This window comes from Eurytemora carolleeae, unplaced genomic scaffold (genome assembly GCF_000591075.1).
Source record: "Eurytemora carolleeae unplaced genomic scaffold, Eaff_2.0 scaffold471, whole genome shotgun sequence".
NCBI classification, from domain to species: domain Eukaryota; kingdom Metazoa; phylum Arthropoda; class Copepoda; order Calanoida; family Temoridae; genus Eurytemora; species Eurytemora carolleeae.
Genome location: NW_019396402.1, coordinates 64,296 through 136,384, shown reverse-complemented (window position 1 = coordinate 136,384; position 72,089 = coordinate 64,296). Strand labels below are relative to the sequence as shown.

General features: G+C 32.5%; 2 protein-coding genes and 1 long non-coding RNA gene across 4 annotated transcripts; 1 reads left to right on the top strand and 2 right to left on the bottom strand.

Moving 5' to 3' along the window:
* The first annotated feature begins 377 nt into the window (after nt 1-377).
* Nucleotides 378-8,552, top strand: LOC111702543 (uncharacterized). Its single transcript, XR_002765430.1, has 5 exons — nt 378-391; nt 1,319-1,421; nt 1,795-1,846; nt 7,301-7,376; nt 8,449-8,552. It is a non-coding gene; the product is annotated as an uncharacterized LOC111702543 (long non-coding RNA).
* A 9,052-nt stretch (nt 8,553-17,604) lies between these two features.
* LOC111702546 (uncharacterized) lies at nt 17,605-32,981 on the bottom strand. 2 transcript variants are annotated; one of them, XM_023474275.1, is made up of 9 exons: nt 32,877-32,981; nt 28,525-28,564; nt 27,597-27,979; nt 26,878-26,954; nt 25,760-25,835; nt 24,443-24,775; nt 23,135-23,263; nt 22,112-22,180; nt 17,605-19,494 (listed from the first exon to the last, which is right to left on the bottom strand). In XM_023474275.1, the coding sequence occupies exons 3-9, from the start codon at nt 27,912-27,914 to the stop codon at nt 19,411-19,413; spliced, it is 1,086 nt and encodes a 361-aa protein (XP_023330043.1). In that variant the 5' UTR covers nt 27,915-27,979; nt 28,525-28,564; nt 32,877-32,981; the 3' UTR covers nt 17,605-19,410. The 2 variants fall into 2 exon arrangements, with proteins under 2 accessions (XP_023330043.1, XP_023330044.1); XM_023474276.1 differs by lacking the exon at nt 22,112-22,180.
* A 22,328-nt stretch (nt 32,982-55,309) lies between these two features.
* On the bottom strand, nt 55,310-71,691 carry LOC111702547 (glycine receptor subunit alpha-4). The gene is made up of 16 exons (XM_023474277.1): nt 71,603-71,691; nt 69,753-69,841; nt 69,073-69,129; nt 68,887-68,920; nt 67,577-67,670; nt 66,041-66,095; nt 64,525-64,560; nt 63,877-63,912; nt 62,092-62,158; nt 61,600-61,670; nt 59,213-59,279; nt 58,485-58,550; nt 57,786-57,892; nt 57,137-57,211; nt 56,050-56,116; nt 55,310-55,568 (listed from the first exon to the last, which is right to left on the bottom strand). Exons 1-16 carry the CDS (start codon nt 71,678-71,680, stop codon nt 55,425-55,427), a joined length of 1,143 nt encoding a protein of 380 aa, XP_023330045.1. The 5' UTR covers nt 71,681-71,691; the 3' UTR covers nt 55,310-55,424.
* Between the last annotated feature and the right edge of the window lie 398 nt (nt 71,692-72,089).

The window sequence follows — 72,089 nt, the reverse complement described above, 5'->3', positions numbered from 1 at the left end:
TTATAAGTTATATAACAGACAATTTAAAGGTTTCTTCTTAAACAAAATTTAAGATAGAAAAACGTGGATATCTTCTTTATTGTTACTCAGATAGAGGTTGAAAAGGTACCGTTGTGAATTGAATATTCTAATTAAATTCTGAATTTCATTGTATTCTCCGCTGAAAGCGACAAATGTTTTTTTCGACTTTCTTATAATAAAACATCAGATGTTTATAGCCTATACTCCATACATTTTGGGGTTTTCGTTTACAATAACCCTGAGGCTATACTATGCTATACACCCTTTCGGTTTTTGCGAGTACTTCTTATAAATGATCAAAAAAGAATAATAAAAAAACAATGCCCAACTTGAAAGGTAACTACAGGGTGTCTCACCAAATTATGGAAAGGTAAAACCAAGGTGTCTCACCAAATTATGGAAAGGTAACTACAGGGTGTCTCACCATATTATGGAAAGGTAAAACAAGGTGTATCAAAAAAATGACAATTAAGCGAATACTTATATATCGTCTTTGAAGCTATGCGTAAAAAGTATTTTTCAAATCTTTTTAAAATTAAACACCTTATCATTTCTAGATAACTGTCAAGGACTATGTGGCCATCCTAATTTTCAATTTTGTTGGACACCCCGTGTAAATGTATATTTTATGTAAATATATATAAACACGTTATATATACTTTTCCCCAGGGGATAGGTTAATGGAATAGTTTATATAGTGCTAGCTTGGGAACTCAATGTTGCCCAGTGTAGACAATAGGCATAGTTAGTCCCGCCGTTTACCCGCGCTTTGTTGTAAATTACGATTTTAGCTATTTTTTCCGTTGAAAAAGGACCCACTCAGTTATGATCGGACAAACAAACAAGCACTCAGACAGAGATTACAACTTTACATATTAGACATTTTAACTTTTGAAAAGTATAGTTTGATGCTTAATATAACCCCCCTTCCTCCCCCCCCCTCCTATATTGTAATATGTAATAGAACTTGTACCGTCCCGTTTTTCGACTAAAGGTTGTTGTACCGTCCCGTTTTTCGACTATAGCCTGTTGTACCGTCCCGTTTTTCGACTATAGCCTGTTGTACCGTCCCGTTTGTCGACTATAGCCTGTTGTACCGTCCCGTTTTTCGACTATAGCCCGTTGTACCGTCCCGTTTGTCGACTATAGCCTGTTGTCGACTATAGTCTTTTAAATTTAACGCTCAGTTCATTGTCTTTGATGATCACTCAGAAGTTTAAAGGATACGGTCGTGTATCAGGGATGTCCCTCTTTAAAGGAAAAGGGACTTGAAATTAAGCATGTGCACGTTTTTCAGGAGTGCGCTGATGAATGCGCGCAGAGAAATGAGAAATATTTCTGGTGCCATCTTAAATTAGGAGGCTGGGGATATTGTTCCCCAGATCTTATTTATAAAACAGGTACGATCATATATTTAGATAGTTGTAGGGATAGGAATCATTTTTTTGGACAGTATTCAATCATCAGGGCTTTCATTTATTTTAAACTGGCCAGAAACTAATCCCCATTCTTAATATGTGCATCGTTTCAAGTCCTAAACCACCGAATCAAATGCAACTTTATTTTTAACCCTGAATCAGTGATTCAAGATTTGAACCACCTGACGCCTTGCTCAATTTTTTTTGTCCCAATGACCCCAAAAGGGAGAAGTTTTTGTTCTATTTAAAAAAATGAATATTTGTCAGAAAAAAATCTATTTGCAGATGTGTAAATAAAAAAAGACACTCGATATTGTAAATTTTAAATTTTTTTACAAAAATAAATAATTTTTAGAAAACCAGTGCAGGGGTTCTGAGCTATTAGCGATACAAGGAACTTGCCAACAGTAAGAACATTTATTTTACCCTCAAAATATTATAAATTAGTGGGTTACTCAGAAATATTATAATGTAAAAATAATAAAATTAAATTGAAGAATTAACTGCATGTTTTAGCCATCACAGGCTCTAGGTCATTCTAAGGTTAAAACCCAAAAGAAATAATATATTGTTGATTACATCTATGTACGGTAAATACATGTTGATTACATCTATGTACGGTAAATATATTGTTGATTACATCTATGTGCGGTAAATATATTGTTGATTACATCTATGTACGGTAAATATATTGTTGACTACATCTATGTACGGTAAATATATTGTTGATTACATCTATGTACGGTAAATATATTGTTGATCACATCTATGTACGGTAAATATATTGTTGATTACATCTATGTACGGTAAATACATGTTGATTACATTTGTGTACGGTAAATGTTTCATCCATGGATAATTTATAATAATGGTTTACTCATACTTGAAAGTTTTCGCCGGAAACCGTCGGAAACATTCTCCCGGAAATTCCACCGGAAAAGAATCTTTGGCACATGGTTTTTCGTCGAAAAAAAAACAACAAAGTTTCCGGCGGAAGCCAAAACGGAATTACCGATTTTCGGTGGTTATTGTAGGTAATCTCAAAATATGATAAATTACTGAGTTACCCTCAAATCAAAACTTGAAAAGAAAAGTCGTCTTCATTGATAGATACTATACGCCGACCAATGCAGCTGTACTGAATTCAATTTTCCGACCTGTAATCAACAGATTTAATTTAAAATTTTCCTGTGATAGGGTTAAAACGATCGAAAAAAACAATAGTTTTTCGTTTCGTGTTCTTTTTTTAAAGGAAACGGTCTTTTTTTAAAACGATCGTTTTGATTTTCTTTTTCATTCGTCGTTTTAAAAACGAAACGATCGTTTTTCAAAATAGTGGAAATTATCCATTTCTACATACATAAGGTTGTAATGGCCTGAGATCGGGTGTTCTAGCCAAGTTTGACTTAAGATTTTGTTTAAAGGAACTGTCATTGTATTTTCAAGTAAACTTCCATTAAAAGAGGGAGCATGTCCGATTGATAACGGTACCCTTGAACCATTCTTTGATTAATAACATGGCAGAACACGTCGTCTTCAACTTGAAAAGTGTTTAGTTTTTGTTTGTTTTGTTTTTCTTCAATATTTCTTACTTTTGTAGAGAAACTTTTCAAAGTCAAAAACATAGATATATCTGATTCATACTTGATCAGGTAAATCTTTAAAGAGAACCGTTGTGAATCTGACATGACACTCTCTAAATATAGACCACGTGAAATTGCGAATTCAGTCCCTTTAAGTAAGACAAAACTCATTTACCTGTAAGTTTTATCCGCAATTTCACAGTTTCCTGGTTTTCATTCACACCAAACTCTGAAGCAGAGAAAACACTTCTTTGAAAATATAATAAAGAATAGGCTTCACACCGGAGCTGGGGGATCTATTGTATTGGATATACTCATAATCTAGATCTTGATCTCGGACGATATCTACTGTGAGCACTTTTAATTTGAGGATTATTTTAGTTGTTCCTCCCCAGATCAAAGCTTCCTTCAATCCTTGACTGGAATTAATGTTATCTGTATTAACGAAAAAACGAACGGCTTATTGACAAAGCTAAACCTTTTGTTATATTAACGACCCGTTAAAGTGAGTGTTCGCGAAAAATGAAAGGGGGTAAAGGCTTACGTCGAAAATATTCTATGGTGATTGCTACTAATCTATCTGTTGCGTCTATAAGGAGAAAATTGTTAAAAATGACTCATAGTCTTGAAGAACGTAGCGTCTATACAAATTCAGAAAGTTGCACTTGCAATACTTGACTCGGATCGTAAACAATCAATTTAATTCCACACAAATCATTCAGATATTACAGCCTATAATCATAGACTTTTTTCGACGCATTCTTATATAGTTGATATTTTATAATATTTTAGATAAAAAAATAATATTTCGCTTTCAACTTCTCGTGACAGCAGCCGCTGAATTTTCGACCATTCCTGGGAAATATGAAATGTCGTCTTCATTATCAAAAATCCTCGAAACAAGAATGAATGCATTCAAAAGTAACTCTCAGATCAAATACCATAGACTGGTTTTCGACGTAAAACTATACCCCCTTTCATTTTTCGCGATCACTCCCTTTAACGGGTCGTTCAAAAAAATCAAGACGTGCCCAGCTCTATATCTACTCCATTAATATTCCCTTAGTCCTTTTAGATTCTCCCAAAATATTCCCTCCAGCCCTATATCTACTCCCTAAATACTCCCTCCAGCCATATATCTACTCCCTAAATACTCCCTCCAGCCCTATATCTACTCCCTAAATACTCCCTCCAGCCCTATATCTACTCCGTTAATATTCCCTTAGTCCTTTTAGATTCCCCCAAAATACTCTCTCCAGCCCTATATCTACTCCCTAAATACGCCCTCCAGCCCTATATCTACTCCCTAAATACTCCCTCCAGCCCTATATATACTCCGTTAATATTCCCTTAGTCCTTTTATAGTCTCCCAAAATACTCCCTCCAGCCCTATATCTACTCCCAAAATACACCCTCCAGTCCTATATCTACTCCCTAAATAATCCCTCCAGTCAAACATCTACTCCCTAAATACTCCCTCTAGCCAAACATCTACTCCCTAAATACTCCCTAGAGCCCTATATCTACTCCCTAAATACTCCCTCCAGCCAAACATCTACTCCTTAAATACTCCCTCCAGCCCTATATCTACTTTCTAAATACTCCCCCCATCCCTATATCTACTCCCTAAATACTCCCTCCAGTCCCAAATACTCCCTGCAGCCCTATATCTACTCCCTTGATGTATTCCCTACTGTGATAATGTAAATAAACTTTTAGTTAACTTGTTGACCAACAGTTCTGCTGTGTTACAGGATACATTTCTCTCTTTACTTTTCCCTCCGGGATACTTACAGATAGTGCTTATATAAATATATATATATATATATATATATATATATTGCAAATATGCTTAGAACTCACATTTCTATTATATTTCGTTGTCTTTTTCAAAGTGCATAATTGGTCACTAATAGATTGATACAAACCCAGTTTTAAATTATTTCGAGAGTTTTTGGTGACAATTTAATTGTATATATGTTGCTTTTTAAGCCACCATTTTTTTATTTGAATTTCAAAACCAACAATTTTTTAACAAAAATTTACAATTTTTCTAGGGATATAGCTGCAAAAATTGGCCTTCTCGGAGTAGTCATTTTAACGTTTATTAGCAAAAAAAAAAATTTTAAAAAAATATCTTTATAGATATTATAGGTATTTTTATTTCTTCTGAGTAAAGAGAATGAGTTCTTTTCTTTTTGAGAATTGATAATGTAATGAAAGTAATGAGTTTTAAATCTTTTCAGGATTTTTGACTTTTCAAGATTCATCAAAAATTAAAGATTTTTTCTAAATTTCAAGTTTGGAAACAGTAAACGTTTGCTTTTCTTCTATGTCAAAAGAAAAAAGAAACTTTTTTGAAATGTGGAAACTTGAAAAAGTCCCAAAAAAGTTTTCAAAACGAAGAAAAAAAAACAATTTTTAGTTGGAAAATTTTTTACTTATATTTTCTCCAGCATTTGCTCTTGAATAATTTTTTGCAAAGATTATTCCGAAGAAAAGTTTGCAAGGTACAGTTTTTAAAAAACTGAACCAATTATTGCCCATTATCTCGTAGTCGAGAGAATTATTCTCCGAAGAATAATGACGCATTACAAGTATTATTGAGAATTGTTATTAATGGAATTCCTAGAGATAGTAAGTAAGCAACCTTCAACGTTAAGGATACACAACTCAGAAACTTACAGTGATAGCCAGAAAACTCTGGAATAGAAAGGAGACTTTTAGATTCAAATTTTAACTTGAAATAGTCCAATGAACATGGGGCACAGCAATTGTGCAGGGTAAACAGACCCAATTCACTTAATAACTGGCTTAATAACTCCCCACTAAAGCTTTTTGCTTTGTAACAGCATCAAATGCTCTTTTGTATTGAGTTAATGTCGTCTTCCTATTTCTGGTTATCACTGTAGTCATCAAGTTTTAAACAGCCTCGACTTTACTGTCACAAACTTACTTATACTTTTTTTGTGGCTACAAAACATGGTTGTTTCTAGTTTAAAAGCTTTAAATGAGTATATGGCAAAATACTGCTTTATTTTTATTGGTTTCAGTCATGTTTCAGTGCCGCCTCAGTGTTCCTTAAATTAACGCCATGTTAAAGTAATTTTCACAGTATATTAAAATATTAACAATTTCCTTGAATGATTTACTATATTTTCTTTAAACCAAGTAATAGCCGCAGCGGCCACCTATCCCATCCTAGCCGCAGCGCTCAGCCCCCTATCCTATCCTAGTTGTAGCGCTCGGCCTCCTAGCCCATCCTATTCTCAGCGCTCGGCCCCCATTGTGGCCTGCGGCGCCCTAGCCTCAGAAGGCTTAACCTAACCGTAAATGATAATATAAGGATCGTTTAATATATTTTTACTCTTTGAAGAAAGGGTGTAGGCCGCCAACATGTTTTTGCCTTAACAAACTGAGTGAAACTGATTGAATTTTTTTTTAAAGTTGTATTATTTTCTAAAACAAAGTTGAGAAATTCTTTAAAAAATGTAAAACTTAAATGTTACTTTAATACTTCCTTCATGGGGAAAATACCGTTTTTCCTTCATGGGGAAGTTGCCACTTGGGAAATTGTTATTTGGGAAAATGTACATTTGGGAGGTTGCCGCTTGGGAAATTGCACATTTAGGAAGTTGCCACTTGTGAAATCCCATGTTGCCCCATGGGAAAATGCTGTTGGGAAAGTATTTCACACCGTTTAGGATGGGTTCAAACTGCAAAGTAAATGGTGATAGCTTAAATTTGTAATATTTCATACTTCTATGCTTAAAATAAAAATATGAAATATCAAAATCTCAGAACAAAACCCTTCAGCTCAAATTCATACCATTACTTCTTCTATTAGAAGTATTTTAAGTAGAACATACACTATTTTAAATTTCTGATTTCCAAGTTTTTTTTTTCATGTTTGAGGAGGCACGCCCACTAGGTACAAAAGTCATGTCAGAAACGTTGCATAAATTTGACCTTCTCTTGTTCATTTGTTTTAAGGCCAATTCCTTTTTAAACATATTATGATCTCTAGCTTTAATGTTGCAAGAGGTTTACAAAAAATTCAAAAAATTAGTCAGAAGAATTTTCAATATAAGAAATTATAGTGTTGAAAATTTTTAACATGTAGCCCATGACTTAAAATCAACATTTTACAATACATTTTCAGGTCTGTAGCTTAAATATTAAATAATGTTATGGGATATTTAAGATTTTTCAAAACATTAAAAACCCTAATTCCCACGTCTTTTATTGTTAACTGAATTTAATTTTATTTTTTGTTAGGTACGTAAACTGTTTATCCGGCCAACCCATAATCTTCTCCTGTCTGGCAGATCTACATTTTGATTATATTAATAAGGTAAGCTGAGAGAGAAAATGTTGTATTTTAAAGGAACTGCATTCAGCGTAGTTTTAAGTAACGGCCTACCCTTGAAACATTTTATATTCTTTTGTGTTTTCTCTGTGAAAGTATTTTGCACTTTTCTTGCCTATAAGAAATAATGGAGAAGTAATCAGAATCAAACTCATTTCGAGTCGAACAACGACACCACCTTCGAAATTTGTTTTTATATCAGATTGAACACTGTCGTCTTTGCTCGGCGGTTTACTAGAAAATTCGTTTCAGCACTTTGATCGTTAGACGGTTAATTTCGTTAGAATTGACAACTTTCCATGCTTTGGCTTGTTAGCTGGTTAAATAACTGAACGCCATCTTGTTAAACAGAGCCCGAAATTTAAAAGAGTATCGTTAAACAAAACTCGGGAGTTTCCTTTTTGGGGTCTTAACATTTATGTAGATTTTGATTTAAGAAATTCGAAAAAAATGGAAAATATAATCAAACTAAAAAAATAATATTTCATAACAAAAATATTGATATTCACAAAACTGCGTAACCCCATTCGTGAAACCCGGGTTTAAAAACTGGTTTTCTTAACGATACCCTGTCTTAAGTTTTGGGCTCAGTGTTGACTTGACCTCAATTGTATCCATCAAACCAGTTTAGTTTAGCCATGACCGTGTGCTCTATTTGATCCCGAATTGTATGTCAGTACAGAGCTGGAAACTTTAGAATGGTGGATATCGGGATTAATGCTCAATCCACTCTTTTTCTTAATGATTAAATAATGCTTGTTCTCCTCAAGAATTTAATTTCCAGATTAATTAACAGATCGGGATTAAGGATATCACATTCTAAAGTTTTCAGCTCTGTTCAGTTCTGAAAAAAGGGTTAACATTTTTACTTCTGAATTTTGTGTAAAAAAGCTCTAATATAACCCGGACAAGGAACCATGCAATTAATTCGGGGCATTCATATTTAATTAAAGAGGAATAGGAAATAGTTATTAAAAGGGGGGGGGGTAGTGTCAATAGCCCCTATCTCCCCTCTCCCCTCTATACAAACCCTCTGATAATAAATGAAATGTTTCAGATTTGTACTTTCCGGAAGGACGCCAGATGTGTTGGTGACCCTTTATAAATCAGAAGCTTTCCCTTTAATTGCGGCCATTTTTATAAAATAGAAATTTATTTTTATATTTTGTGCTTTTTTTGTACAGGGTGTCCCAATAAACATGGGAATTCAGTGACGAATTCGATATCGTCTTTTTGAATAATTCCTTAATTTAGTATAGTGATACCTACTGAGAAAGCTTTAATCCGTAAAAGTGTCGTCTGCTATGTTCACATTTTGTTTGTTAATGTTTTGACTGCATTATAGACACATCTTTGCAGTCTTTTACCCTTTTGATAAAATAAACTCTAGCAGACATAATAATATTATTGCTTTTTAAATTAGGTACTACAAAGCTATATCATAACTAAGACGATATCGAATTTGTCACTGAATTCCCATGTTTTTTGGGACACTCTGTATCTTACTGCTTTGTAAATTGTAACTTACAGTGAGAACCAGAAAACTGTGGAATAGAAAGACACATTTAAGACTTAAGTTAATACTTTAAATAAATGAGCACGAGACACCGCAATTGTGCAGTGTAAACAGACCCAATTCACTTAACTTATTAAGTGGTTAAAAAAGATGATAGTAAAACTATTTTCTTTGTTACAACATCAAATACACTTAAGTATTGCTTATTTGTCGTCATCCCTTGTTCTCACTGTATAGTGTACAAGTGCTTATAATCTAGAGGAATTTTTCAGTTAAAAATTAAAGCTTATAATAATCTGATTTTAATATAAAATATAAAATATAGTGGTTTTGCTCCAAAAATAAAATATTAGAAATTAGAATGCAATTGTTTAGATTTTTAGAATAACTGCCGACATATTTGCAAGGGATCCCATTTTAACCCTAAAAAGGCTGGACACCCTCCGCCCCCCCCCCCTCTCTAGAAAAAGACCTTAGAGCAAAGGTATTGGGTTGCAAAGGATGTTCATAGCCCGCCTTTTAAGGTTAAAGCTTAAATTCCCGAATTTACACATTTTCTTTTTCTGTCTTTAAAAGACGAAATTTTTCTCATTTTGCTCCACATTGTCTTTGCTCCAAAACTCCGCAGAGAAGTGCAATTGAAATTTATTTATTTACAGTATAAAATACAGGTACAATTTAGCAGAACTCCCACCAATGAGAGTGCAGTATACTGGTCACGTGTCCCTGTCTGTTAAACTTTACCAGTATACTGCACTACCATTGGTGGGAGTTCTGATGACGTCACAAGTAGTTATAAATAATATTATCATTTATATCTTTTAAAAATAAAAATAATTATTAATAATAATTGGAGAAAACCTAGGTTACAAGTAGGTTTCTCTGGGATATCTTCGTTTTTAGGTTGGTTGCATATTTGCTGAATAGATCTGAATGAATTTTTGTATAAATTTGACACAGTTTATATCAATTTCTCGAGATAGGAACATCAGATATAACTTTCATGGGTCGCGATCAAGAGCTTAAGTGATTAGCTTTCAGCCTATACCCCCCTTTCATTTTCCTTTACATTCCCTTTAAGTAAGAAATACAGGCACAATTAAGTATAAGAAATACAGGCACAATTAAGTCTAAGAAATACAGGCACAATTAAGTATAAGAAATACAGGCACAATTCAGTATAAGAAATACAGGTACTATTCAGTATAATAAATACAGGCACAACTAAGTATAATAAATACAGGCAAAATTCAGTATAAGAAATACAGGCACAATTCAGTATAAGAAATACAGGCACAATTAAGTATAAAAATACAGACACAATTCAGTATAAGAAATACAGGCACAATTCCGTATAAGAAATACAGGCACAATTCAGTATAAGAAATACAGGCACAATTCAGTATAAGAAATACAGCCACAATTGAGTATAAGAAATACAGCCACAATTCAGTATAAGAAATACAGGCACAATTCAGTATAAGAAATACAGGCACAATTAAGTACTTTTTCCTCAGACATACTTAGGTTTACAGGGTATAACCGTTGTGAATTGGACATGCTAATCTTTTCAAATTTGAATTCTGTAGTTAGTTATCAAGAAGGGCACGAAGGACCATGAATTTCTAGTTGTTATTATTCTTGGTGCAACTATTCGCCAAGAATTTTGATTGATTTTGAATTATTAATTTACTAATTAGTTTAAATTAATAATTTTCCAATTATCTTCACAAAAGGAAGGATTCCAGCAAATCTATTATGTCACTGTTGAAAACACAAAAAAACTAAAAAAATATTTAGAAATAAAAATAAAATATGTATTTTGTAAAATATTGCATTGTTTAGAAAATACTATAAGTATTCCTTGTTTACAAATACTGAAAATAGAAAGATAAATTCTGAAATAAAAGAAACATTGTCTCAAAAAGAAATTCCAAAAATATAAAAGAATCTACGGGAGAGAGGGAGAAGAGGGGGGAGGCGGGTCGCACCAGTTTTAACTCCGACCCGCAGTTGACGTCACAAAATAGGATTCGCTGATTGCTGATTACACCTATACCGTCCGACCCTCATCCGTTTTGACTTCTGGCAAAATGTCTAAAAATTGTTTTTATTTCTTTTTATAGGCAGTGTCAGGTAGGCACAACTGGTTTTAACTAAATATTTTCAATTTTAAAATATAAATTTAAATTGGATTTATAATAAATCAATTCTTTTACTGAATCGCTGAATTTTATTTAAGAAATGATATTTTTTAGTGTTCCAAAACTTTTTTGGGAAATGATTGTCAGCCCGTATATACTTAAATATATTAATGAAGAGTAAATTGCAAAAAAACCCGCATTTATCTTATGAATACAAATGCGGACGTAAATAGCGCAATGCCGCAAATACTATCTACACAAAAATGTTGTTTGATCAGAATTGTTTTTATGTATCGCTAATATTTCAGCAGAGAAAATGTGCTACTGTTAAAAACATAAATATGATAAAAAGGTTTATTATGAGATAGATGCCATGCCATGTTAATAAATTTAAATCATGCTGCATTAGTCTATAATTAGCAGATACAAATTTAGAAATTTGCCAGAAGGCAAAATTCGGGTAAGGATCGGACGGCATAGGGGTAAGTACATACCGTAAATACTGTTTTGTGACGGCATCTGCGCGCGGTTCGGAGCTAAATCGGGTGCGGGTCGCCTTCCCCCCCTCATACAGCATACAATACGGTACCAACAAAGGATGTATAGGCAGAACGAATAACAAATTTAATTAATTATGTATTTTTTTAGAAAATCACGATAAAGGTAAATAGAACACGTTTCACGAGAAAACAATAACAGCTTTAATTTTTTATGTATCTATAGGACACTGAGATATCTATAGAAAACTCTGAAAGTTAAATATATTTTAGACAACCTCGAATTTTAACAACTCGCGTATACTTTTTTATAGCCCTAGGTATGCACATTTTAACATGCAAAGCGCTTGTTTCTACCTTTACTTTAAAAGGAGTAAACAGTAATATACTGATCAATATTTTTGTAAGCCTTGGTTTGCAGTGCGCTAGAATGGATTCATTAATGTTTATTTTGTATTTACAGCTATTAAAAAATAGTTATTTTCCAAAAATGTATCGATCTGTTTTTCCTAAACAATTGAAAAGAAGTTTATTTTGAACACATTTCTAACATTTTTTTTTAATATTTTCAGCATAAAATAATCAACACGATAAATTAAATATTTTAGTAAAGTAACATTAAATACATTGAAAATAGAATTTTGTAAAGAGCTGAATACGTCATTATTAATATTTCTTGGAACTTGACAAAATCGGAGTGCGTGGAATTGCGCACAACTGAGAGGAATAGTACGCAACTGTTCTTGTAATTGCGTGGACAAAATTAGAGGGTTCGCAATTTCGCGCAATTAAAATCCACTTGCATTGGCATCCCTACCTACAAAGGATAAGACTAATGAGGACCAAAAACTCTCTGAATATGACGATCTGGGGAGTAAAATTAATCTTCTATATTGAATAGTATTTTAATGGTTAACCATATGATCTCACAAAGAAAGTAGACATTTTTACCTGCAGAGAACCATACATTTTAGGAATAGATAATATCCATACAGTCGTCTCTGAAGTCTCATTCTTTATGATAAACCCTGCACCATTCATGTTTTAAACATGGTCAAAGAAAATCTTACTCCTTTGTTGAAGAGAAGATGAGACGGAAAATTCTGAAAACATTTACCTTGAAAACTAAAGAATTATTTTACCTCAAGAAGACTCCATACAGTACAGGTTATTGACTGTAGTGGAATCAACAACAACAACAACAACAACAACAACAACAACAACAACAACAATGTCAACAACAACAACACTAACAACAACAACAACAACAACGATAACAACAAAAATAACAACAACAACAATAACCACATCAATTACAACAACAACAATAACAACAACAATAACCACATCAATTACAACAACAACAACAACAACAACAACAACAACAACGATAACTACATAAATTACAATAACAACAACAACAAAGATAACCACATCAATTACAATAACAACAACAACAAAAACATCAACAACAATATTAACAACAACAACAACAACAACACTAACCACATCAATTACAACAACAACAACAACGACAACAACAACAACAACAACAACAACACTAACCACATCAACAACAACATCAAAAAAACAATTAGTTATCTGATAAGTAAAACACCGATTTTTTCCATTCATATATATTTATATGAACGAAGAGCTTTATTTTATAAATAAGCTGAATTATATTCTTCTTGTTTTCCCCAGATTGCGGGGGAGTAAGCTGTCAGATTCGAGGGAAATGCAAAATCTCTACTTTATCATTATCATTTTGACACTGGTAGTTTATTTCCTTGGAGTAAGAAGAATTTTTTCCCGCAAAACATAATTCTAAGCTAAGATAGAAATATCTAAGATATAAACGAAATAAACCCTCTGTACTCATAATGACTACAAATATGGTTTCAGCGAACGAAAGCTTTCGAGAAAAAACGCGAAATTTTCGCGAAAAGATTAATTTTTTTTTTCGCTCGAAACTCGAACTTCAAGACAGATTGAGAATTTTTTTGGACATTCTCACCTCAAACACCTTTGAGCAGAATATCTATAAATAAAAATCTTCGTTAATATTTTTTTCAAATTTTTTTTTTCCAATTTATTTCCTTTCAAAATTCGAATATTAATACAATTGGTTTTCTGGTACATAGAATATTTAAAGGGAGTGGAAGCCTAATTTCAAGTGACCCTCCATGGTAATGCAGGATTTACAAAGGAACCCCTAAAAGCTGTGTCGGACCAAGTATGAATAAGAAATCAAGGTTTTTGTTTCTTTAAACTGTTTATTTTCATTTGTGGTTTTTCTGCGAAAGGGACTTGAGAAGCAATGAGAAGCAGAAATAAACACTTGTACAGTCTGATAAACGACGGTATCTTCTACATTTTTCATCACACAAAGCACGTCAACAGTAACTTGAAATTACGCTTACAGTCACAGTGATTTAAAGGTTGCAAGCTCTCAAGCTAAAATCTTTGAAAATTTTGTCAATTACTTCTTAAAACCAAAGCTATAAACCAGTGCTTCATAGTAGTACTAAGATGTAAAGTGTACATGTAAAGTGTACATGTAAAGTGTACATGTAAAGTGTAAAGTGTACATGTAAAGTGTACATGTAAAGTGTACATGTAAAGTGTATATGTAAAGTGTACATGTAAAGTGTACATGTAAAGTGTACATGTAAAGTGTATATGTAAAGTGTACATGTAAAGTGTACATGTAAAGGGCAACAGAAAAGCATAAGTGAGTTAAAGCGGTAAAATCAAAGCCCAAGGCGTTGTGACAATTCAAAGTCGACCCTGTCTTAAAAATTGATGAAAATTTAAAAAATCAGGTTGAATCTATGTACACTCCCTTCAGGCATAAAATATAGTTTGTATTGTGCATGGGTTTGCGTGGGAGGATTTACAGAATTGAGAGAATTTATCTAGATTTCCCTCAACCTTCTTCACAGAGTACAGAATATGTAAAGAGGCAAATTTGTCCCTAATCCGCCATTTTGGATTATTATTTCTACACTGATAGTTGAACTTTACACATTTTTGATATCATCTGTTTAGTCATGGATATCCCATTAATCAAATATACTCTTGAAACTTATTTGAAGGCTGAGAAAGACTAAATAAATTCATACCGAGAGGAATAAGTATTTCCCCTCTTTCATACTCTTGTGCCCTTATATATTATGCATAGAGTAAACTATCTTTATAACAGACTATTGTGCAGTGGTTTACCTTTATATAAAGCAGTTTATTTACTTTCAGATACTTAGTTTTGTCACTTATGTTTAAATCTAACCTAGTTCACATAAATCCTTTGTAGCAATTGGGTCTAACTCAGATTTTCTAATCCATAAATCTTTGCAACCCAATGTCGTAGACCTTAGATTAATAATCTATGTTTGAAATATCAAAGGTTTACAGAATCAGAATTGCTTAGAGTTTAGAAAATTAGTAAACAAATTTAATGGAATTATTTGACCTTAATTTTAATTAAATAAACGTATCTATATTTATACTTTCCTTGTCTGTTTGGGTGTTTGTCTGTTTGTATCCAATAAACGTCAAATCGGCTGAACCGATCGGGCCCAAATGTGTTGTGACCCCAAGGAAAGTTTATGAATGATTAAAATTTCAAAATTAGCCTCCAACAAAATTCGATTTTCATTAAATTTTGAAAATCCAAGAAATCTTTTTAAAAATCCGTGAACTTTTTTGATTGTTTATGTTTTACAATGTAGATACTCAAAGAGAAAATGTTCACAATTGAAATGGAAGATGTCCACGAACTTCGCGAAGCGCCCTGAATGCCTATTAAATATGTGCATACATTTTTTTGTGGAACCTCATAAGACCCCGAAAGGTTTCTGGATGATCAAAATTTCAAAAATTCGCCTCCAACAGAATTAGATTTTCATTAGATTAAAAAAAAAATCCACAATTTTCTTTTTATAAAATCCGCAAACTTTTTTGTTATTTATATACAACTAGCCTTAGAGGGCGCTTCGCGCCCATCTTCTAAATTAATTGTGAACATGTTCTCTTTGTGTAGATCGTAAAACAAAACAAAAATAATTCGCGGATTTTCACAAAAGATTTCGTGGATTTTTAAAATCTTAAAAAATTTAATGAAGATCGAATTTTGATGGAAAAACATGTTTAATTGAATTGAAATAAAAGATTGGCACGAAGCGCCCTGGAAGCATAGTTGTTTTTTTTATTTGGGAAGTAAATTTAAATGTTAAACTTTGCATTCAACCAAAAATGTTCAACGGAATCTATCCAGAAATCGAAAAATTTCAAAATGGTTGATTATTTTTTTTTGTCAAAACTGAAAATTTTCTATGCTTTTGGGCATATTGTGTGATGCATGGTTACATTATAAGTTTCTTGCCTATCAACAGATGAAGACCATTGTCTATACTTGTGTAAGGATGTATGTGAGATTGTTTAAACATATTCTTGTAAAAGCACGGTATTACTCCCCTCTAGGAACAATTAATTCTATTCAAAACAATCCACAAGGTTCAACTAGAACTGGACAAACTTTTCTATACCAACGGAAATTTTTAAAAAGTAACAGAAATATTCTCTACCGAACTGAAAAACTCGATATCGAACGGTTAAACTTGATACATCAGGCGGAAAGAATTGTTACAAAACGGAAATATTTATTGTTAAACGGAAAGAATCTTTATCTAATGGAAATAACTTTTACCAAGATTTTCTTTTCGTTAATGTATGAAAAGATTCCTTAAATATTGTAAAGAATTGTTATTGAAGGGAAATAACCGCTGCTTAACAAAAAGAATCGTTATCAAACACATAAATTTTAAAAATAAACGAAATAACCGTTAGTGTACGGAAATATTCGTTAGATAATGGAAAGAGTTGTTACCGAATGGAAAAACCATTACTAAATGGAAAAAAATCTGTTATTAAACGACTTGGACTAAAAATAATTTTTGAAGAAACTTGCATTAGATGCAGCAGATAAATAACGATAACATAATTGATTTACCTACACGGAAATGAATGAAATAAAAAAGTACTAATGATTAAAGTGCCCAGCCCTAGATTGGGTTGCTAAATGGACTGCAGACGTAATTTCAATTGGACTTCCATTCAAAAATGGAGTGTTCAATTCACAACAGTGCCGGGCCTAGAAACATTTGACTGAATAAAGATTCAAAATATTGATATTCACTTTCTAGAAGTAGGCCAAAATATATATTTTCTTTCGAATTCTTGAAAACCGCTTTTGACGGATAAAAAACCTAATTTTCCTTGCATGGAGGGTCACTTGAAATTACGCTGACAGTCCCTTTAAGAGGGTATAAGGAAAATGAAGCAAACCTGAGTTGTCAAGACATATTTATCATAAATGCTTTGTCCATTAAACATTTTTCAAGAACGCTCCAAATATCATTGCTCAAAACATTATTCCTGCAAAAAATAAAAATTAAATTTATGAAAATACAATAATTATATTTGGTAAAGACTTCAATGAAGTATCAATTTGAAATTAATGGATTAAATAGTAAATATAAGTCACAATGTATGCAGAAGTTGCTTAACAATAAGCTTTTATTGAAGATTTTAAAAATATTTGAAGATTAATTGAAAATAATAATCTTTTGTATAAAAAACTTTTGTTATCCTCCAGAAAAATTCTAATAATAAAAATTACAATTAATTACAGTTTGAATACATCTTTGGTAAACTCAGCGGAGACATTTTGAGTGGTCAAACATATTTGGTATTTTCTGTTATTCAGCCTCAAGAAGGATCGAATTTTTAGCAATCTTTCAATCCCTCTGACCCCTCAACGAACGAAACATTAGTCCCAAAAGAAAGTACTTAAGAAACTATCAAACATTTTAAAATGTCAAACAGAATATTAGGAATTATAATTTGTGAGATATCACTAACATTCAGTTCGACATATCGCGGAACGGTATGTTTTTTCAGAATGATTTTAAAGTTCCAAATTGTTTATATTTTCTTGAACAAATACGTAAAATATAAATATTTTATAATATTTAATTTTTGAACACACATTACTAAAATTAAATATTTTTGAAAAATGTCTGATTTTCTTGAGGGTATTTTCATACTTTTTATATGAACAGAAAGTTATGATATGTTTGTAACAAAATCCAGAAATAGATAAATATCAATACGGACAATCTAATCTAATATTTTCACTTATCATCATATAGGAATATACATTTTTTTCAGAAATTAAATATAAATTCTCATAAATTTTTGGTCAATAATTTAATAGATAGATTCTCTTTTAAATTCTGAAAATATGAGCTGGGCTTGGATTACAAAAAAAGTAAAAAATTTTAAATTAATAAACAGAAATTGCAGATGTTTTTGACAAAATGTGGTCGGCCTTTTTTGTGTTTTCAATATCTCTAAAGAATTTCGTTCAGATTTGGATAATTTTGGTTTCATTAAATGAATTTAATTAATGATTTATGACCAGAAATTTTGTGATCATGTTTCAAGAATCAAATTTATATTTCTTGAAAATGTCAGTTTAATTTTCTATACTTATATGGCCAGCTCTACATTAAAATAACTTATAAACTGATGATAAATCAAGGATTATCTATCTATCTATCTAGGTTGTATCATTAAAGACATGACTAGATTTATAATTCAGACCTATATATATATATGTATATAAGAGATTCTTTAGATAAAATGATAAAATAATAAAAGAGAAAACAGGATTTTTGAATAAATATATAAATGGAAAGATGGTAGCATGGGTTCATCACAGCTATTTTGTCCAATGGTGGAAGATAAACAAAGAGGTCAAAACTTTTGATTAAGATTTCGCTGAACTGCAACGCCTGACTTAAACAGCAGAAACTTTTAATTTATGGCGATTAGGTTTTTTTCGGTTTTTTTAAATTCGCCAAGAGATTTTTAACATAGATTTTGATAAATCCATAATGTGTTAGTTTTATCCACCGGGCTTCAAAAGTTTCGACCTGTTTATTTTTACAATTTTTAAGTTGGACCCTTTTGTGACAGAGGCCTTTTTCTCAAAATTTAAGAAATTCTTGATTATTTTCAACGATAAAAGTTGCAATTAATTGAAGAAAATCTCCGAAATTCAGAATTTTATTTATTTGAGTATTCACGGAACCTCTACTCTGCTCTGTAGCGAGACAGGTTTCTGCTAGAACACAATACACACATTCTTCAAAGAATTTCTTGTTTCTTGAAAGCTTGAAAAAGCTTGAAAAGACAATAATTGAAAGCCAACATTTTCCGGAAAGCCAAGAGGGCTGGAGAACAAATGTTACATGAATTATTTACAGCTAAAAATTATTTTTTTACATGGAAAATAAAATTCCTGACGGTTTTGAAAAAATGATATAATTTTTGATAAGATATGTTTCTTGTGTTTAATTTTCTCAATCAATTTGATATGTAGGACTTAATGGCTAATTTTGAACATAAAACAGATATGTGAAATAAACATGGATATGTCCAATATATACTGCAGAAAAAATGGTTTAAAACGTTGAACATTAATAAATAATATAAATTCACTGGAATCGGAGTTTGTTGCTATTTGTAACTATGCACATGCACGGTTAAATATTTAGCATAGAAATATGCCATTTAAATAATAAATATTTTAGACTTTTGTTCGACAAACAAGAAAATGCAGTTTTAATCACTGAATAAATATTTTTCTCATATTGAAATACCTCGAGATGTCTTTTGCTACTGCAGCTCATTTCTGTGTTTGAAATTTCTGGAAGCAATCTTTTGGCGGATTTTTCGTCGTACAAAATCCGGGAACTTTTAGCTGTAGCAGTTTTAATACAGGTGTATTATAGATTCTACTTTCCCTTTAACATCAGGTTCTTGTAGAACTCGCGTTCGCGGAATCTTTTCTTTGCTTCGTCTTTCTTACCTTTCCGCAACTGAAAATAATTTTAAATAAATAAATAGTTAGATATTACGACCTATTGTTATGAATTCTTCTTAAAGTGTTGGTTTGTTATTTGTTAGAAGTAAATATCATGCAAGTTGCACTTCATGTAAATTTGAATAAAAAGATCAAAAATATTGATTTGCAGATTATTCAACATGTATTAATTTGAGTTGCCAATTTTGGCCGCCAGATGGTACTAAAGAGCCGGCGCGCCACTCTGCGCCAATGTGGCTCCCTGACTTTTCGCTTCAAATGATTTTAATTATTTCTGTTCTCTAAAATATATTCTACAAAGTAAATTTTGTGCTGAAAAAGTCGAGGGACCAGAAACTCACATTAAACCAACATGGTACAAACTCTTTCAACAAATTAATTTTAAAGTTTAAAGTTTCCAAGTGATGATGTCACCATCATATTTTCAACAAAATGGCGGGGTTCAAAATTGTTGTTATTAAATGCCCGTCTTTTGCTAGTCTGTTTCCTTGTATGTGGTAGATTATTGTAGTTTTCTAGTTGTGTGGTGTGGTGTTGTGGTTCTCTAGTTGTGTGGTTTGATATAGTGGTTTTCTAGTTGTGTGGTGTGGTAACGTGTTTTTCCAGTTGTGTGGCTTGGTATTGTGATTTTCTAGTTGCGTGGTTTGGTATTGTGGTTTTCTAGTTGTGTGGTTTGGTATAGTGGTTTTCTAGTTTTGTTGTTGGTATTGTAGTTTTCTAGTTGAATGGTTTGATATTGTGGTTTTCTAGTTGCTTTGTATGGTATTGTGGTTTTCTAGTTGTGTGGTTTTGGTATTGTGGTTTTCTAGGTGTATGGTTTGATACTGTGGTTTTCTAGTTGCTTTGTATGGTATCGTGGTTTTCTTGTTATGCGATTTTGTGAGTTTCCAATTGTGTGGTGTGGTTTTATGGTTTTCTAGTTGTGTGGTGTGGTGTTGTGGTTCACTAGTTGTGTGGTTTGATATAGTGGTTTTCTAGTTGTGTGGTGTGGTATTGAATGAATGAATGTAAGAGTTTGGTCCAGATATCTACTTTATATTGGCAAACTCGTGTTCAGAGACCAGAAGATATGTTTCTAGAGATATATATCTTCCGATAGAACCCAAAACTTAAAGGGACTGTTAAGGAAAAACGAAAGGGAAAAATTTGAAAACTTAGAAGTTGATCGGAACCCCTATTGAGAAACTAATATAAAACTTTAAAAGTTATACAAAACTCATATGTGGCCGAAGGAACCACATGAACAGTACTGAACGACAAAAAGAGGAATTTCTAGTTAATGACCAGATATGCTTTGCTATTGGTAGAAATTCTGGTGACGTAAAAACAAAGGTAACAATAATGTTATCAATTATTGAAAATGTACAAGAAGTATTATATTCAAACTATAATAAACGCGGGGAATTAGAAAGAACTAAATTCCTTTGCTGATTCAAGACACTGATAAGTTCTTATAGATTTGTAAGTCCTAGTTCAGCCAATTTTAAATTTTCAAAATCATACTCTATAGCTTAAAAGTACAACCCTATTTTTATCTATCCTCTCTTTCTCTCTCAACTAAAATACCACGGATCCATGAACATTGTAGATGCATGAATATATAGAATTATCCCGGATACTTTTACGGATGAGAAATATCTAAATTTGAAGCTATATATTTATAAATATATATATATATAAGGAGGTAGCAGTATACGAAACAGTATATCAGGTAACTCCCACACATTCATAAAAAGAAAATTCAATTTCCAAACTGTGGAAAATGAAATATTGAAAAAAATCGATTACATTTTTAAACCATTCTCTGCAGGGGGATTGTGGGTGGAAATTATGTCAGATTCACAACCGTACCCTACTGACCTTTGACTTTAAAAATCCTCGCCAGTGAACACTTGGATTTCCTGTTTTTAGATAACTGTGTTATGTTTAAAGTTTTGAATCTGTGTTTAGAGGATTAATTACGTTCTCCTTGTCCCCTTAAATTGAAAGCCTTAGCATTTAATCAAAATGGTATAGTTTGTATAGTTTACCATAATTTAAAGAGAAAAAATGAGATATTTGATGAAATCAAATCTAAATCATTTTAAAAAGAATTAAAAGGTGGGGGGTGTACCTACCCCTCCACTATACCACAATAGGTGGGAGTGTACCAACCCCTCCACTATACCACACTAGGTGGGGGTGTACCCACCCCTCCACTATACCAAACTAGGTGGGGGTGTACCCACCCCTCCACTATACCACACTAGGTGGGGGTGTACCCACCCCTCCACTATACCACACTAGGTGGGGGTGTACCCACCCCTCCACTATACCACACTAGGTGAGGGTGTACCCACCCATCAAGATTTTACAACTAATAACCTAACGTTTCGTTCAGTTTGTTGATTGAATTTTCCATTTCTTACTGAGATAAAGACAACTCTGAAACTTAAATATCATTGACTTGGATATTCGCGACGCCTTGATTTTTGGTTTTAACTTCCTTCTCACTTATACTTTTTTGTAGCTGTAGACATATTCATTTAAAAAATTCAACGCGATTGTTTCTAGCTTTGGGTTGAAAGGAGTAATTGGCTAAATACTACTCGATGGATAGATAGATAATCTACCTGTTGAGATTGTATTGGGAACTGATTCCGTCTGAAACCATCCAACAAAGCTTGTTCTAGCTCCTCTATCTATAGGGTTAGTTCATTATTAGTGGGTTAGTAAAGCATGCGGGGCAAAGATACGGTGTGTCCCAACAGACAGAAGTAGATAAATACATGTCGTCTTCTTGCGAAAAGAAAATCTATTGGCTCTTCTAACTTTGTAAATATGATGCTTAAAACCCCAAAAACTGTTAAAACATTTTAAGAGGTTGTTCAAATTTTAGAATGCTTAAAATATGTATAACCTTTATTTAAAACACACTTTGTGAGAACAGATCATAAAACTATCTTTACATCTTAATTATCATGTTTTTGGGACACACTGCAGAATAAAATTAGTCTTGAAAGAACAGGGGGTACCCAATAAGGACGAGACTGTAAGGACGACCTGAAACTCTTCAAATATGACGTTTTCAAAGTTAGATTGAGTTTTCTGAGCTTTTAATGATTTGGTATAAAGACAGAAACAAATTCCGTACAATTGTTTCTGTTCTGATCTAAAGTCTCATCCCATCTTGGTAACCCTGCATGTTTAGTTCTTTAACTATTGTATTATTTCTATGACCATATTTTAATTCTAAAATTAATTTCATGCATTATATTTAATTTGTGAAAAAAATGTAATAAATGTAAATTTCTTAAAAAGAAATGACTAACCATACTTTTATTTAATAATAGTGAGTATTTTGAAAAATCCTAATTCTTGCACCAAAAGGGTAAACAAAAAAAAGGAAAAAGAGTCATTACTTCACATTTAAAACTTCTATTCCTGTTGCAAAAAGTCATAAAATAGAACATTGTACTTTTTAGTGTATTATTTTATTGAAAAGTATTCTTTTATTATCTTTTGTGTTTCATACAAGTCTTCAGATAGATAAACAAAAACAAGAAAAACTGGCAAATCTAAACAGAAATATCAACACAACTTTATAGCAAACTTATTGATGAATGAAACTTTGAAGTACTTTCACGGTTTCCTACCTTTCTATCTTGATTTTTGTGTTTTCGAAGATTTTTCCTTCTATTCCAATGTTCCTTGTCTACTATTCCTCCGGTTTGAATTGCTCCGCTGGTTTCGTCTCTATAATTCAATCTACTTCTTCCGCCATCCTAAATTTTTTTAAATCAACTAATTTTTTTTTAAATACAAATAATAATAACTTGGGAATCCAAAGAAAGCCATTTTTTGCAATTCATCGCAATTTCTTTGTGGTCTGAAATTTGCTTTGGTAGAACCGTAGAATCAAATATAGAAAAAAATCCGCAAATTCGTTTTAAAACCGAGACTTTCTGTTGTGATTGTGAACACTGACAAAGAATTCTGATATTCTGATATTCTAGCGCTTAAAAAAACTGTTTGAGATTAATAAGTGAACTATGTCTTCCATAAAATAGATGAACAATCTCTTTTGCGGTTTTCTCAACTTTCAGTTTTCGCGGATTTTTGAATGGTGACGTCATGGGTCGTTTCGTGAGCATTATAGGCAAAAATCTAAACTGGTTTTAGGATAAGAGTTCATGAATGAATTGGCAGAAGATTATTGTATTTGCCATGGCTGGGTCGAACTATAAGATCCCAGGATCCCAGGGCTAACATAAACGATTGAAATAATCCTGAAAAGCTGGACAGTGCACAGCTGGTCTTAGATTTACAACAAGAGATATCATTCATTCGATCAATCATGAAGGGAGAAAATATAGCTATCCAAGTCAAGTAAGCCACTATTTTCGAACAATGCATTATAGGAATTGAATCTTTGACACAAACTCTGATTTTCTTTGTCATAGACCTTAGATATTTCAAACTATAAATTCTATATTTGAAACATCGAAGGTTTACACCATCAGGTTGCAAAGATACAGGATTTTGAACATTTGAGTTTGGGGCAAAGTCTCAATTTTTTCCCTTTTGACGTGTCAGTGAAAATTGGAATCTGAAGAAACTTCGAGAGTTATTTGTTTCTTCATTTTAATTAAGCCAGCCTTTACACTTCAGATAACTGTGGAATTGGAAGACGACTTTAAAACTTTAAGTTTAACTTTAGATAGTTCAATGAAAAATAGTGCGGTGTAAACAGACCCATTTCACATAATATGGAAAATGTTATTAGTAAAATTCTAGTTCTTGCTGTATTTTGAGATTCGTTACAAAACTGTAACACTGGAATGCCGCGGTACCAACGTGTTTATATATATACCGCACGAAGACATTACTGTTCGTTACTACAGTTACTATAGATATGAATACTGGATCAGATTATGCAAAAACTAAACTTGTCTGTTTTATACCTGTTTTAACGTGCTTCTGAGCAAGTCGAACTGAGACGGTTTTCTCTGTTTCTCCCTGTATAGTAGTTTACCCCAATCCTGCCCTGATCCCTTATCCGACCTAGCCGGCAACCCTTGGCTCTGACGTAGCTCAGAGTGAAGGTTGTCGAAGTGTGAAGGTTTTGGAGCTGATTTTTCAAAATATTGTATTCCTGAGTTCCATGCGCCAGGGTTTGGATCTGAGCTGAGGGGTGTATCCGGGTCCCGTAGTTCAGTGTACACGGTCCTCACGTGGTCCCGGGGACGCTTTACCGTCTCAGAATCTTGACTATAGCTCACCGTACCGTACACATCCTAGACAGTACATTGTTAGGTCTGTTTCATTTTAAGAACCGGAACCAGCTAGAGCGGGCTGTACAGTACTACTGGGACGGTACACCAAATAAGCCGTCTCCTTCTAGATATATTGCTATAGGAGTCATCCTATCATTATCTCTAACCTCGTGGCGGGTATTTTATAGATCAAGGTTATCAGGAGAGCAACTGTATTTTATTATTTACTAGATCAGATTATGAAAAACAATTATGTACTAAACATATGACAATTTTTTCTGAAATAAATTGTCCTGAAGAAAATGTTTAATCTTGATAAGGTTTGTGTTCTTATGTTTAAAAATAATCCTGACAGGGTTATGAGGGATATTTGTTTTTATTAAAGAAGAGAACTTTGGAGATAATGTATTATTGAAAAGCTTTGTCCAATTAAATATACAAGAGATATCCATCATATTCTGGTTAAATATTGATTGATTGATTCTCAATCAATCAACTTGCTCATTTCTGATTTTTCAAGCTAGAAACCCGACAATATCTTCCACAATATTGATTAGAGAAAGTTTGAAGGGTCCGTTATGTCTCGGAGAATGCCATTCTATAGATAAAGCTAGTCACGTGAAATTATATCAGTACAGTCCATTTTTTTTAGAAATATTCACGTACCTCCTCTTTAGATCCTCCCTTACTTCCCTTATTAGAAATATTCACGTACCTCCTCCCTTACTTCCCTTATTAGAAATATTCACGTACCTCCTCTTTAGATCCTCCCTTACTTCCCTTATTAGAAATATTCACGTACCTCCTCTTTAGATCCTCCCTTACTTTCATTATTAGAAATATTCACGTACCTCCCTTACTTCCCTTATTAGAAATATTCACGTACCTCCTCTTTAGATCCTCCCTTACTTCCATTATTAGAAATATTCACGTACCTCCCTTACTTCCATTATTAGAAATATTCACGTACCTCCCTTACTTCCATTATTAGAAATATTCACGTACCTCCTCTTTAGATCCTCCCTTACTTCCCTTATTTCTGTTCCGAGGGCTGCTACTCCCACTCTTTCCACGGAATCTTCTAGAAAAGAAAAAAATATGTAATCAGGGAGCATCGCGCCACTCGTTCCAATCTTAACTTGACTGTAAAGTTCCCCCTGACCTAATCAGAAATCCTAATTAGACGCAAACAAATCCTCACTGGATACAAAAATTTCATCGAACACAAAAAAAACTTCATAAGACACAAAAATCTAAATTAGGGACACATATATCATCAAATGACACGAATTTCCTTGACAGACTCTAATATTAGACAAAATTATACAACACAAAAAATTCACTGGAGACACAAAAATCCTAAAACGAAAAACAGAAAACTTGACAGGTTTGGACGTCATAAAGCCCTAGACAAACAAATATACATAACAAGTATAAAATATATATACATTATAGATCGTACAAATAAGAAGGTGAAGGCGGGGGCATGGGTGCAACAGGATAGTTTGGAGTTGGAGGAGGGGGCAAAGAGACATATCTAAAACCCGGAGATGTTTTTTCAGGAAATAGGAAATTAAGATTGAAAAGTTTGAAAATAAGTCTGTGTGTAGGTGTGTTAGGGGGGGGGGGGGGGGCAAAGTCTCTGCAAGCTTTTTAGAAGAATTAATCCAGCTTTGAACTCAATAAATCAAATGTTTAACTTTCCAGGAGATTATTCTATACTTAAACTTGTTAAAAGAAAATTAACTCCTGAAAAACTTTTATTTAAGAATTGGAAACTTTTAAAGGGAAAGTTTAAGAATGAAAAGGTGGTCGAAAACACGTCAGGACAGACCTAGATTGAAATGTATTTTAATTAATCCTCCCTTATGGTTCGCCGCGATCAAGCATGAATTTGGTAAGTGTGCTTTTGTTTTTAAATTGCTCATTTTCATTTGTGGTTTCTCAGCAAAAGTGACTTGCGCATTTCTTGCTTACAAGAAACAATGAAGAAAAAAAAACAATGGAGAAAAATAAACAATTTTTTATTAAGAAAGCCGATTTTATCTTTGATCTGATTAAGGTTTTAAGGATACCGTTTTAAATCGGGCATTTATATTTTTGCGTCGTTTTAATATTCTTACCTGGCATTTCTAAATCTGTCAGCTTCGAAATCTGCGAATGAATGAACTTTTCGTGGGATCTCATTTGTTTCAATTGCCTGGAGTAGACAGAAAATAAACATATTGCATTATAAAAGTATAAAAATAAAAGATTAACAATACAGTGGTAGGCGATTATATCGCTACAATGAAAGCGATGAAGCTTCTCTTGACTTTTAATTTTATTTATACAATATACATACTGTTCAACAAATTGATATAATTAAAATTGAAATCGAAAGTTGTCTTCATTGTATTGATATAATCTCCTACCATTTGCCTTAAAAAATTGCCTTTTTGAGATGTTGATGTGGTCAAGGGCTTTTCAAAAATGTAAAATTCATCATGATTTGCACAAGCAAAAATTTTACTGTTTCAATGAATTCTACAAAAAAATGTTAACATCCCATAAAAACAATCCTACAAAGAGGTTTCCAAAAATTCCCCCCCCCATCTTTTACAGCATTTAAGTATTAGATTTCAGAGTGCTAAACAAACTCTAATTTGCTAATCACTATATCTTTGCAACCAACCTTCCATATTTCGACATAATCTGGTCAAATTCTTAGTAAGAATTATTAAAGGTCCACGACATCAGGTTGCAAAGATGTAAGGATTTAAAAAAAGTATTTGGACAGTACACCAAACATATCATCCCAGTTCAGTGAGGTTAATTTTATGTATAATGTATATATATATACCTTATTATGGATTTTCCGGGCTAACCGCCACATTTTTCTCAGCTCACGACAGGATGGTTCCGCCGTACCGTCCAGGTATTCGTCAAAGCCGGTTTCCCGTTCTCCCCTGCTGAGTAACGGGAGGGCGGGACGAGATGGGGAGAGTGTGTAGGGCGGGATGACATCGTATCTATTTCTGTTTACGTTCTCACTACCATCCAGTAGTTGAAAATGTACTAGCTCCACAGGGTCATACAGAGATGGTCGTACTTTGTAACAATTCACCATATACAGAGATTGTAGTACGTACAGTACATGACAGAATGTTAGAGCTTTCATGTCTGTTTTTTTGTATTATAATATGTCTCTTTTCTTTGAAATATATAAACTGAAAGCCGCGAAATCTGAAAAAGAAATATTATTTTATTTAATCTGTCAGTTCCTTACAGGCAAAATGTATTTTTTCCCTTTAACCTTATGTTTCAAAAATTTTTAACAGTGCGGAAGAAAAAATATGTTACTAAAATAAACCAACACGTCTTTGCCTTTTTAAAAAGTAAGCAGAACACATTTTAGAAAGCTTCCAGCGTAAGACATTTTTTTTTGGAAAATTATTTAAGGTCCACTACTATCCTGATATCTTTACTCAATTATCATATCAAATGAAACTTTTTGGTTTTATAAACTTACTCTTTGTTTTTAGTAGAGTCTTTACAACGAATTATAAGAAGCATAACAATACTCGCCTCGAACTTAATTTATATTTTTAAAACCTGCATGATGGTGGCAACTTTTTACAGATCAAACTATTACTATCAATTCTAACAGAATTCAAAGTTTGAAATATCAAAAGTCAACGACATCAGGTTGCAAAGATATGCGGATTCTAAAATCATAGTTTGAGGTGAAGGTATTCCTTTACAATTTAATGTTTAATTCTATCTATTACCTAATTGTACAATGTTGACAGGGTATTTGAAAGCAGAATTCTAAAAATAAATAAATAAATTAACTGAGGGAACAAATTCTATTTTTAAAACGTAATAGTTTTGGTAAACTAAATTTAACAAGGAATATTACAAATTGAATTTTGATATGAATTGAAGTTTATAGATATATCTAGATTTATATGCAAATAAAAATTTTATTTTAGAAGAATTTTAACTGGAAGGTGGGAAGGATGGGAAGGATGGGAAGGATGGGAAGGATGGGAAGGATGGGAAGGATGGGAAGGATGGGACGGGTGGGAAGGATGGGAAGGATGGGAAGGATAAGAAGGATGTGTACAGTGTACAGTGTACAGTGTACAGTGTACAGCATACAGTATACAGCATACAGTGTACAGCGTACAATGCACAGTGTACACTATTTCTGTTGTCAAATGTACACTGAATTTGAAATTTTGAACAATTAGTTAACAATAAATACCTAATATGACGTCCATCTTGCCTCTATAATCATTGATGTCATATTGGGTAATTATCTATCTATCTTAGGAGACGACATTTTCCGTACATTGAAGCACGTCGAAAGTAACTAACTTTGTTATACAACCTTGGGGGATGTAAAATTTTTAATTTGGGCCGATTGTGTACTGTGTAGAATTACTGCAGTACGTGGTGAGGATGAAGACTGCAGTCAGAGGCGTACACTCAGAAGGAGGGGATATGGGGGCTCAGCCCCCCCCTGGACCAGTGAAATCTAAGGATTTCACAGGTTTTTCAGGCACCAACGACTTCAGATTTAACGGTTCGTTTTTTAACATGAAGAACTTCCCAATTTGACCAATTAAACATATTTTTTTGTCGTTTCTCTTTTATATTTTTTTTGTCGGCATGCTTTATAAACAAAACAAAAAAGTTGAGAAATTGTTGAATTATAGACAAACAAATGCTTGAATTCTAAAAAAAGAAACCGAATTCATCTCACCCTGGTTAATCCAGGGTGAGTGAGGGTGTATTGGGTGTAGGGATTACGGCAACAAAATGAACGCTTATTTGTCTTAAGAATATTTGAAATGATGATTAGCTAAAAGTTTATAACAACTAATAAATAATTCAAGTCTTGGGATGAATGATTTAAGATGAAAGAATGAATGAATGAAAGAAAGAATGAATGCATTCAGGGATGACACAACATAAGATTTTCTAGTAAATTTTAAAAGCATATTTTTCTTTTTCTGCATTCATTTCTTTGTTTAATTTTTTAAGTTTAACATAAAAGTGACAGTAGTCATCCCTGAATTTTGAGTACGGTATAGAATAGGTTTTTATGGATAATATATGCTAATTTGACAGCAAGAGTAAAATTGTGCCTTGAGGCGAAGATTATTAAATGCGTAATTTAATTCAATTTAAATCTTTTATACAAAAATTATAGTTTTCAACATGAAAACAGTTTTGCTGTAAGAAATGTCGAAAATGAATGATGAAATGCAAACTCAGAGATCAAAAGATTAGATTTTCTTCAAGAATAAAAAATCCACAAAACTCGAGATATTTGAAAATCCGGGAAATTGGACTGGAAACTATTACATGTCATGTCAACATGGTCGAGAGAAGAAGTTTCTGGAAAATCTATTTTATTTCTTTTTTTTCGTTCTTTAATTCATTATTTGTATTTTGTACAGACTAGAAGTACAGACAGTCGCTGATTTTTAACAAAAGTTTGATATTTTTTTATAATCCATTTACTTCTAATACATTCATTCATGATTCATTAATCCTTAAATCCTTATTTAGTATATAATTTATTATTCCATTCATTTATTCACTTTTCATCAATTCATTTCTAATTTATTCAATCGCTCAGAATTGATTAATTCATTCATTATTCGTCCGTCCTAACATTTTTTTACTATAAATTGATTAATTCATCATTCATAATTCACTCAACTGTTCAAAATTTATTAATTAGTTTGCTATTCACCCAACCATATTCCATATATTCATAAATGCATTCATGATTCATTCAACCTGTCTTAATTCATTATTTTATTCAATTCACTAAATCATTGATATCCTTCCATACATTTATTTACTATTCATAATGCATTTATTTCTTCTTTTCTAAATTCATTTTCAAAATTTATAATTTTCTAATTTAAAAAAATTAAATGTTCATATTTCATTTATTCAATCATAATTCACTCATTCATTTATAATTCGTTAATCATTTCCATGATTCATTCATAATCCATCCTTTCATAATTAATTTATTCAAAATTCATTCATTTATAATTTATTTATTCATAATTCATTCACTAATAATTCAATAAATCATAAATTCATAATTCCTTCAATCATAGTTCATTCATTCATAATTAATTCAATCATAACCCATTCATTCTAATTCAATAATTCCTAATTTATTCATTTAATAACTTAATCATTTATATTGCATTATTGATTCTTTCCGGCATTTTTTCATTCATTCAATCAGCCATCCTTATTCTCTTTATTCATACCCATTCATTCAGTCATCCTAATTCTCTTTATTCATACCCATTCATTCAGTCATCCTAATTTCCCTCATTCATAACCATTCATTCAGTCGAATCCTAATTCCCTTCATTCATACCCATTCATTCAGTCATCCTTATTCCCTTCATTCATACCCATTCATTCAGTCATCCCAATTCCCTTCATTTATACCCATTCATTTAGTCATCCTTATTCCCTTCATTCATACCCATTCAATCAGTCATTCTAATTCCCCTTATTCATACCCATTCATTCAGTCATCCTAATTCTCTTTATTCATACCCATTCATTCAGTCATCCTTATTCCCTTCATTCATCTTCATTCAATCAGTCATTCTAATTCCCCTTATTCATACCCATTCATTCAGTCATCCTAATTCTCTTTATTCATACCCATTCATTCAGTCATCCTTATTCCCTTCATTCATCTTCATTCAATCAGTCATTCTAATTCCCCTTATTCATACCCATTCATTCAGTCATCCTAATTCTCTTTATTCATACCCATTCATTCAGTCATCCTAATTTCCCTCATTCATAACCATTCATTCAGTCGAATCCTAATTCCCTTCATTCATACCCATTCATTCAGTCATCCTTATTCCCTTCATTTATACCCATTCATTCAATCAACCTTATTTCTCTTCATTCATCCTCATTTATTCAGTTCCTAATTTCCTTCAATCATACCCATTCATCCAGTCATCCTAATTCCCTTCATTCATACCCATTCATTCAGTCATCCCAATTCCCTTCATTTATACCCATTCATTTAGTCATCCTTATTCCCTTCATTCATACCCATTCAATCAGTCATTCTAAATTTCCCTTCATTCATCTTCATTCATTCATTCATCCTTATTCCCTTCATTTATACCCATTCATGCTTAACTAGGTTTCAGGTATCTTGGAATAACAATTTAAAATTTCGATATTTCGTCCCAATATTCTCATCAAATTGAGTTATTGATAGAATAGGTATATCCTTTATTCATCCCTCCTAACTTTTTTTCATCCCTCCTAACCTTTATTCATCCCTCCTTACCTTTTTTATCCCTTTCCCGCCCACGACAGATTTCTACCTCTTATAAACTTTTAAAATAAGAATTGATTAAAGAAAAGAAAAGAAGTTTTGGTGGGGGAGGAATCTTCAAGTTTTTGTCTTGTTCGCAGATAATAGATCCAGATACTATCTATCTATCTATCTCTATAGTTCGACAATAGAAAAAAAAGAAATAGTTGCAAACGACACTAAATTAAATTTTTGTTTGTTTTTAATACAATGAGATTTGTTTTCCTTTGTTTCCTTGAATCATTGACCCCCCCCCCCCTCCTCCTTCTTTTAATAATTGAGTCTTAGTTTTAAGAATTCATTTAATTCGTTTCAGATAGCATTATCTAGTTTTCTTTAACTATAGGTTTTTTTCTTGATCCGTTTTGTCAATTTTGTCTTTTTTTTGACTAGTTTTGTCTAGTTTTGTCTAGTTTTGTCTTGTTTTGTCTAGTTTAGTCTAGGTTTTTCTTGTTTTGTCTAGTTTTGACTAGTTTTGACTAGTATTGTCTTGTTTTGTCTTGTTTTGACTAGTTTTGTCTAGTTTTGTCTATTTTTGTCAAGTTTTGTCTAGTTTTGTCTAGTTTTGTCTATTTTTGTCAAGTTTTGTCTAGTTTTGTATAGTTTTGTCTATTTCACAATTGGGTAGAAGGATTTCAAAATGATGATGATTATTTTATGGATGGGGGGGAGGATTGAGGGCCTAAAAGGGGGTTGAGAGGGGGGGTGTACCTAAAGGGGAGGTTGAGAGGGGGGTGTAAACAATACCTGAAAGCCTCTGGATTGGAACAGTTGAAAGCTGTTTATAAGTCACATAATAACATCCCGAGTTCCCGAATTAGATTCTGAAATTATCGATAACTTAATGATAATACAAATAATAATAATAATTACTATGAAAAAGGTAAAAATTATGCTGGTAATAATAATAATAAAAATAATTATAACATTATCAAAAGTTATCATAATGATAATAATAATTATAATAATAGTAAAAACTATGATGATAATAATAATGGTAATAATCATAATATTATAAATGTGGTGTTTATTTTTCAATACCAAACACAAATAAGAAAGTCTATGAAACAAAATTTTTAAAAATCTCATGTTTTGCCTCAAAAATGTTATTAATATAAATGTATCTTTTTACATGCAAAAATAAGAATAAAAAATAAACCGGCCTTTTTCTGCAAAAAAAATTACTGTGAAAAATCTGTATAATCTTAAATTCCACATTTTATTGAAATATCTTGTGTTTTCAATCGTTCTTTTCTAAAGCAGTTATTGAGAAAAAATGTATTGTATTCCTAATATATAACCAGATAAAATTGATTGTCTCATTAGTCATAATACTACTCCTCTGCGTCAAATCAAAACTACAGGAGAAACAAGGGTGTAAAATAAAACCAAAAATGTCGAAAAAATTGAGCCTTCGATCCCTCTGGTCTATAGCTTGCAGTGAATATTGAGCAGTTAAGGTTTTAACAACAGATCTGTAAAACATTTTTTTGAGTTTGAAATAAGTTTTGAAAGATATAGAAACTAAGAGAAGAGGTTCGGACAAAGTTTTTTTGTCTTCTTAATCATTTCAAGCTATTAAAAAAATCTTGTTAAAAAGCCCATTTTGCCGTTAGCTATACAAGTTATTCTATAACTTTTGTGTGAAATTTATTGGCTTGTTTTAAAAGTAAAAGAAATAGTTTGTTCAACAGAGTTTTTGCCATAAATCTTGAATTTCTTGAATTTATAAATTCTATATTTTTGTTAACAGAAGGGACAATCTAATATTTTCAATAAAATCCACGAAATTTACTGGAAACAGATTACTTCACTTTTAAATTTATACGTTAAAAGGATTTTGTTTATTATTTATCATAGCAACCATATATGTTATGGTGTTGATATTAAGATTTTTAAATACAACGTTAATGATCTTATTATTCATATTTCTCAAGATACATTTATTATTTTTCTAAGTTTATATTATTTATTATTGCAACTATATATGTTATGGTGTTGATATTAAGATTTTTAAATACAGGGGAGTGGTGTTTTTTAGGATGAATTTTAAATTTTTAAATTCGGGGAAAATAAAAAAAATTTCTGGGGAAAGGGTAACAAGCAATTTCTTTACATGAAAATAAAACAATTTATTAAACATTTAATTTAGAAAAAAAAAGTTTAACCGGAAAATGTAAATATGACACAAATAATGAATTTAAAACTAAAATAAGTCTTGATGTAAAAAAATTAACCTTAAAAAGGTTTTTAAAAAGTGAAGTAATTTCGCGGAACTGAAAAAAAAGTTATATGGATAAAATCTAAATATTTTCTGTAAAAAATTAATGTTTTTTTAACAATTAACGTAGCAAATATAAATCATTTGCAGAATATTTCAAGAGTTGAATGAATGGATAAGATGGTTATGGTTAGATCTAGTAGTGTAGGTGTGTATCGGAGTAGGAATGGTCTACAACTGACTCCCCTCTTCATCTAAACATCTCTCAGACCATTCATAAAGATATTCCTCCCGACCAGTGCCGGGTTTGGATACCATTCAACCCGGAGTAAATTCATCCTTACTCCCACCATTCAACCCGGAGTAAATTCATCCTTACGCCCACCATTCAACGTGGATTAAATTCATCCTTACTCCCTTCATTCAACCAATAGCAAATTCATCCTTACTCCCATCATTGTACCCGGAGTAAATTCATCCCTACTCCCACCATTCAACACTGAGTAAATTCATCCTTACTCCCATCATTCAACCCGGAGTAAATTCATCCTTACTCCCATCATTCAACCCGAAGTAAATTTATCCCTACTCCCACCATTCAACACTGAGTAAATTCATCCTTACTCCCACCATTCAACCCGGAGTAAATTCATCCTTACTCCCACCATTCAAAATTCATCCTTACTCCCACCATTCAACCCGGAGTAAATTCATCCTTACTCCCACCATTCAAACTAGAGTAAATTCATCCTTACTCCCACCATTCAACCCGGAGTAAATTCATCCTTACTCCCACCATTCAACCCGGAGTAAATTCATCCTTACTCCCTTGATTTAACCCAGAGTAAATGCATCCTTACTCCTACCATCCAACCCGGAATACATATTGGATAGTAAAAAAATAGGTAAAAAAAGATAGCATTATAGAGTGTATCAACGGGTGGTTTGGAGAATTCCAAAATGTGGTCTAATTTCGTTATCTTCAAAATTAATCAAGAAATTATAAGTTTAAATAAGATCAAATATGTTTTTCGCTGATCAAAATTTGTCACGGAATTCCAATATAGTTTGAGACACCCAGAACTCCAATATAGTTTGAGACATCCTGAACTCCAATATAGTTTGAGACACCCTGAACTCCAATATAGTTTGAGACACCCTGAACTCCAATATTAATGGAGATGGAGTGTTTGAGGGGGTTGCATCAGTGCATCAGTTATTTAACTATTTCTGGACCATTAAGCGATAACCTTTTTGATTCATCATTTTTAATATTTTTGAAACTTTTTATTTTTTCTTCATAAAAGTACAACTGATCTTATTTTAAGTTTAACATGCATGAGCGATATCAAAAATAAAAATGTAAACATGTTGACATGGAACTCAAATTCACTGATTTTCTAATCCTAAAATTCTTTACAAAATCTTTGAAAAAAACGTTTAATAGATTAGTCGAAGAAATCAAAATTTCAACACACATAGTTTTATGATATTTTAGGATTTTATGCTCGTCTTTAAAGTCTCTTTCTTCTTAGGGAGCACTGTATCACTTTGTGCAGGGTCTTTTTTAAACAAAAACCTTTATTTAAATTCTTTCCTGAAAAAGTAAGAATAACTATTTATTTACAATTAACACGGATTTACCAGGGAGAACTGCCAACATTACCGGGATTTTACTTTTCCAAGTGTTGTCGAGCTTTTTTATTTCATCTTTGAAGTGGACATTTGCTTATATAAAATTGTTTTATGGCGCAAATGTGAAAACCTTTTTAACCAATGGAAAGAAATTGTTAAACCGTGCTGGTTCTAAAACTTCCTTTAGATTTATTTACATTCAAGCTTGCAGAAAACAAATTATATATTTTTAAATGGAGTTTTGAGGTTAATTGAAACTTATAGCTGGAGCTAAGACTCACCAACATGAGAGGAGAAAAATGTTGCTTACTACAAATTTGAGCTTCTTTAGAGAAGAGCCGGCAATGCACTCAAAGTAAACATAAAAGATGACTAATTGCTATGTTTTCACAAATGTCAAAACCTGTATGTAGGTCTCCCAAAGTTTAAGGTTTAGACCTTCATGTTGTCTTTTTCTTTAAAGGAATTGAGACTTTACAATTAAAACTTTGCGACCCATTGTCGTAAACCTTAAATATTTCAAACAAAGGAATCATTTTATATAATATAATTGAAGTTACAAAGGTTTACACCCTCAGTTGCGAAGATATTAGGATTGGAAACTTTGCGTTTGTTGCAAAAAGGCTCAAGATTTTTTTTATTTAAAGATCCGGCCTTTAGATTAAGGAAAATGATGTTGGTTTATATCTTCCATTTGAAATTTCTGAATTCTTGAATTTGAATTTAAAGTTTGATTTGAAATATATCTGACCGAGTGTAAAATTAAAGATCGTTTTCACACAGCTGCAATACATCAACACGTATTAATGGAAATATTTTACTTGTACATACGCAAATTTTTCATATCCTCGTTGATATTGTACATATCTTTGTAGATATTGTACATCTCTTTGAAGATATTGTACATATCTTTGAAGATATTGTACATATCTTTGTTGATATTGTACACATCTTTGTAGATATTGTACATATCTTTGAAGATATTGTACATATCTTTGAAGATATTGTACATATCTTTGTTGATATTGTACATATCTTTGTAGATATTGTACATATCTTTGTAGATATTGTACATATCTTTGTAGATATTGTACATATCTTTGTAGATATTGTACATACCTTTGTAGATATTGAACATATCTTTGTAGATATTGTAAATATCTTTGTAGGATATTGTACATATCTTTGTAGATATTTTACATATAATAGATGAATAGGTGAATAGATAGATTGATGAATAGGTGAATGAATAGGTGAATAGGTGAACTGATGAATAGATGAATAGATGAATAGATGAATAAAGATGCATTATTGGAAGTCCAGTTACTCATAATAAAGAGGAGAGCTGGGTAAAGTTGAGTTTGTTATCGGAAACCTATATATCCGTCGTCAAACAGCCACTTATTCATTCATTCATTCATTCTTTCATCCTTTCATCCTCTCATCTATTCGTCTATTCACCTATTCATTTATTCATCTATTCACCTATTTATCTATTTATCTATTCATCTATTCATCTTTCCATTCTTGCATCCTCTCTTGAAGGGACTGTAAGAGTAATTCAATTGACCTTCTATTTAGAGAGGGACATCCCTGATTAACAACGGTACCCTTTAAACCTTTGACTTATCAAGTATGACGGACTTTTCCTATTTTTATTTGTTGAAAACTTTGCATCAGAAGTAAAGACTTTTACAGATTTATTGACCGTTTCAGAAATACAGATTTTTCAGATTTATAGACCGTTTCAGAAATACAGACTTTTTCAGATATATAGACCGTTTCAAAAATACAGACTTTTTCAGATTTATAGACCGGTTTAAAAATACAGACCTTTTCAGATATATAGATCTTTTCAGAAATACAGACTTTTTCAGATATATACACCGGTTTAAAAATACAGACCTTTTCAGATATATAGACCGTTTCTGAAATACTGACTTTTTCAGATTTATAGACCGTTTCAGAAATACAGACTTTTTTCAGATATGTAGACCGTTTCAGATATATATAGACCGTTTCAGAAATACAGACTTTTTCAGATATATACACCGGTTTAAAAATACAGACCTTTTCAGATATATAGACCGTTTCTGAAATACTGACTTTTTCAGATTTATAGACCGTTTCAGAAATACAGACTTTTTTCAGATATGTAGACCGTTTCAGAAATATAGACCGTTTCAGAAATACAGACTTTTTCAGATATATAGACCGTTTCAGAAATACAGACTTTTTCAGAAATATAGATCGTTTCAGATATATAGATCGTTTCAGAAATACAGACTTTTTCAGAAATACAGACTTTTTCAGATATATAGATCGTTTCAGAAATAAAGATTTTTTCAGATATAAAGACTGTTTCAGAAATAAGGACTTTTTTATCAAAGTTTATGGTTTTTTAAAAATACAGATTGTCTTAGAAAAACGGATATCTCCACAGAAAAACAGTGTGTTTTAGAAACGCAGTTTTTAGAAATACAGATTGTGTAAGAAAAATGTTCTTCCTTAGAAATACCTGTCCGTAAAGGGAATTATATCTACAAGTAGTTTTGAAAATTAACGTTTCTGTAGATAAACAGAAAGTGACCCTCCATTGATAGATTTGTATTTTTGATTAACAATCGGCAACCAAAAATCAAGTATGGAATTAGACAATCATGTTTTTTTTCTTGAAAACTGATTATTTTTATTTGTGGTTTCTCTACAGAAATGACTTGCTTTAAAAAATTTGGTAGAAATAAGAGATTTTAATACAAAGAATGGGATAAATTAACTAGCTTTATTGACATCACGACAAATTAAAGTGAATTTCAGGCTAGATTGAAATCCTGGCGAAGAAGCGGCAAGCCTTGATTTTAAACCAGATTTTCACCCATTAAATGTCAATTTTTAGGATTTCCTATATTAAACTTTTTTTGGGGGCTAATTATTTTAAATACATGATTGGAGCTGGTTCTTCGTGCTATTGAGCTATTAAAGAGCTATTGAACAGAATGAATTTTTAGTATGTGACAAAAAAAGTTTGCTTTTCCACGAGGTCACAAAGTCGTACTGGTAATGACCTTGTCCTCCATCTTTACTTAGACTACAATCTACAAGTATGGTTTCCAATCGGAATTCAATTGCCCGGAATTGCGCGGAGTTGTGAAGAATTGTGCGGAATTGCGTAGAGTTGTGAGGAATTGCGTAGAGTTGTGAGGAATTGCGTAGAGTTGTGAGGAATTGTGCGGAATTGCGTAGAGTTGTGAGGAATTGTGCGGAATTGCGTAGAGTTGTGAGGAATTGTGCGGAATTGCGCGGAGTTGTGAGAAATTGTGCAGCATTGCGCGGAGTTGTGAGTAATTGTGCGGAATTGCGCGGAATTGCGTGGAGTTGTGAGGAATTGTGATAAATTGTACGGAATTGTGCGGAATTGCGCGGAATTGTGAAGAATTGTGCGGAATTACGCGGAGTTGTGAGGAATTGTGCGTAATTGCATGGAGTTGTGAGGAATTGTGCGGAATTGGGCGGAGTTGCGAGTAATTGTGAGAAATTGTGAGGAATTGTGCGGAATTGCGCGGAGTTGTGAGGAAATAAAGGGCTTGCAAGCACGCCCAATTCTAAAGCCCACTTGCGTTGAAAACCCTAACTTTAACTTTAACTTTATACGTCGTAGTTTAGTGGAAATTTATATTGAAATTTTTTCTTGTTAATATTATTTTCTATATTCAAAAATGTTTATTGTTTCATCTTAAATATCTTAATTTATTAATATTTATGTTATTAGGAAAGCTATTTTTGTATTAAGAAAATAAATATTTAACAAGAATAGAGAATTATCATAAAATAAAAAAAAACATTATTCTTCATAAGTTCATTCATTCACCTGCCATACAAAATGCATCTAAATTCTTTTTCATTTTCTGCAGTATTTCATGAACATGGTAAAGTATCACCCCCCCCCCCCAAAAAAACCCTCACATAGATCCAGACTCCATTGAAAACTGGATCAAATTTTAAGACCTGTTTAATTTTGAAGTGTTGCAACCCCTTGACCTTTGATTTTATATCTTTAACTCACATATAATTTGTGTAGCCCCCAAGATGCATTTTTAAGAACTACAAAAGCCCTTGAATTCAACTTCAGTTTTTAAGAAGTAATTGACAATATCTAAATCAATTTTGGATCAATTTGATCTGTCACCAAGCAAATCAATGATGGGATGTACCCCCTTCCCCCCCCCCCTTGTAAAAGATGACCATGCGGGGGAGGGGTCATTATTCATTCTATCCATACCGTCATATTTTCCGCTCATCCTAATTTATTCATCCTGATTAACTTTCATCCTTTCATTCATTGTTTCATTCATTCAGATCGATATTCATTTTTCTTCTCAGAGAATCATTCATAATTTATCATACATTCCTACAACTGGTTTTCCGCCTGTGTTTCTCAGGAATCCCCCTACCCCCCCCCCCCTCCTCGCTGGCCTGCTGATGATCTCATCAGTAGAAGTGACGTATACTTCCAAACCTTTGTAAATTGAACTCGAACAAAATGAATATGTTTCGCATCTTGAAGGGGGGTAGGAGGGGGGGGGGGGTGTATTCTGTAGATACAAATTTTTATAATTTTCGGGAAAACTAACTGTAGTCTAATGTAAGCGATTACTTTAATCCAATGTAAAGTTTAGCATATGCACTGTAAATACAATAAATAACTTTGTGAATACTATAACAATTAATGTAAAGAAATACAGATACTGTAAAACAATGTACAATTTCTTTGCGCATATGTATTGCAATGTTGTTTTAAAATCACTGTACGTACTTTGTAAATGCATATAGTTATTGCAACTATGTAAAGCTTTACAATCACTGTAATACATTGTATTTACATCTAAAGCTTCCAATTTTCTCAATTTATTGAAATAATTACGCTAATGCAATGAAATGTAAAAATTGCAATATATGGCTATATGGCTTTAGTTAGCTCAATGCAATGTTATTTTCGCAATTTATAAAGCTTTGCAATTACTGTAATTCAATCTACAATTGTTTCGGCATTACTGCAATTCAATCTCAAGCGTTTCTATCACTGTACTGTAATACATTGTAAATAAAACTAAAATCTGTGTAGTTCCTGCAATTTAATGAAAGTGATTACATTAATGCTCATGCATGGGTTTGTAATTACAGCAATGGAATGTAAAAACTGCAAAATATGACTGTTATATTAATACACTGTAATTTCCACAATACAGTATACAGTATACGCTTATCCCTTGTTCTTGTTTTACATCTTATTTTTACTTTTATATGTGCTCGTTCCGAAGCTTATATGTTTTTTTCGAAACTAGGAAAATGAAATGTTATTCGTTCATGTTAAAAAGAACAAAGATAAAAAGTATAAAACAATCTCAACAAATAACAAATAGTAAAAATAATGTGTACGTTAGAAATAAGGAATCTCTCAATCGGAGATAAGAGAATAAAAGGCTATAAAATGCGTATTTCCCACAACAGGTTCCATCGTGTACAACTAGAGTACACAACGCATAATCCGTCTTTTGTAATTAGGAATATTCAAGGATCCTTTGGATACTAAATACAAAACCTTCAAAAATAGTCTAGATTCATAAATTTTATCTTTTATCTATAAAAGTTAGAGCATTTCTTTAGAAATTGATTGTAAAACCCCTGAATGGGTATTATAAGCAACAATTGGCTGTTAGATGGCAGTAAAAACCTTTCATGGAAATGTAGTATGGTGTGTCACGACAACTATAGGTAGAGGTTATGAGCAGTGTGTGTATATCTAGCCTGTGCACTTTCAATATTTGTGTTCACAATTGTACAACAGTATGTGGGAGAAATATAAACAATTAAGTTTATTTACTTTATATGAGGGAGTAATATAAACACAGTTAAACACTGTTAGAAATGGGCACATTCACACCTTTGATAAAATTTGCAAAATTTCAGTTATTTCTTTCTATTTTTACCAACAAAGTCCTAATAGTAAAAGATATGGCGATAGGAATTTTTTGAATTTATACGCCGGTGCATGACTATAGTGATTTGCAGAACATTGACCAAAGAAATATTATTTTTGGGTCTTAGCAGATAGTGAATTGTGTGTACATCATTGTCCACAATGTTTAAATTAAAACGATAATTTTTTTGAGCTGAAAATTGTAAAAATTAACTATGTGGCTTAAATCTAAATATCCGTTCAATCACTTTTCACATCATGATCAATCTGTTGCTGAGATAAACCAAAATTGTGAACTTGTTTTGCATCTCATTTTATAAAAATATACATAAACAAAAATTCTCAGATGTCATTTTGTCTGCTTTCTACTTAGGCAATTAACATCTCAAAATTCTTTTTTTAAAACGCGTTTTGGAATTCAAAATACATAGACGGTAGTTCTGTTAATTTTTCAAAAATTCCATTTACAAAACTAATTTGCCCACCCCTAAGTAGGGATGTTCGACTTTTTTCATTTCTTTCATTCATCGTATGTTAATGACCCATTTCATTTGGATTTTTTTTTAAATAATCGTTTTTTCAAGTTTGTTTAAACAATTTTTAATCGTTATTTTTTATTTTTTGTCCACACAAAAATTAGTTCATTCTTAAAAATTTTGTTCGCTAATAAAAAAACGATGCCCATCTCTAGCCCTAGCACTGTACACAGATCTATGATGATTTCTTATGTAAATATTTCTTTGTGGGACTAAATGCAGATTATTAGAATACGATTAGGACAAATCTCCACTTAACATAACAATCCTATCAGGAAATAAATGAATGAAGATAGTGGAAGATTGAGAAAACTAAGTAAAAGTAAAAAAGCAACAAGAATCTTTTTCATCCGAAATAAAAATAAATAGAGAAGATTATTTGTCATGAAGTGTTTATTGAACAGCTTTAAGTTCTGCATGGGAATGGAGCATTGCTATCTTTCAGGACATATCACTTCTCATTGACCTTTTCCTGTAATACATAAATGTTACTATCTTTCATTTGACATACTGTTCCGCTTCATTTGGCGTGTCCCTTTTTATTTGGCATACTGTCCCGTTACATTTGGCGTACTGTCATGCGTTTCATTTGGCGTGCTGTCATGCATTTCATTTAGCGTACTGTCCTGTTTTATTTGGTGTGCTGTCCCCTTTCATTTGGCATTCTATCCCGTTTCATTTGGCATACTGTCCCCTTTCATTTGGCATACTGTTCCATTTCATTTAGCATACTGTTCCATTTCATTTAGCGTACTGTTCCGTGTCATTTAGCATACTGTCCCGTGTCATTTAGTGTACTGTTCCGTGTCATTTAGCGTACTGTTCCGTGTCATTTAGCATACTCTCCCGTGTCATTTAGCATACTGTCCCGTGTCATTTAGCGTACTGTTCCGTGTCATTTAGCGTACTGTCCCGTGTCATTTAGCATACTTTCCCGTTTCATATAGCGTACTGTCCTGTTTCATTTGAGATACCATCCAGTTCTAAATTATACAGTCTGTATTTTACTGTACAGCTCGCTCTAGCTGATCAAAAGTTGGCATGGTACTTGAAATGAACTGGAGTTTTCAGTGTAGTAATTGATCACGGTGGACTAAGCCAGTGGGGTCGGTCAAATAGGCTTAGGATTAGGTCGGGTACTGTGAAAAGTCTGAACGCGCCATGGGAGTTGTCATAGCCCTCCGACAGGACTATGCGCCAAGAAAATTGACCCCTGTCGTATGTTAGTCTGGTTAGGGCGACGTACTGTACCATAGGATCGGGACAGTACACGCTGTTATCTGGCAGGCCGGTACAAACTGGCCAGGTCCTGTTCGAATTCAAATTTACTATGGCCCAGAGTGTGATGGAAGGGCAAGTTTAGTAATGTTGGATGAGGAGTGGGTTTATTGTTTTGTTTTGTTCATTTACTTTTCTGACTTTTTGTCATTTTTGTTGGATATATTCTTTCTTTTGAAGGATCTAATCTGTGTAGATAGCTCTCAGTGTTTCTCCAATCTATTGGCAGTGCTACATTAACATTTCTATATTATAGAGTCAGGGAAAGAAATGAAAGAATTCTTATTTTTACAGTAAAAGATTTACCGGGGATGAATGGGAATTTTTTTCATGCTTTGTTTTTAGTTAGTAAAGACAGATAGAATATTAAAAAAGTCTTTTTGAACTCCTAAACGATAAACTGGAGAAAAGATTGGAAGGAGTGAAAAATTATCTTTTAACTCAAACAATCACATTTAGATTAAAATCAGTGAATCATATTTGCAGACTTCGCTAACAAAGCTCAAACAAGAAAAATTCAAAAATGTTGAGAAAAAAAATTATTTTTAAGTTTAAAATATGTTCTCAGAAATAAAAAGAATTGACAAGATATTTTAATGCTTTAATACAAAAATGTTGTGAAATTTCGGAACATATATAAATATTCAAAATTGTAAAGTTTAAGTTAAATTGGTAATCCAACAAAGCTAGTTTGCTTTTAATCTTCCTGGCATGAAACAATATCAAGATCTGACAAGGGTCAACCCAGACCATAGGTTTGGTCCATCACCATCACCGAATTTTAAATCTAGAAAGTTTTAAGTTAGATACTCATAATCCTGATCGCTTAATCACAATTTTCACTGTGGCCACTTTTAATTTGAGGATCTGTAAAAAAACAATACCTTATCTTATCTTCATTTTAATTGTTCCTTCCCTGATCAAAGCCACCTTCGACCCCTGACTGGGTACGATTACTATATGGGATATCTAAATACAGATTAAATCAATCAATCAATCAAGCATTGATCTCGATATACAATACAAAGTGTTGACACCTCAAGCTACCTATGTATAATCTAAAAATGTTGAGTTTTTAACAAAACCATTTAAGAAAATGTTCTGAGAACTTGTCACGTGTCAACTTGACAAAAGTTGAAAGTTAAACAGAATTTAGCTTTTCCCAGGTTTGCATTTATGATGTCATAGTTCTCTTGTTCTCTCAAGTGATGTCTTAAGTAGATCTGGTCATATTCAAATTTGTATAATGTTTAAATTAGAGTTTTAAAATTTTTTTAGATCAATTTCCTTAAACTGTATAGAATAATAAACCATTAAAAGTTGGAACCCTTCTGAAACAAATTAAGAAAAAATCATTCTTCCAGATGCTACAAAAAGGTACGTGGTAAAATTTTTTTAATTCAGTTAAAAAGGTTTCGCTCTTCATTTCCAAAAATGTTTAATTGTCTATCATTTTTAGCATTTTTAGAAAAGGTTGTGTCAGACCTTTACGTTACCAAATTAACTGGGAAGAATTGGAAACACTTCAATAAACATTTTTTTCATGCTGGTGGTCATGTCGCTTTTGCTTCTTCTTCTGCTTCTGCTACAGCTGTGTCTGTTGCTGCTGGTGTTGATGCTTTTGCTGCTTCTGCAGCTGTTGCTTACACTGTTGATGTTGCTGTGAATGCTGCTGCTGCCACTGTTACTGTTGTTGCTGCATTGATGTTGTTGCATGTTTGCTAATTTTTTACAGAATACAGTTATAAAATATGTAGATTTTTGAAGGGTGTCTTTTCAATGTCCAAAACACCTTAACAGTTTTAATCTAAAATTTATTATTTTATTGTTTGATCCCCATGCCCATCTTTAGTCTACAGACACAATAGAAATCAAGGTATAGAAACTGAGAACTGTCGTGAGACAATAGAACCTCATCATTTCTCTCTTCCCCTGGGGATCGAGGGGAGCTGGAATATAAGCGCATTAAAAATCTGGAAATTTTTAAAGAGACAAATTCTATTTTCAAAATTCTGTACATTTTTAAAATACTAATTTATGAGGTTTTACAGATTTAGTTGCTTTTGTTTGATTTCCAGATTATTTTGCACTTTTTGTTGAATTTCCAGATTTTTTTCTTCATATTTTGAAATTGTATTGTTTCTAAGTTATCTTCCATAATTAGCATAAAATTGAATATTTAAAAAATAAACAGGCTAGATAAATTGCCCGCTGTTTCTCATGCTTTTTTAAAAATCGTTCAATACTCAGCAGAAAATGGTTAATCTATGCCCCCATATTTTATGAAAATACGCAGGTGCAGGGCCAATTATATGATTTTGATAATTTTTTGTTTATCAAGCCAAAAAAGTCAATTAAAAAGTAAAAGTCAACAAGAGCCAGAATACGGGGACCGGAGCCTGTTTTGTTGAGGCTAGGAGCCCATTTGGTTTTAGGTGTGGATAGCAATAAAGGTTTAATTTCATATAGAAACACACATATTTTAACACTTTTCTTAATGTAAAAGATTAAAAGGATAATAATTAGTTTGCACTCATTGTTTACACATTCTGTATTTATAGATAAAAATATAACAATACATTCATTGTCAACTTTAAGTACCAATAAGTTTTATTTGCACGTCATAAATAATAAGAAATTGTTTGGAAGATGTCTAAATGGACTGTGAGCGTAATTTAAAGTGACTCTTTCAATGCCGTATTTACAACAGAACCCTTAAAACACTTGTGTGTTCACCCAGTACAGAGATATGTGTGTATTTAGCTGCAGCCTGCTAATTCAAGCGTTCGTTGTGTTGGGTTAAATGTACATCCTGAAATCAGCACAGCGTATGCCGCAAACTTATATTTGCAGCTGAATACAAGCTGGTTTCCATAAGTTTAAACACATATATCTCTGTACTCGATGTACACAGAAAGTTTAAAGGGTACATTTGTAAATCGTTTATTACCCTCTTTTCAAAGTAGGTCACTTTAAATTATGCTTACAATCCCTTTAAAAACGATGTTTCTCAACAATTTCTCCATTATAAACCCTGTAAACCACAAATTCTTTCTAACATATACCTTAATAGCAAACTCCGAACTTGAATAGAACACAGAAGGTGAAGAAGGTAGAAACAATGATACAGTGGGACCGATAAAACTGTGGATTAGGAAGACAATTGTTAGATTAAAGATATTGAATAGGCTAGAGCTCAGCTTATTCTGTAGTGTGCATCCTAAACATTATGTAGTACACAACACAGACCCATTTCACAAGATTGGTTGAATTTTAAGCTACTTTTTGCTTTATAACTACATTAAACACACATAAGGTTTTTAAAATGTTGTCTTCATTATCCACAGTTTTATGGGTCTCTAAGTACTTAACAAGAAAGATGCTAACCGATATTTATACGTACTTCGGTGATCAAACAATGAATAGACCAAAAACCAAGAGAGAAAAAAACATATAATTTTAAGTCCCAGAAATCCCCCCTCAACTCCCCCCTCCCACACCTTTAGCCCTGGGCTGGATGCCTATGCTCAGATAGCGTAGAGGGCGCCTGCTTGTCTGGGATATCCTTAGCATGATGTCATCACACATTGGAGGAGTACAGGGAGTACAGGGAGCACAGGGAGCACACGGAGCACATGGAGCACAGCGAGTACAGGGAGTACAGGGAGTAAAAAGAGTACAGGGAGGGCAGGGAGTATAGAGGGAGTACAGGGAGTACAGGGAGTACAGGGAGTACAGGGAGTACAGGGAGTACAGGGAGTACATGGATTACAGGGAGCACAGCGAGTACAGGGAGTACAGGGGCTACAGGGAGTACAGGGAGTAAAGGGAGTAAAGGGAGCACAGGGAGCACAGTGAGTACAGGGAGTATAGAGAGTACATGGAGTACATGGAGTACAGGGAGTACGTGAAGTCAGTAAGTACAGGGACAACAGGTATTACAGGGAGTACAGGGAGTACAAGTAGAATAGGGAGTACAATTAGTATGGGGAGTACAGGGAGTATAGGGAGTACAGGGAGTACAGGGAGTAGAGGGAATACAGGGAGTACAGGGAGTACAGGGAGTACAGGGAGAACAGGGAGTACAGAAAGCACAGGAAGTACAGGGAGTACAGGGAGTACAGGGATTACAGGGAGCACAGTGATTGCAGGGAGTACAGGGATTATACAGGGAGTACAGGGAGTATAGGGAGTACAGGGAGTACAGGGAGCACAGGGAGTACAGGGAGTACAGGGAGTACAGGGAGTACATGGATTACAGGGAGTACAGGGAGTACAGGGAGTACAGGTAGTACAGGGAGTACAGGGAGTACAGGGAGTACAGGGAGTAGAGGGATCACAAGGAGCACAGTGATTGCAGGGAGTACAGGGATTACAGGGAGTACAGTGATTGCAGGGAGTACAAGGAGTAAAGGGAGTTAAGGTCGAGTACAGGGAGTAAAGAAGTAAAGGGAGTACATGAGTATAGGGAGTACAGGGAGTACAGGGAGTACAGGGAGTACAGGGAGTACAGGGAGTACAGGGAGTACAGGGAGTACAGGGAGTACAGGGAGTACAGGGAGTACAAGGAGTACAGGAAGTACAGGGAGGATAGGGAGTACAGGGAGTACAGGGAGTACAGGAAGCACAGGGAGTACAGGGATTACAGGGATTACAGGGAGTACAGGGAGTACAGGGAGTACAGGGAGCACAGGAAGTAAAGGGAGTAAAGGGAGTACAGGGAGTAAAGGGAGTACAGGGAGTACAGGGAGTACAGGGAGTACAGGGAGTACAGGGAGTAAACGAAAAAGTGTGAGAGAGAGAAAAACTAAAAAAGTTTAATTGGTCAAATTGTGGTCTGTATAGGGAGTTTGCCCAACTGCGTTTACATAAAGGGTTTCCATCGGAATTCCGGTCAACTACCGTTAACGTCAAAGCTATCCAAAAAAATGTTCAATTTTTAGTTCAGAAAACGTCGCAAAAACGCACAATTCCGAATGTTTAGAAAACTGTGAAAAAATGAGGAATTTATTGTTTTTTTCTGTTTATCTCCACTGTAAAAATCTGCAAGTCACTCTTTTCGAGAAACCATGCAATTATCAATTTTCAGATAAAAAGGACATTCTAATTATTTTTCCTCGAACTAAGGTACTGTTGTAAATTCGCATGCCCCTTTTTTTATTATATGGTCACCTAAAACTACGTCAACAATTGGGAAAGAATGGGGGGGGTAGGAATGGTTTACTGTCCCTTTAAACTTTGTTGCAGGGTTCACAGTCCCTTTAAGCTTTGTTGCATAGTTTACAGTCCCTTTAAACTATGTTGCATGGTTTACAGTCTCTTTAAACTTTGTTGCATGGTTTACAGTACCTTTAAACTTTGTTGCATGGTTTACAGTCCCTTTAAACTATGTTGCATGGTTTACAGTCCCTCTAAACTTTGTTGCAGCGTTGACAGTCCCTTTAAACTATGTTGCATGGTTTTCAGTCCCTTTAAACTTTGTTGCAGTTTTTATCTAACACAATTTTTCCTGTTTCCTCATCTACAAGACAAATGATGAAAACTTGAAATTCTTGGCATTTTATACATTTTTTCCTTCTTAATATCCGTCCGGAGTCGAAAATTTATGAATGCAGAGTTCAATTTGAACTAGTTCATCACTATTAAAGGAAATCCTAATGTTATGTTTGACCTATCGAAAATGTGTTTATTTCTGCAGCATAAATCCGCAATTTTTATTCCTTATTCAGATAAAGGTTTAAAGTGTATCGTTAAGAAACGGAAATGCCCCTCCTTAAATGAGGTTTATTTGAAATTACTCTTGAAGACGAATCAAGTTACGATTTTAAATATTCCAGTTACTGTTATTGTTCAGTGTAAACAGAACCATTTCAAATCCTAAGCGATTTTAAAGTTACTAGAGTTAGAACTGGGCGCGTTCGACGTTTTCTTTCATTTCGTTCGTTCTTGATTCGTTTATTTCCGCAGTATCCGTTCATTTTCTCACTAAACTATCGTTTTTAAATAGTTTGTTCAGTAAAATCGTTCTTAAACAATAAAATCGTTCGTTTGGTAAAAAATGATCGTGTTTTCAAAAGTTTGTTAGAAAATATCGTTCTTTCAGTAAAAAAACTATAATTTTTTGCTGAGTTTGTTCCAAATAAACCGTTCGTTCAGCAAACTAACAATCGTTTTTCAAAATCTTTCACAACATTTTTGATGAGATTAAGGTTTTTAGGTTATCGTTGTAAATCATGCATTGATATCTTTAAACTATTAAATTAAACTACGCTTACAATGAACCTTTGAATGAATAAAATGATAATATATGATTGAAAACAATGAATGAATATTATTAAACAGGATGAATGAGCACAATGGAATAATATGAATGATTATGATAATATCACTGTACACTGTATTCTAGTTATATTATGGAGTAATGTAATCTATAAGTTGTATTTCCTATTATTTGTTCTAACAAGATAAACTGGATTTATCAACATTTACTTTACTTATTCTTTAGCTTTGTTATACAGAGTGTCCCAATATATCCTTTACTTATTCTCTAGCTTTGTTATACAGAGTGTCCCAATATATCCTTTACTTATTATCTAGCTTTGTTATACAGAGTGTCCTAATATATCCTTTACTTATTCTCTAGCTTTGTTATACACAGTGTCCCAATATATCCTTTACTTATTCTCTAGCTTTGTTATACAGAGTGTCCCAATATATCCTTTACTTATTCTCTAGCTTTGTTTTACAGAGTGTCCTAATATATCCTTTACTTATTCTTTAGCTTTGTTATACAGAGTGTCCAATATATCCTTTACTTATTCTCTAGCTTTGTTATACAGAGTGTCCAATATATAATTTACTTATTCTCTAACTTTGTAATACAGAGTGTCCCAGTGTATACTTTACTTATTCTCTAGCATTGTTATACAGACTGTCCCAATATATACTTTACTTATTATCTAGCTTTGTTATACAGAGTGTCCCAATATATACTTTACTTATTCTCTAACTTTGTTATATCCATCCTTTCTTGCTGGTTCTTTTGATATACGATTCATGATAATCCTGTTTTTTCGTTCTTCATTCATTTATTCTTAAGCCGGAACTTAATAATCTTTCACGTCAATAAACCCCAATGAATAAAAGCAAAATAAATTTTCTTTAAAAAATGTTTTTTCTATTTTTTAAATTTGTTTAATGAAACAAAAAGAATAGTTGTCTACTGTTCTGGATGGAGGTAATATAATGGATAAACTTCAAATTGGAATTAAATAATTAATTCCTTAAATTGTAATAATTACTTGATGCAAAAATTGTAATGTCTGATTTACAACGGTACCCTTGAAACCTTTATCTGATCATTAATGTGGAAGACATTTTCGTTTTTAAGTTTGAAAAGTGTTTAAATCTGATAATTCCGGTATGCTTTCCTCCAAAAATGCGCAAGCCAGTTTTAGACAAACCTGCAATTGAAAATAATCAGTATTCCTAATTATGAAAATTGATATCTAATTAACATTTGAGCTTTTAAGAGGACCAGTGTAAATCATGCATTGAAATCTTTGCATGGAGGGTCACTTGAAATTCTGCTCCCAGTATGCACATATTTAAGATAGGCTTGAATTCTTTAACTGGTACTTGTAAGCTATTCTTGATAATCAGAAAAGAGAAATTAAACTCTAAAAGTTTTAAGTTTTACTTAAGAGGCCCTTTTAAGCGTTTTCTTAAAATCAATTTGACATATAGTTAAGAAAAGCAAATGCTTTTAAACAAATGGTTTATTTTAATCATTTTTACTTTTTATACACTATGCCAAAAAATATGAGAAATAATATTTTTTTAACCGAAAACGCCCTAATAACGAACCACTATCTTTAGTGTTAAAACGATAGTTTTTTTTGGTTCGTCTTTACACTTTTTTAATGATAAAAATATTAAAAAGTTAAATCAAAGCAAACTTTAACCGAATACTGTTAAAAAAGAACCACTCTGTGTATTCTTACATAAAATATTCCTGTATATTGTTGTAGAGGGATTAACTGGAAGATTATCGAGAAACTAAAAAAAACTATTAAACCTTATTTTAAGATATACTTTGGAATTTTTTCTTCAAGACTTAAAAAAAAAATAATATTTTTACTTTTTCTGCATTCATTAATCATTCATGCAGTACATCATAGGCATATACAAGTTAGAAAACGGATTTTTTATTTTTTATATTTGGACTAAAAGATTTTTTTAAATTCTAAATACAATGCAGTGTTAATTTTCAATTGGAAAAAAGTCAAATTTCATGAAAACAAGTTGTTTTCCGCAAAGGGTAAATTTCCGGAACATTTCTGGAATCTTTCAGAACAAGGTTCCAGAATTATATCAGAAACATCTTAAGCTTGTGTAAAAACTAAAGCCATTAAGTAAGTAAGTAAACTATACATAATGGCATGCACGCATGATTTTTTTTATTTTGAATTCTTTTTTATGTGGGCTCATTTTATCCCATCTAGGGCGTATACGGAGGTGGGGGGAGGATAGTCTATCCTAAAATGGGCCACTTGAAAAGTGAAAACTTTATAAATTGTCAAAAATAAATAAAGCCCNGGAGAGGAATGCTCAAATATTTTAATGGTTTTTGCTCATATTACATATATTTGGTGAAATTTGATATTTTTTTCCAAAAACAGAGGGTCTGAGGAGGTCGGCCCGGCGTCTAAGACTAGGTTTCAGACTCTAAGATTCTACCTGGGTATATTGTAAGATTGACAATTATCAATTGGTATTTGTACGAAACCACATTTTACACATTCTATTGTGACGCATTTAGGATGCCCAGGAAAATTTCTACCATAGCTTAGAATCTTTGTCATTTTTTTATAAAACTAGTTCATAACAGTCTCAATACGTCACAGTCAAAGTACACAATCTCTATCCCCCGTCTCGGATATTAATCTAATTTTTAATCCAAAATTTAGCCGGAATCAACTTTTAAAAAGTGAACATTCCCTTGAAGAATAAATAAGTTATGAAACACCTTTTCCTGGACTTCTTCTTGACACAGAAAACTTTTTTCATCAAATTTTCTTTTTAATTAAATATGAGATCAATTTTACCTTTTCAAATTCTAATCAGTTTCAGTAGCAAATATATTTTCGAAAATATCACGTATCCATTTTGGCTCAAGTAGTGTTGTAAATCGGTTAATCGGTATGGATTTTTTACATTTTTTATACGAACGATAGTTTTGAATTCGTTTTTCAATCTTTTAAGTTTTTTTTAATACGGATTTTTCGTCGAAACCTGTTAATTTATTTATTTAATAAGGATGATCTTTGGTCCAAATAAAACTTTAGTTTTGCCACAAATTAAAAATTTTCAATCTTTTCAACCAGATTTCGGAAACCTAAGTCTAAGTTTGAAATATCAAAGGTTTGCACCATGGCAATAACTCAGTTCATTTCCGCTTTGGTTACACATCCCATTTATATAAAATTATAAAAAAAAAAAACAATAAACATCAGCATTTTATTCAAAGTCCACGATTTAAAAATTTAGGCTCGAGCTGTAATTACTTAAACCTTGGTTGGTTTTAGTGAAGAATAAGGCTCAATGTTGAGTCTTGTTCTCACCAAAACTCGGAATGCGGCAATTCCTACTATGAAAATTCGCCAAATGGAATATTAAACCGTTTTTTTTAAACTCAACTCTGCTTAAAATAAGATGCAGCTTGAATCCATAAGCTCAAGCTTTAACCCGAGCCGTATTTTCCCGAATTTTTTAAATCACGGGCTTCAAAATTGATGCAAAACTTTCCTAGCCCCAGAGGACTAGGGTCAATTTGAATCGGAACCAAAGCGGCCTTAGTGACACGCGGCTAGTCGACCAGGTTAAAATTTAGCGCGGCTAGTCGACCAGGTTAAAATTTAGCGCGGCTAGTCGATCCTGTTAAAATTTAGCGCGGCTAGTCGACCCGGTTAAAATTTAGCACGGCTAGTCGACCCGGTTAAAATTTGATAGCGCGGCCAGAATTTTACAGTATTATCATAAGCCTACTTGATTTACACCACTAGCTTAGTATAGTGTGTAGCTGTCAGGATCTCTACCAAGCCCTACAGCTAGCTAGGGTGCCATATGCAATAGCAGAGGATGACTAAAGGTGACCACATATTATTTCAAACATAATATTCCGTGGTACGCAAAAATCTAACTTTTTAAAAATAAATCAAAGAATTTACAGCATGATTTCTGCAGGTTATTGTGCATACAAGTAATATAGGAAAACTTAAAAATAACTTTTATTAAAAGTTTTAATGTTAAGTGAAAAACGTAAAAATGTTTTTTTTTTTATTTATTTGACAAGAATGTGATTCCTGTTTTTAATTTTTTTTTTCAAGGACTTTTCAAATATTTAAATAATAAAAAATACAATTTCAATATTTAAAGTATAAGTTTCAAGTAACTATGGGGTTACCCACAAAGCATGATATCTTCAGAGAAGACTGTATTGAATTTGTTATTAAATCCCTCATTAAGTGAAATTTGTCTATGTTCACTGTGCTCTTGCTGTGTCCCAATCTCAGTGGACTATTTAAAGTTATAACTTGAGTCTCAAAATCGTCTTCCTATTAGAGTTTTCTGGTTATGACTGTACTACGGTGGTAAGCGATAATACCAATATAATGAAGACGACTTTTGATCTAAATTTTTATTTATATTAAGCTTTCAAATAGCAAGGATACAGAAAACAAGGAAACTAACTTGTAATTCGAAAAAAGCTTGTTAACAATTAAATCTTCAATAAAAAAACGTCTTCGTTATATTTGTATTATCGCCTACCCCAAACTCAACTCGATACATCTAAAGGTTTCTGGTCGTAATTAAAGTCTCCTTCTTTATGGGAAACCCTGTACATCTGAATTCTTAAATATACACATGTTTGAGTTCTATAAAGGTGACATAAATATCTACAAAATTATACATTAAAACTTTTATAACCCTATAACCGGGTGATAAAATATAACTTTCTCGATCCGCTATTAAATAAGATTAGAAAATTGATTATAATTATTTGAAACTACTTTACTGGGAAGTTCAGGGAATTTTACTTACTTTCCAAGGACCAATTTTACTTACAAAACATCCAGAGGAATGTTTATTGTCAAAATTGGTCTAGGAAACCTGTGGTTAAGCAAAATTTTTATTTCACCATAAAAGTAGTTGTACTGTACACAATTTTAGCGTCTTTTGAGAAGAAAATGCGCGATTTATTTTTGCGCAAAGCGGGCCATTAATCGTTGTTTTACTTAATTGTCCCAAGGGATGTAAAGTAACTTAACTTCCCTCTTTTGGGGGGAAATCATATATGTCGGTAATCTTTGTCAAAAGGCGGCACAACTATTCATGTTATTGCAATGGGTATCATACGTGCGCAAAACGTTTTTGCTGGGATTAAAATAGAATAATTTCATTTTGATCTCAAACAAACTTTTTATATAACAGAAAGGCACATTTATATTTTGCCCTCTTAAATGAAATATTCTTCAGTTTTACAACTATATTACAACAGTACATAAAAATAACCAAAATTGTATGTACATTTTTACGTTATATTATAACGTAAATTCTACGAAATTCTGTTACTAGGGAAGCTTCATCTAGTCCTCATGCTGTAGTTGTGTATGATGGTTTTTAGAAGTCCAATGGTCCCCAGACCATCTAGTGTACATGATATTAGGCCAGTATATTAGGTTAAACAGGAGGAACAGGCAGGGTAGCAGAAGACGCGATATCTTTTCAATCTAAACAATTTCAATACTTAGATTAATTTCAAGTGATACATTATTTTATAGGCTGAATTTTGGATATATAAGAGTATCCTTGCCTTGACATTACGTCTCCAGCCTCTTTAAGGTTTAAACTCTATAGTTAGTTATAAATCTCATGATAAGATTAAATATAATTTAGGTAATTGGGGTTTTAAGGGATACCATGTATTTATTTAAAGTTTTTAGAGGCACCCTGTATTTAGTTAAGGTTTTTAGAGACAACCTGTACGTATTTAAGGTTTTAAAGGCACTCTGTAAGGTTTTAAAGACACCTTGTTGGAATTAAATGATTTTAGAGGCACCCTGTAATTATTTGTGGTTTTTAGAAACACCCTGCCAGTATTTGAGGGTTTTAAAAAGACTCTGTAATCATTGAAGGTTTTTAGATACACTCTGTAATTATTTATGGTTTTATAGCCAGCCTGTAACTTGCAAGGCTAGCTGTAAGTATTACCCTGACAGCTAATCTCTTCTTCTTTTTTCTAGAGATGACTGTGACAACAATGAACTCAACCATAGTGCTAAATATTTAATTCTTTTATTAGTAAAATTAATTAAAATTTGTATTCACTAGTCTGGTCTTGTCGGGTCTGAGCAAATCTGGATTGGTCTGATTTGGTCTGATCTGGTCTGATCTGGTCTGATCTGATCTGGTCTGATCTGGTCTGATCTGGTCTGATCTGGTCTGATCTGGTCTGATCTTGGTCTGATCGGGTCTGATCTGGTCTGATCAGGTCTGATCTGGTCTGATCTGGTCTAATCTGGTCTGATCGGGTCTGATCTGGTCTGATCAGGTCTGATCTGGTCTGATCTGGTCTGAATTGGTCTGATCTGGTCTGATCTGGTCTGATCGGGTCTGATTGGGTCTGATCTGGTCTGATCTGGTCTGATCTGGTCTGATCTGGTCTGATCTGGTCTGTTCTGGTCTGATCTGGTCTGGTTTGATCTGGTCTGATCTGGTCTGATCTGGTCTGATCTGGTCTGATCTGGTTTGATCTGGTCTGATCTGGTCTGATCTGGTCTGCTCGGGTCTGGTTAAATTTGGTATGATCTAGGACTAGATTTAATGAATAACAAGAAGTAGCTGAATTACTTTTTCAATTTAAATTCATTAAATCTGGTCCCTATGGTCTGGTCTAATCTGCTCTGGCCTAGAATGATCTGATCTAATCTAAAATGTTGTCTGGTATATTTTCATATTTATCTACTTTCTGCTAGATCCATGTAAGGATGTATCTATGAATGCATATGTACTTATATATCTCTATATATCTTTGTATATATGCATGCACCTGTGTATCTATGTATTTATGTATCTATGTATCTATGTATCTATGTATCTATATATCTATGTATCTATGTATCTATGTGTCTATGTATCTATGTATCTATGTATCTATGTATCTATGTATCTATATATATATATATATGTATCCAAGTATCTATGTATCTATGTATCTATGTATCTATATATCTATGTATCTATGTATCTCTATATGCATTATCTATGCATCTATGTATCTATGGATCTATGTATCTACCTGAAAACGAAAATCATACAAACCAGCATCCAAACATCTAACCAAGTTATGTAGGAAACCTTTGGTACATGCTGCCTAGGAGAATATATAAAAAAAATTAGGGCGCTTCGCAACTTCTCAACATTTCTTCCATTTTTTATATCAATTTCTATGTTTTCCATATAACTGCATAACTGCATATGAAACCATTAAGAACCGCTGCCATAAGATTTGTCAGATCTGGATTTAGACTAATCTTGGCCATAAGAGGGATTATTTACTTATTTGATCTATCAAAAGGAATTTTTCACCTAGTTTGGCATTATTATATGGGTTATTTACTTATTTTTAAATATTATGGGTATTTTTTTACTTATTTTAGATTTATTAAGAGATTTTTCACCCATTTTGGGATTAAAAATAGACTTATTTACTTATTTGGATTTATAAAGTGGATTCTTTTTGGGATTACAAAGGGATTGTTTGACTATTTTGAGATTTTTTAAAAGATGGTGTCCTTATTTTGGGATTACAAAGGGATTGTTTGACTATTTTGAAATTATTATAAAGATGGTTCACCTATTTTGGGATTACAAAGGGATTATTTGACTATTTTGAGATTTTTATAAATATGGTTTCCTTATTTTGGGATTACAAAGGGATTGTTCACCTGGTTGCACTGAACATAGAGGTCTGGGTGAGAATTGTTGTCATTCCCATACCAACCCGTCCAGGGATTATTTCTTTAGGTATAAATAATCCCATCCACGCTAACACCTTAAAACAATAATACAAATAATAATAATATTTAAAATAATGATAATGATAAGGATAATGATAATTATAATGATAAAATAATGATAATGATAAAATCATGATAATGATAAAATCCGAATTTAGGAGACGTGCTCTATGGAAATTCAGATGAGGACTTTGATTTGAGACTGAACAGGTGGGTTTAATCAAAAAAAATTTGACAATTTTTTCCAAATTATTTTTTATCTTTTTTTTATAAAAAAGTAGTAAGGCAATTTTAATAGTTATTAATGATTAATATATAAATAGACAATTATTACAAGATTATTTAGAAAAATAATCAGTATAATTTCCTTAATTCATCCCTATATTCCTAACCCTAACCCTTATCTATGTATAATTATCTAACTACCTATCTATCTATCTATGTATAGCTGATCAGCCAACTAACAAGTATCTGGATTAAACTGCTGGACCAGTATCTATCTATCTATATATCTATCTATCTATATATATATCTATCTATATATTAATAATAATAATGATAATAATAATAATAATAATAATAATAATAATAATAATGATGATTATGATAATAATAACTAATGCTTACCAAAAATACTGTAGAGGGAATGTAGGTTTGAACTAAATGGTATCCTATCTGACGTGTTAAATGAATCTGAAATATAAGAGTAAAAACTTGGAAAAATTAATTTGTTTTAGAAATCAAACATAAATTTGTCAATTTATATTTACTGTAATTAATTATTGAAACTGAATTATTAAGCAGGTAATTAAATATGTACAGTGAACACTAAACAGCATTAATTGTCATACACTTAATTAAATATTTGACGGATTCGACTTTAATATGACTTTAAAATAGTAAAGTGGGCAGAAGTAAAATGACAATCTATGCATGGATCGCAATGCCTGATTCATCTGTATCTAATCAATAAAGTTGATATAGTTGTTATTGTGTTTGATTCTGATGTTCATTTGGTTGCATGCAGTAGAAATGAGCAATTCTCACTTTTGTATAAGAAATCACAATTGAAAATATTCCGTTTTCAACATTATAAACAATGACATCAAATTCATATTTTATCAGACAATAGTTTCAAGGGTACTGTTGTGAATTGTCATATTTGTTACTTGAAATTACGATTACAGTCCCAATTTAAATATTTGAAATTGAAAGAAAATATCAAACTTGCAGGGAGCCATGAATGTAATAAAATAGACTAAAGTCTCATCCCTTGCGTAGAAATAGTAATTGAAATAAAAAGTCGTCTTCATTTTATTTACATATACGAAGACGACCGTGGGAAAAGTTATTACCTGTAACTTTAATCCAGGATACTTTAAATCATAATAATCCGTGGCGTAGGAGTCAATCGCTCGAACCCTTAAAGATGAAAGAATAAAAATTAATTTAACCAGAATTGAGAAGTAATATAGAACCATTACAGAAGTAGTTAAACCAGTTGAGAAGTAGTTAAACCAGTTGAGAAGTAGATAAACCAGTTGAAAGGTAGTTGAACTAATTGAGAGAAGTAGTTAAACCAGATGAAAAGTAGTTAAACCAGTTGAGAAGTAGTTGAACCAATTGAGAAGTAATTGAACTAGTTGGGAAACAGTTTAACTAATTAAGAAGTAGTCGAACCAGTTCAGAAGTAGTTTAACCAGTTCAGAAGTAGTTTAACCAGTTCAGAAGTAGTTGAACTATTTGAGAAGCAGTTTAACAAGTGAGTAGTAGTTGAACCAGTTAAGAAGTAGTTGAACCAGTTAAAAAGAAGTTGAACCAGTTGAGAAGCAGTTTAACCAGTTGAGAAGTAGTTGAACCATTTGAGAAGCAGTTTAACAAGTGAGTAGTAGTTGAACCAGTTAAGAAGTAGTTGAACCAGTTAAAAAGAAGTTGAATCAATTGAGAAGTAGTTGAACCAGTTGAGAAGTAGCTGAACCAGTTAAAAATAAGTTAAACAGTTGAGAAGTATTTGAACCAGTTAAAATGTAGTTGAACCAGTTAGGAATTAGTTGAACAAGTTAAAAAGTAGTTGAACCAGTTTAGAAGTAGTTGAACCAGTTGAAGAGTAGTTGAACAAGGTCAAAATAAGAAGAGAAAATATGTTCATTGTTTATGCTTAACATTAGCCTTTTTTTCACCATGCCAAATTGAACCCTGACTGAAAAAAAATGCAAAAACGATCCAAAAACGAATGTTGTGTTACTATCGTTTGTGGGTTGTATTTCCTTTTTTGGTTTAGGATCAAGTGTTGCAAAGTATACAGGTTTAACCCTTTACGTAGTCTACAGGCTGGGGGGTCTGAATCTTTGCACAGCCCCCCCCCCCCCAGAAAAGGCCTTATAGAGTAAATGTATAGGATTACAATTCATGTTTATAGCCCATTTTTATAAGGCCAGCTCATTAACCGCTAACTTTAATAGGAGGTTTGAAAAAAATGTCGGAAAAATATTAACAAATAATATTGACAAATATTAAAATGTGACACATGTTTTTACATCCATTTTTAAAGGGCTTTTAAAAAATGAAGTGATCTCTAGCTTTAATCGCAAATAAAACGAGCTATTTTTGAGTTTTTTTTAACACGGACCGCTTTTTACCTTCCTGTACCCTACCCTACACCCTATGAATAAAAAATGTACAAAAAATCCTTTAGATTACATTCCCTTAAAATTTAAAGAAATAAAAGTGTGAAAGTGTCAAAAATGAGAGAGCTTGGGAAAAAAATATAGGGGTTAAAATCTTGAAAGCTTTATATAACGTAAAAAAACAAATCAACACAACTAACATCACTAGCCGTACCTAGTTTAACTACCTCTCTCATTCATAAATCCCTAACTCTCAACATGTAAATATAACTGTGAGCCTAACACAGATCTAATTGTTTTATATCGAACTAAAAAGAAGAGAGAACTCAATGTCGTCTACAATATTCCATTTTTTATTACTTCTTTCTTCCAAATGTGCTCAATCAATAATATTTGGCAAAATTACGAATGTTTAAAATCAATGATTTTATAGAATTTACTTTATTTTTATTAAATCAAAATATGATAAGGACAATGAACAAGATTACCCACAAAGGATGATAATATTTTAGACAAACCAAATTTAACCAAATTCAGATCGTTGATTTTAAAACTTGTCAACCTTCAAGTTGGCATTCAAGACTCATCCTTTGTAGGTTTTCCTGTTTATTTAATTCATTTTTATATTTACTTAAAGAGAAACGTCCTATCATACAGTTATATTTAATTTGAAGATACGTAAGCCAGCTAGAATTTATTTTAATAAAATTAAAATTAAAAATTAAATGTTAAAAGATAATGAAGACGACATTTTCATGTTTTCCAGGAATGTTCAAAAATCCAGCGCCAACAAAATATTAGTTTTAAAAATCAGAAATATTGTGAAATATTAACTATATACAAATGCGTCGAAAAATTATCGATGACTAAATTGTTTGTAATATCTGAATGATTTGTTTGGAACTAAATTGATTTTTTTATGATCCGAGCCATTTCTGAATTTGTATGGACGCTACGTTCTTTCGTATGAGTCGTTTTTAACAATTTTCTCGTCATAGACGCAACAGATAGAAGGTAAGATTAGTAACGATCAAAAGTGCTTATGCTTATTTTTCGTTGTAAGTCTATACCCCCTTTCATTTTTTCGCGAACACTCCCTTTAAAATATAGTTTACTTGAAAAGAAACTGCGAAAGAGTGATGTTGTAGTTTACGTTCATACTGTCGGGGATCCAGTTGAACACAATCTAAAATTTTTTTTTTTTTTTATTGCAAAATGATGAAAATTTTGATTAATTTTCAGTTATACACACTCTGAAAGGAATTTAGTCTTTGCCACAAATTCTGATTTTTTAATCCACAAATATTTGCAACCTGATCTCGTACATTTCAGATTTTCAAATTATGAATTCTGTTATTTTAACGATTCATACTTTCAGGTTGCAAAGATATAGTAATTAGAAAATTCGATTTTGTTGCAACGATTCAATTTCTTTATACAGAAAAAATTTAAACATTAAAAAGTTCAAACAATTTTCTGTCCCATTTGTACGCCCTCTCACCACTCAGAAGATTCGGCAGCACCGTACATCAAGCATAAAATGTCAGCAAACACATAGTTTTAGAAAAACTCTCTCTATTTCTGAAATCAAAATAAAGTTGTCCGACCTGGTTGGATTGAAGACCAAAGGATTCAAATTTAACTTCACAAGTCTGGTCGTCAACTGGATAATATCTACAATAAAAGGTTTACAGGGACTGTCCTTGTTTGTTAAAGGGACCGTTCACTTACTTGGGTAATTTCAGGGTAAACTAAACAGCCTATTCGCTCTTGATTGGTAATAGTCTTACTTTTCAAAGACAACTGTGGCCGGAGAAAAAGCAGATTTTTCGGTCAGAATTTGAGCGGAAAGGGACGGTCCCTCTCTATAGACACTATTTGATGTTTTTTTTCAGTAACAGCAGCCCAATTTATTATATTTATTATTTAAATTTATTATATTTGAATGTCATTATGTGTTCGTTATTATGTACTAAAATATGAAAACTTTTGATATTTGAGTTTACATTTTTCGCATTAAAACATGTAAAATGTGATACAAAGACGACGTCTCTACGACAATCAATTAATCATTACTCGTATTTAGGTTCGTAGATTTTGTAAATTTTTTCCCGCATGTGCACAACTTTTCATTTGTCATGCCGCGTTCAATTCAGCTTTTTACACAGGCAATACACAATTTTGAATGCGATAAAATAGTGTTATTTTAGAAATAGAAAGTTAAAAAACAACAAAAATAAAAAAAATAATGACATTAACAATTAACGATTAGATACTACAGTTTAATTTTATATTCGAAATTTATTTTGATCCACAACATACTGAAAAAAAACATCAATTAGTGTCTATAGAGAGGGACCGTCCCTTTGCGCTCGAATTCTGAACGAAAAATCGGCTTTTTCTCCGGCCACAGTTGTCTTTGAAAAGTAAGACTATTACTAATCAATAGCGAATATGCTGTTTAGTTTACCCTGAAATTACCCAAGTAAGTGAACGGTCCCTTTAAAATGAGGGACATGTCCAATTTACAACGGTACCCTTGAAACCTTAATCTAATCAAATGTAGAAGATAGCATCGTTTTTTGACTTGAAAAGAATTTTATTTAAAAAATTTCTCAATTATTACTGACGGTCACTTTCGTGAATATACCACAAATGAAAATAATCAAAACATGGATCTTCTCAGCCAAAGCTTTGAAGGGTATCGGTGTGAATCAGACCAGGCACACTTGAACACTTGAAATTAAGTTTACAGTCTTTTTAAATACGTAAAAATTTCGGAAAGCGTTCCAGAAACCGAGCATTTTAGAATCTTTCTGGAAACAAATGTTCCCCCATTAAACCAGAAATGTCTGTAAGTCGTATTGAAAGGTAGTGAATGTATTGAATGTATTGAAAGGTAGTAAATGTATTGAATGTATTGAAAGGTAGTGAATGTATTGAATGTATTGAAAGGTAGTGAATGTATTGAATGTATTGAAAGGTAGTGAATGTATTGAATGTATTGAAAGGTAGTGAATGTATTGAATGTATTGAAAGGTATTGAATGTATTGAATGTATTGAAAGGTAGTGAATGTATTGAATGTATTGAAAGGTAGTGAATGTATTGAATGTATTGAAAGGTAGTGAATGATTTTGAAAACATTCCAGAAAATCTGGAATTCCGGATCTTTCTGGAATAAAACATTGTTTTACCAAGAAACCGGAAATGTCCAAAACCATTTCCCGGAATTTTGAATAGTAGGGAAAACTTCTGGAATATTGTTCCGAGGGATGAAATTAAAAGACTTGTTCAGGATTTGAACAACAAAATATCGTAGATGAACAAAAATATGATTATTTGACGGAAATGAGACAATCAAACACGATTTAATTATTAATAAAATTTGACCTGAAATCCATGTTACAAGCAACATCAAAATTTATCCTGAAATAAATGGAGTTGATTTTAACGAAAAGTACAATAATAAGTACAAAAATTTAATTTCTTTTCTTGCTTTTTTTTGGTATTAAAATATTTGTTAAACATAGCTCAACTGAGGTCGGATTTAATTAATTGGGAATTGTCTTTGCACTAACTACTGCTGGTTCAAATCCTGAATCCCTGATTTGAAGTTAAAAAAGTTGGTAATGAATTCGAAAATGATTCAGGAATTTAGAAAGCGGTATAGGATACAGGGTACAGTCCCACATCAAATTATGACCGCGTTAATGAGTCTAAATTACGATTTGGGGGACAAATAAGAAAATTTAAGAAGAATGAATGAATCATATTGAAAAATTTAATAAGGCTAATAGAATTTTTTTTTGCAGAAAAAGCTAGATTTTTCCAATTCATTCGGTCCCAGCCGTACATTTATTAGTTTCAAGCTTTATTGATTTCATAACATATCAAAATTCTAATTTGTTTTAACCTTATTCCTGCTGGGGGGGGGGGGGGGNTTTTTAAGTACCCCAGCAGGGATAGGGTTAAGTATCTAAATTTTGATATTTTACATCTAAAACAGATAGCTAGGGTTTCTAAAATTAGATTAAAGACCTGGCAGAATATCGAATAAGGCTGTCACTGTACACTCTGCTCATGGGAAACGAAGTTATTAATAATTAATAGTTTGGACCGGCGAGTGCAGCGGTTTTGACAAGGAAGGGGGGTCAATTGCTGCTAGTAGGACAAGCTTATACAGTTCATGTGCTGTGCTGATTGGACCGGAGAGTGCTGCGGTTTTGACAAGGTAGGGGGGCCAAGTGCTGCTAGTAGAACAATCTTATGCGGTTCATGTGCTGTGCTGATGGGACCGGAGAGTGCTGCGGTTTTGACAAGGTAGGGGGGCCAAGTGCTGCTAGTAGAACAATCTTATGCGGTTCATGTGCTGTGCTGGTTGGACAGGAGAGTGTTGCGGTTTTGACAAGGTAGGGGGGGCCAAGTGCTGCTAGTAGAGCAAGCTTATGCGGTTCATGTGCTGTACTGATTGAACAGACCAGAAACCAAGTGTTTTGTCTAAAAAAAAAGTCAAAAGCTAGGGGCCAATTGCTGCTGTTAGGACGAGGAAGGAAAATGGTAAGGGCCAGAGGCCTGGCTGTTGTTTTAGAATAGGCTAGATACCGAGCGCTTTGGACCAAAAGAACTACGACAGGCAGATGGAGAGGGTCAAATATATACTCTTACGTCTTTGTTACCTCGTAGCTCATTTAACTTCTAACTTATTGCAAATTTACTATACAACCAAATGATAAATATTTGAGATTGGTATAATCTGCACATTTTTGAAGGAAGAAAAACAACTATGCAGTTCTGTGTTTGATCACTCAGTATATTTTTCTCCGAAACAGTGAACATTGTTTTTAACCCCAAAGGCATTTGCAACCTGTCTGATGTAACATAACTAAGAGATTTTAAATTTTCAAATATCATAGATCTCAGGTTTCAAAGTCAAATAAATGGAAAATCAGAGTTTGTGGCGAGTTTTCAGTTCATGTATGCTTCCTCTCTATGACTGATATTCTGCTTTGTTCTCATGGAAAATGAGTTATTGCCACAAACTCAAATTTATTGGTCCCTACATCTTTACAACCTGATTGTGTATTTAATCTACAAAGAGAGCCAGAAAAATCTGAAATTGGAAGACGACTGTTAGACTCAAGGTATGACTTTAAATAGTCAAATAAGCATAGGACCCAGCAATTATGCAGTGTAAACAGACCCATCTTACTTTCTTAGTGATTTAATAAGTGTCAAGTAATAATGTTCGCTTTGTAACAACATCAATACACTTAAAAATTGCTATAAAGTCGTCTTCCTATTTCAGAGTTTTTAGTTATCACTGTAACAGACTTCATAGTAGACGACAAAAATATATGGATAAGAAAATAAGAGTTTGTGGCAAAGACTAAACTCCTTTAAATGATTTTGATTTTATAGAATATTCATATAAGAAAAAAAAAAATAACGCGTTTAACCATTTTTTCCTTTTGTGCGTGATAGATAGAAGTACAAAAAGATAGGTAATTTCGCGAACACTCCATTTAAATAATACAGTTTTGTAATAACTGTGTTCCTGAGTGAGGCAGGCTTCATAAAAAAGGTTGGTGTTCTCATATCCTTGGCAAGATCTAGAAACATACAGTCAGAACCAGAACACACCGGCTAATAGAAAGACGACATTTAAATAATGTTTTGTATTTAATGTTGTTACAAAGAAAATAGTTTTCCTAGTTTCTTTTAAATCGATTATAAAGTAAAATGGTCTGTACACGCTGCACAATTGCTGTGTCTTATGTACATTTAGATATATAAAACATAACATGAGTCTAAAAGGCGTCTTTCTATTCTAATGTGTTCTGGTTCAAACTGCAATAAAAATACAGAAACTGAACGTTCACCTTAAATTTATACCGAAATTTAAAACTTTCACAATTCAATCTACAAGAGACTTTATGGTTTTAAACATGTTTGAAACAACAAAAATATTAACCATCAGGCTGCGAAGATGTGGGTATTAGAAAAGTACAGTTAGTGTTCATGTCCTTTGTGTTTTCTGTCTGTTTGTTTGTTTGTTTGTATCCAGCAAACGTCAAAATGGCTGAATTCATGTCTAAAAGTTTTAATGGAATAAGGATATAACGTGATAAACAAACTTTCCCTCCTAAAAAAGGTTGTACTTATCCAAACAACAAAATTTTGAAAAATCTTTACTATTATTGGTTAAATTGAATAGAAAATTGGTAAAATTGTAATAAATAGGGTGTAAAAGAAATATAAGCGACTTTTTTTCGGAACACCCTGTTATACTGTTTTTATTTTAAAGCAGAAACTTGTAAAATCCTAGATACAAGTTTATTTAGATTAATTCCTTATCACGTTCTTAATTCAGAAAACAAAGAGAAAAATGTAGCATAAAATCATTAAAACAGGGATGATTTATATCTTTTACCCTGAACATAAATAAATCTAACTTTGATTTTAAAGCAATTATTTTTGGCAATAGCAAACGTATTCGTATTTTTAACTTATGAAGGACTAGGTACTAGGTAGCGTTGCCTGGACAAATAACTTTCTTTATAAAAACCCACTAAACTTAGAACTATTAAACTACAGGCCCTTCTCGTGGTTCTACCGACTTTACTAATCATGATGCAAATCTCGTGGTTCTACCGAGTTTACTAATCATGATGCGAATCTCGTGGTTCTACCGAGTTTACTAATCATGATGCGAATCTCGTGGTTCTACCGAGTTTACTAATCATGATGCGAATCCGTCAATGGGTTTCTGAATTATGATCGGACATTCAAACATTTAAACACACAGACTCACAGAGACGACTTCTTTATCCATTTATGTCACATGATTAAGCATGGAAGGTCCTTTTAAACTAACCCAATTATATTGAAGGTCCCTTTAAACTTACCCAATTATGTTGACAGTCCCTTTAAGCTTACCAATTATGTTGACAGTCCCTTTAAACATACCTAATTATGTTGACAGTTCCTTTAATCATACCTAATTATGTTGACAGTCCCTTTAAACATACCTAATTATGTTGACAGTCCCTTTAAACATACCCATTTATGTTGACAGTCTCTTTAAACTTACCTACAAATATATCTGGAATCCAAATACTGGAGGCAAGAGATGGATTTAGATTTGTATAGTTTCCATTTGTATCCCGGCTGGTCAGGTATTGGGCCTGAAATACAAACAATTATTTATTTAACAAATTAACTTTTATTGTTTACTTAAGATTGGATTTCCTGAATAAAACTAAAATACAGAATTATCCGCAAAGAAGGAGAATGAGACTATATTTTTTCATCCCAATATCGTGTACATTAGATATTTCCAACATTAAATCAAAGATAAACAAATCTAAGTTTGAAAAATCAAAGGTTTACACCATCAGGTTAAAAAGAAGTTATTAACAAATTTGAGTTTGTATCAAAGACTAAATTCCATAGGACTTTTGGAACATAGAAGAAAATTAATTTTTTTTTGTAAATTTTGCAAATATTATGATCAATAAAGAAACCTTGCAATCTTAGAATGCATGGAATATATATATATATTTAGATAAACTTTGTGACAAAGACTAAATTGTTTTTTTCTTTTTTTTACTAAATCTTATCAAAATTATTATTATTAACGTAAATCACAAAGGTTTTTCTTCCAAATATTCCTCATATACAGGGTTACACACAAAGCATAAGACTGTAAAGACGACACATAACTTAAAAAATATGGCGATGTGATTCTTGATTTTTGGTTTCTGCATCTAATTAAGTATTTTGATGGTTTACAAATTGAATAAGCAAAGAAAGAAGAGAAGTTTAGCCTACAAGAACCATGAATGCAAGAAAAGGGACTAAACAAACTCCCTGCAATTAATAAAATTGCATACTTCGCGGCCCTGTGGATAGGCCATACCTACTACCTAGGATATGGATATTGGAAATTGGATAGGTATTGTTTTTCAGTCTTTTTTTAAACACTCAAGGCCGACCTTTTTAGCTGTATAAATGCTCAACAAAAAAGTTTGAGTTATATCACATTGAAAATGATATTCGCACTAAGTTGGCTTTTATCATTTAAAAAAATATTTTCCTCTGACATAGAGAGATGTTAGATGATAGAGAGATGTTAGATGATAGAGAGATGTTAGATGATAGAGAGATGTTAGATGATAGAGAGATGTTAACCTAAATCAAAACTTTTTTTTCAAAACGATTTATCAATATTCTTTTAAACATCTCAAAGTAAAAATTTTGCAAAATGTATTAAAACCAAACTGATCAAGCAAATAATTTTGACACAGGTTTCACGTTTCAGATTTTTGCGATTTTATTTATAGATGATGATTAAATAAATCAACTATTTATGATTTAGAATAAAATACGATAAATATTTACCTTCGGTACTATACGGGGATCTCGCCACAAAAGCCTAAAAAGATATCTTTTAAAGGGGACTATCACCCATATTTCAAGATACCCCCGATACCCAATTTACAATGATGACAGTGGCACCCTTTACACCGTTGAATTTCAAATACCAAAGACGACCTTCAAGTTATTACTGTCAGGGACACCCTGTACCTTAAAGTAGTTTCCAGCGAGACCAACATCTTGACCTCCTCAACATCAAGAATATTTCTAAAATTATATTTCATGAAACCCGGCCTGGAATCTTCGAATATTTGATAATATTTCATTATTTCCCGCCTGGAATCTTCGAATATTTGATAATATTTCATTATTTCCCGCCTGGAATCTTCGAATATTTGATAATATTTCATTATATCCCGCCTGGAATCTTCGAATATTTGATAATATTTCATTATATCCCGCCTGGAATCTTCGAATATTTGATAATATTTCATTAAACCCCGCCTGGAATCTTCGAATATTTGGTAATATTTCATTAAACCCCGCCTGGAATCTTCAAATACTTGATAATATTTCATTATACCCCGCCTGGAATCTCCGAATACACAAAATTTGTCATTATACCCCGCCTGGAATCTCTGAATACACAATAATTTGTCATTATATCCCGCCTGGAATCTCTGAGTACACAATAATTTGTCATTATATCCCGCCTGGAATCTCCGAATGCGCAATAATTTGACATTATGCCCCGCCTGGAAGAATGAAGAATAATGACAATGTTCTTCGCTAACAGATTGCACAGTTTTGCGCGAAAATAGATATTGCTGAAAATGGAAAAATTGCACGATCGGTCGGAGAAAAAATTATATTTTTGAATAAACTTTAACCTGATATTAATGGAAGCAGATACAGCTAAAGGTTTTTTATCCCTAGTTGGTGGAATCTCATGAATATCTAGGGGGTCTAGTTTCTCCAACTATAATACATAATACAGTGGTAAACAGAAAACAGGAGAATATCTAGAGGGTCTAGTTTCTCCAACTATAATATATAATACAGTGGTAAACAGAATACAGGAGAATATCTAGAGGGTCTAGTTTCTCCAACTATAATACATAATACAGCGGTAAACAGAATACAGGAGAATATCTAGGGGGTCTAGTTTCTCCAACTATAATACATAGTACAGCGGTAAACAGAATACAGGAGAATATCTAGGGGGTCTAGTTTCTCCAACTATAATATAGAATACAGTGGTAAACAGAATACAGGAGAATATCTAGGGGGTCTAGTTTCTCCAACTATAATATATAATACAGTGGTAAACAGAATACAGGAGAATATCTAGAGGGTCTAGTTTCTCCAACTATAATATATAATACAGTGGTAAACAGAATACAGGAGAATATCTAGAATGTCTAGTTTCTCCAACTATAATATATAATACAGTGGTAAACAGAATACAGGAGAATATCTAGATAATACAGCGGTAAACAGAATACAGGAGAATATCTCGAGGGTCTAGTTTCTCCATCTATAATATATAATACAGTGGTAAACAAAGAACAAGAGAATATCTAGAGGGTCTAGTTTCTCCAACTATAATACATAATACAGTGGTAATCAGAAAACAGGAGAATAATTGTCGACTTTGTAATTTTTTTTTATTATCAAATGTCGCCATTGATTTTAAGTAATGTGTGATTGTTGTTCTTCCCTATCCGGCCTTGAATATTTTAGATACAAATAATCATTAAATATTTCTTAATTTAGTTATTTTTCTTAATTTGAAGCAAGAAGGACGCTGACACTCATCTCACCGTTGTCTAGATTCTACTGGGTTTAAAAGTGGTTTTTGACATATTTGAGAAATGTGCTCAATGATGAATTAAAAAAGAGTTGCCCGTCTTGACTTTCTTGATTTGAAGATTACTCCAGAAGAAAAATAAGTGAAAAACTAAGGCACATTAAGTGCAATGCACCGAACTGTGTCTTCACAAAAATACGCCTTTTACAACCAAAACAGATGGTTGGAAGTACTTGTTGCCTTAAGAGGAAAATGTTAACGAAAAAGATGAACAACGTACCCTTTAATACGTACGTACCCTTTAATACGTACGTACCCTTTAATACGTACGTACCCTTTAATACGTACGTACCCTTTAATTCTTTGTCAACAGAAACTTTTACAAATATCAACGTTTTTCTCACTTAACATTAATTATTGTGGTTTCTTTATGAAAGTGACTTGAAAGAGACAAATATTGTAATTTACAGAATATTTAAGAAAAAATACACGAGTTTTTGCTCACATAAAATCTAATAGATACCGTTGTGAATCAGTCTTGAGGGTTTAATAAAATAATTTCTCCCTAAACAGTACCTATTGAAATTTTCTTAGAATTTTCGATTTTTTTCAAGATTTTTTTTCAAGAACTAGGCTTTCCGGGCGTTTCGCGCACATCTTCTATTTCACTTTGAATACATTGTAAAACTAAAACAAACAAAAAATTTCGCGGATCTTAAATAAAACGTGGATTTTCAAAATTTTTAAATATCGAATTTTGTAAGAGGCAAATTTTTGAAAATTCGATCATCCATAAACCTTCCCTGGGGTCATGTTAGGTCCCACACAAAATTTGGGCCCGATCGGTTCAGCCGTTTTGACAGTTATTGGATACAAACGGACAAACAGACAGACAAAAAGACATGCAAAGTATATATATATAGATGTTACCTGATAGGTTGCTAGCTCTTTGCATACTCCTAGGTGAAGGTTTAGATAAACCCACAACAAAGGAAGTGTCAACCACATTTTTGGAGTTAAACTCTGAAAGTTTACGATTTATGAAAACCTTTTTTTTTAAATTAAATCTTTTATTTGATTTTAATCAAATTATGTTGTAACTTGTAAGTAACATTTGGATTAAAAACAAATATATATTTAATAATAAATCTAATTATATAATATATAATTAAAAGATAATTAAATATGTAATTATAATAAATATAATTAAAATTTAATTCTAAAACTCTTCATTACAATCAATAGATTGCATTCACCATAACTTTCTAATACTTTTATCTTTGCAATCTGAAGTGGTAAACCTTTGATGTTTCAAATTTTGAATCCTGTCAGATCAAATGGACAATTTGATTTGAAATATATCTATGGTTAAGGAGATGTAAAGTGTAGCAAAAAGTAAATAAAGAAAAACATGAAA

What these genes read in the sequence shown, in the direction of transcription:
- LOC111702546 (XM_023474275.1), bottom strand. Translation starts at nt 27,914, where the DNA reads ATGAAAGCTCTAACATTCTGTCATGTACTGTACGTACTACAATCTCTG. An exon ending in GACAGATTTAGAAATGCCAG is followed by an intron (nt 25,836 to 26,877) that starts GTAAGAATATTA and finishes TTTCTTTTCTAG; the next exon opens with AAGATTCCGTGGAAAGAGTG. An exon ending in TCAGAAGCACGTTAAAACAG is followed by an intron (nt 23,264 to 24,442) that starts GTATAAAACAGA and finishes AAAAAAATTTAG; the next exon opens with GATGGCGGAAGAAGTAGATT.
- LOC111702547 (XM_023474277.1), bottom strand. Translation starts at nt 71,680, where the DNA reads ATGTGGTTGACACTTCCTTTGTTGTGGGTTTATCTAAACCTTCACCTA. An exon ending in TCTGCTTCCATTAATATCAG is followed by an intron (nt 69,130 to 69,752) that starts GTTAAAGTTTAT and finishes ATATAATTTTAG; the next exon opens with AAATATTCTTGATGTTGAGG. An exon ending in CTTATTCGATATTCTGCCAG is followed by an intron (nt 63,913 to 64,524) that starts GTCTTTAATCTA and finishes CATTTATTTCAG; the next exon opens with GATAAATTTTGATGTTGCTT.